General features: G+C 37.2%; 2 long non-coding RNA genes across 2 annotated transcripts; one reads left to right on the top strand and one right to left on the bottom strand.

Moving 5' to 3' along the window:
* Positions 1-16,870: 16,870 nt before the first annotated feature.
* On the bottom strand, positions 16,871-39,041 carry LOC138109388 (uncharacterized). The gene is made up of 3 exons (XR_011150443.1): positions 38,811-39,041; positions 19,057-19,200; positions 16,871-17,485 (listed from the first exon to the last, which is right to left on the bottom strand). It is a non-coding gene; the product is annotated as an uncharacterized lncRNA (long non-coding RNA).
* LOC138109387 (uncharacterized) lies at positions 38,267-55,594 on the top strand. Its single transcript, XR_011150442.1, has 4 exons — positions 38,267-38,461; positions 50,583-50,699; positions 53,547-53,769; positions 53,970-55,594. It is a non-coding gene; the product is annotated as an uncharacterized lncRNA (long non-coding RNA).
* Positions 55,595-72,089: the final 16,495 nt, after the last annotated feature.

Genomic DNA, 72,089 nt, shown 5'->3' with positions numbered 1-72,089 from the left:
ATCAAGGTCCATGCCAGGTCCAGAAAGTGGATTATCTTCTGCCACAGTCTGCCCTCTCCATTTACTGTCTTTCCAGTCACTAGATATTTTTCCTGACCAAAAAAAAACAATAAACAAACCAAAAAACAAAAAACCCAGAATAATTTCCAAAATATGTCTGTTTTTTTTAATTTCCCCTATGTGTAATTCTTAGAAATCAGTCGAAAACGTTACAAACAAAATAAAATGTAATGCTAGCAGTAAGGCAGATGAGATGAACCATGAGTTTAGGGAAGAAATGTGTGGAAAAGGTATTAGGGAAAAGAAAAGACAGAGTAGGATTCTGACTGTAGAACACTGAGAAAGAACAATAACATGGAACTTATGTATTCTGAGTTCCAGCCACCCTCAGAATCACAGCTGTTTGTTTTGGACACAGGTTTTGTACAGTAGCATAGTGAAGAAAGGATGATATTCCCGATGGCAGCAGCTGGTAATTGTTCCCAGATGACGGGATGTGCTGCAGTTTCTGCTACACTAACAACTTAAACCAACTATATTGTATCTAGTGTTTCTGCTTTTTTAAGTTGCCATTTATGATGCTAGGCAAAATTAACACCGTTTTCAATCTCATTTGCCTAATTTATTAAAACCTTTTATTTTTTCTTTCCCCTCAGTTGTGGGGTGCCTTTGTCATTTTTATCCAGGTTCTTTTCCTTTAGCAAGTTTATGTCTGCCTTTCTTAATGCACTTGGAGCATATGCTTCAATTCTCTTTCCTACAGCCGCTTTCTTTGTCTGACTCTAACTTCCATTGATAGAGAGCAGTTTTACAGATATAGATACAGAGTGCACTTTTTTCCATCTCTAAACCTCTATCTATGCAAATCAAGTATTTAGATGCTGTGGACTAGTTCCATACAAAGGACAATGACAATGAGACACTGCACCTACAAAATTTAATTTTAGGTGCCCAACTATTTCCTAAAATTTATGTTTGGAGCCCATACTCAGCTATCCACTACACAAGAAACTTGAGTAGAATTCAAGTCAAGCAGCTCACTGGAGAGCCTTTGAAGATAGTCACAAGGAGGAGACACTCTCAAAGATAAAGTTCATTCTTGAGCATATAAAAGGTGCTTATCCCACTTTAACAATCACCCCAGTGAAATTCTTTGGTTTAATGCAAGGAATTATTTTTTCTTTATTTTCTACCTGGAAATCACAAAACAGATAAAAAATTTCCCCATTGCTAGGCTTGAGCATCCCTTGGAGGTTGATTTTGACCAGACATTTAAATTCCAATTTAGGGAAGAACGGGGACTGGAGAAGGAGATGGGGATGAAAAACATTAAATATACTCTCTTCATGTCAAATGGTTCAAACTGTAGTTAAAGGTAACTTGGTTTTGAAGATTTCTTGAGCCTTAGCCATGAGGTGGATATCAATCAGGCTGCTCAGCAATATAGCAGGATAAAGCCATGCTATCCATATGAACAGGGTTAGGGTTAGGGGTTAGGGTTAGGGTCAAGGGTTAGAGTTAGGGTTAGGGTGTTGGGTTATGGTTATGGTTAGGGTTAGGCTTAGGTTTTTGGTTTAGGGTTATGGTTAGGGTTAGGGTTAGAATTCAGGGTCGGGGATTAGGTTTAGTGTTTATAGTTTAGGTTAGGCTTAGTGTTTTGGTTTAGGGTTATGGTTAGGTTTAGGCTTTGAGTTTAGGGTTAGAGTCAGGCTGAGTGTTTGGCTTTAGTGTTATGGTTAGAATTAGGGTTAGGTTTTACGGTTTGTGTTAGGGTTTATGTTTTGGGTTAGGGTTATGGAAATTTGAATCTTGTCATTTTTCCTGGAGGAAACTTTGCCATTTGTAGAATTTTCGGAGCACCCAATGAAGCATGATGTCTAAGTGGTTGGAAGTCAGACTAATTGATCATTATATGTTCCTCCCAACTATTGCTGTTCATTCTGAAGTAGAAGGAGGTCTGCAATGTTCCATTCAATGACAGTGGAGACCGTGGGCAACATGGAATGGGTACCATGGAGTGTGATCTGTGTTTACCCACTTCCTTCAGTGTATCATTTAAATTAGCTTTTGGAGGTTTTATTCATTTTTCTTTTCTGGTTTTTCTTTGTATGGTTTTTCCCCATAAAGCTGAAGTCCAGGGATAGTTTGTATTTGTCTGTGAGTTAAATAATTATGAAAGCCAAACTTTTTATGAACTGCATTATGGAATATATGCCATATATACATCGTATATATTGTACTTATTTTCTTCTTATACTGTTCTTCTAGAAGTCCAATGACAATTAGAGTTTTCAGTTCTATGGCTATAAAAAAGGAAAAGGAAGTAAACCAGAAGCATATTACTTTTCTCAGTGTTAAGCAATTGTTTGAAGTCAGATGTGTAAATTTTTTTTCTTTACCTTAAAAGGTTCTTTATGATGTGGAGTTTAAGACACCAGAGGTAAACAGTTTACCTGTTCTCCATTTATAAAATAAGTGATTTTTTAAATTGAACCTGGAAATAACAGATTGGCCATTCAGCCTTGGTTTTCAAGAAAAAGCCTCAGAAATCCCACAATTCTACAGTGCAGATTTGTTAATATGCAGAGACCTTCAGAGTGGTCCTTTGGCCTTCTTGCAAGGTGTAATGCCTGATAAGTTAAAACTAAAAAAGGCTTTTGGGTTCTCAGTTCTGATTTTCTTCACGTTAAATACTGGAATTATAAGCATTCCTATTTCTACACTAGTAAACAGCCTGGAATACCTGTGTAGGGTGATCTGAGCAAACCCAGATCTGCTAAATTGCTATTCCTGCCATAGTTACAGCCTGTGCCAGTGGCCATTGCCTCTTGGGCCATGCAGAGGTTAGTGTTTGGCTTGGGCCAAGGACCATTTGTAGTAAGTAGCTCAAATACAACTACCTTGTTTCAGAAGGTAAGAGAACTCTTTATGAGGTATAGAACAAATATGGCGTGGAAAAGTGATTAGGGGTAAAGCTGGAGAAAACCAGGAAGTCATATTCACATTAGCAGAAGATTTAACAGTAAGGAAGTTACAGGGTGAAATTGGTTGCTGCTCCCTGGGGGAATTGCAGTTGCTGCTCCCTGGATAGGACTTGGTCAGCATGTCCCACTTCCCACACACAACACATGCTAAGGGGAACTAAAAGGAGAATGGAGCAGAGTTGACACACCACAGCCAGGCTCTGTTGAAATCCTTGCAAGAAGGGGAACTCAGTGGTACCTTGTAGCTGATAAGCCTCATAGCAGCTCGTGACTGAGGGGAAAAAAGATGTTTTGCTGCTAAACCAGCAACCATGGTGAGATCACAGATGTAGTGCTGTGCACACCTCCATCCCAAAGGCTGCCTCAGGTGTAATGCTGACATTAGCCACCTCTGAGGTACCCCCCACTGAACATGAAGGATGACCAGAGTCACTCAAGCTCCACCTAAACATAAAATGTAGTATAAAAGTAAGTTAGTGTGAGTCCTTCAAGGGTGCTGGCACTTGCCGGCAGCAGGGAACACACTTGGCTATGGAGACCTGGGAGGGGATCTCACTTATGCTGTTGGCATGTGTCCCTCAACCAGCCAGTCCAACCGTCCTTTAACCCACTGGAATATTCAGTGAAGGGTCCCCATGGTGGGATGCTGACAGACTGGTTGGGCACAAGGGTCTTGGCTTTCCTGGGGCACTGACAGACTAATAAAACACAAAGGGTCTGAGAAAATCTCCCCTTTTCACATGACACCAACTTTCCTGTCCCACCTCATCTACAGCTATTCCTTCTACTACCACCAAATTCAAGGAGAGTCTAAAGAAATAATAAAACTCTTCCTGACAGTGGAATTCCCTTTGAGAGCATGCACGAAGTAAGTCAGAGAAAGGCCAAAGCACGAAATGAAATAAAACTACCAGGGCACACAAAAGATAATAAATAATGCTATGAGTGCATTAGCAGTAAAAGGAAAGCTAAGGAAAGTGTTGTCTGCTGCTAAGTGGTCTAGGAAAGCTCTCTGAAAAATAATGACAACAGAACTAATAAATGGTTTCATTTGAGTCTTCTCTAGTGTATGCAGTTGGACATTGTCAATATAAATAACACAATTATTATTAACCACAAATATTTTCTATCAGACTAAAGAAAGATGGATTTGGATACTTGAACAAATTGTGTTTTGAATGGGCTAAATGAGATAAAATTGACTCAAAAGTTTCCAAAGTATGGTTGAAAGAATCTCAGAGGCTGACTGATTATCTCTAAAAAAGTAACAGGAGAGGTTCCAGAAAAATGGAAAAAAAATCTTTTATGCTTAAATGAACCACAAGGAAATTATAGTGCTGTCAGTATAACATAATTTATGAGAATAATTAAACTCCTTATCAGCACCAAGGAAGAAAAAAGTGTTGTGAGTAAGACCTAGCAAGGAATATCTAGAAGAAATCAAGTTAAACTTACTATATTTTAAGGGAAACTTCCCATGTTATATGGCTAGATAAAATAAATAGATGCTTTATAAGTGATTTTTTTAACCATGTCTTGTTGACTGTTCAAGAAATGACATGCCATGAATTTCTAGACAAAGCATTGAAATGAACCTGTATAATCCCTGTTTAAAGCAATTACACTACTTCCTTCAGCAAATATATCCTTTCACTTTTGTGCGGGTTATTTGGTTGTCTTTGGCAATAGCTGATGAGCAAAGCAGAGTATTGTTGAAATTGGATTTTAAAGATTAATCATGATTTTGGACATCCAGCATTATTAACTTGCTTTATAATGGTGTGTAGGAAATACATGAGATTAATTTGTCCAATATTTTTAGATATTTCTGCAGAATTGTGAATATTAAAAGCTTTTTCAAGACAGACATCCTTATTGTAAAAGCCAAGGCTTCAGAAGAAAATCCCCACATTGCTCATGATTAAAGTGTTTTTAGTAGTTCATCCAGTTGCTTAGTGATATGTGAGTTTTGATGTAGTTAGACTAACATGAAGGTCTTTACCACAGAATTTGATGAACGTCAAGGTTTCAGTGTCTTAGGTTACAATGTAAGATGTAACCAAAATTATGTATTCTATTACTGTCTTCATAAACTTTTAAAACCAGGTGGGGCAGTGTTCTTCATCTCTTCCATGACTGATAACTCCCTCTGGGATGATATCTCTGCCAATGGGCCATCCAGCCTCACTGCATGACTCATGAAATTATATCATCCCATTGTGAAATGCTCTGCCCAGGGGGAGGAACCAAGCATTCCTACTTGGATATAATCTGAGGTTTGGAACACCACAAGCAGAGCAACCCGCTGGATTCCCAGAGAAGAGCTCCATAGTCACCACTGGATCTCCAGAAAAGGACCAGACTTTACTGCAGGATCACTGCTTCAACAGAATCACATTTATCGCTCCAACAGGACTGCAACCACCACCCTGACCAATAGGGTGTCATGTTGTATCCTGGCTCTGTCAGTTTAAGCCAGTGTTTCTGTACTATTGCCTTTATCTTAATTTTCCTATTAAATTGTAATTCTGACTTGGGATCTCCCACTGGTTTGCTTTCAAATTAGTACATTCTGTTACCAGGCTAAATAATTGAGGAGGAAGTACTGTTGTAAATGTAAAAAAAGTGATGTTGTTAAGGCATCATTACATGGTATCTACTTGATTTTTTTCCAGAAGTTCATAGCAATTTTTTCAGGAAGCCAGAGCAAAAAGGGGATTCCTAGTCCTGGTTATTCAAAAGTGTCCTCTCAGTAAAATTATAATCACATGGAAAAAAATTGAAAGAATGTGACACAATTTCTCACAAAAACCTTAGAACCAAAATTTTGAGTTAACCTGTGTTAAGTCCTTAATCCTATAAATGACAGTGCCCTTTTCTCTTCCTAGATTAACAGAAGATGAAACTGCTGTATTTTTAGTTAATATAATCTGTAGGGACTGTTATTAACCAGGCACCTTAGATATAGAACCCCTTTTAAATGCTGGTGGTCTGGGTAATAGACGTGCTGTTAATGAGATGAAATGGTCTCCTTATGAAGTGAGAGTCTTGTATTAAAGTCTTGAAGTCAGGTGTTGCACTCAAATCCTGTTTGTGATACTGAGATTTATCCAGTTCTGGGTTACTGGGTCTATAAAAGGCAGAAATGGTGTTGGGAAGAGCTCGAACAGGAGAAATACTAGGCTTGCTTTCTTTAATGAAAGTTACCCTCTGTAGATCAGTTGTCAAAAATTGCTTAAACCAGCCACTGTAATACTTCAGAAGATGGGGACTTAGCTTTTCTGCAATGTCATCTTCCTAATCTAGTGAAAAGTAATAAACAAGCCTTGTTTCTTTAAAATACTCCTTTGATGGATCCATATTTATTTTGATTTAAATGTATACAAAATAATATTACACAAAATAAATTTCAAATAAATATTTTATAATTATTTTAGGAAATATCCATGTAAAGGACATTCTTATTGTATTTATTTCCATTCAGATGGAAAAAGATTCGTACAATGTCATTGAATTCAGTACAACCCAGACATTTAATTTGCATTTTAAAAACTATGTAAATAATATTATTTCATTACTGAATCAATGTATTCAGCAATTTACATTTGATTTTTATTAAAAAAAAAATCAAATCTGAAGCTCAGCATAAATACAGCAGACTTCTTACTAATGAGTGATTTGACAACTTTATTGTGGACAACAATGGTATCAGATATAGAATATAAATGTCAATTCATTGAAAACTTTAATTTCTGAAAGAAATTTCTGATGAGTCCAGCATGTTCAATCAGGTGCAATCCTGTATGTATCCAAATGTTGGTATTTCTGGCAGTCACCGTAAGATAGCATTATAACTATCAAAAGTTGCAAATATTTTGTACCTAAATTAAAGATTGTGGATCAAAACTGAAGATTGCTTTTTACAGTCTACCTGCTTTTATAATAAATTACACAGCTTTTCAGGTGGGGACATATAACAGTGCTGTGCTAGCAGTATTCTGTTCTTGATTATTCTTTCCTGACAAATTATCTATCTTGAGATAAGTAAAATCTGGTGAAGCAGTATGCGAAGAGATAATTTTACGACACTGAATGAAATAGTAATTTGAGGATACAGGAAAAAGGATAAATAAGGAAAAGGCTTTCTGCTAGAAACCAAAAAAAATCCCAAAGAAAAAACTCCTTTGAAGCAAACCTACCATCTTATGGGTATGTATTGTGAAAGGATCTTAAAGAAATATGGTGCAGTTTGTGAAATGAGAGTTTCATGACAATGAAGTCAATTGTTCCTTGCTTCTTTGATGTTTGGTGTCTCAAAGTTAAGCATACCTAATAAAAAAAGGTTCCTTTTGGATTTAATAAATTGATAAAAACAATGCAATAATTCTTCTAAGCATTAGGCTTTAGAAAAGTCAAAATTCTCCTAAGGTACCGAGAAAACCAATCAACAGCATGTAGCTTATTGCCTTGCCTTGACATTGCATTAATCTCCCAGCACCCTGTATAAAACAGTAATCCAGATATGTCTTTCAAATGTTTCTCTGACATTTTAAAAATTAAGCTGGAAAACAATCAGTTTTGTTGCTGTTAAGCAACAAATGCTTTAATTGATTACCTTCTTTGCTAAACAGAAAACAAAATTCTGCCAATAAAGTCCAAAACTCTGGTCAAAAGCAAACACAAAATATGTGATTGTTGCTCAGCTAGTGTTTTAAAAGTAAAATGATCTTTAAAATGTCTTCAAAATGGGAACAAGAATTAAAACATACAATTGAGTGGAAAGACCAATATGACACACTTTATTATGCTGTTACCAGTGTTATATGCCATTATTCAAGCTGTAAATTCCCACAGGATGGAAAAGACACATTTAGAGCAAGACTCTGAACAACTCCATTTGGGCTTGTCAGCCCAATATACACAATCTGATTTTATTGTGCATATAAGACCTTAGAAAATATACAGCCTTCATCTACTTAGTTTTGATCATTTGTTTTTCTAATTTGAATCCCATTGTTATTTTCAGAGATGGCTATTAATTTACTTACTGACCCTGTAAAATTTTATTTTTTTTAGTAAAAGAAATAGATATCCAAATAGTTGGCTGCAGATAAATTGATTTAAGAATATATACATTTTAAAATATATATAGTACCTTTATTTATTAGGAGAGGGAAAATGAGGAATTATACTTTTTATAAGGTAGTATGTATTCCGGTTGGTATAATTAATTTTGGCCAATAAGTGAAAAATTAAATTCTAATAATATGATAATTTCATCATGTTTGTTGATGAATTTTGACATAAGTATAATTGAGTGGATTGTGCAAGCAGTAAGAGTTCAATATGTATCATTCCTGAAGAAGATGATGATGATAGGTTTGAAAGGCATAATTAAGGTGATTTGGCTACCCTGATCTACTCATCTTCTACAACCAAGTTTGAACGCTGGAACCATAATGAAGGACATTTTGTGGAGATTTTTGTTTTGTTTTGTTTTTTATTTTTGTATTGTTTGTTTTTTTTAAGGATAGCTTGGTCTATTGGTTTCAGATAAAATAAACCTTTGAATGCATCAGAGTGATAAACAGGAGAAAAAGCAAATGGAAGCAACTAGTGGTATTTGGATCCAATCTTATGCAAATCACATCTGACATTTAATAAATCACTACTTCTAAAAAATCTTTTCCTAGAATTGGGGAATATTCTGTAGGTGCACCATCTCACAAGAAATTCTCATTTCTCTATCTGCCCAGGTTTCCAATGTGACTGGATCTCTTTTATACAGTTTTTTCATCTTCAATAATGATTATAGAGCTTTGCAGCCTGGTATCAACTAAAAATGTCACAAATATGCTATTAGTTTCTTATTACAGAACTTTAAATGTTAAAACAAATTTTGATATCCTCACACAAATGGCAAGACCTTTTTCCCTGTTTCAGGTTTTAGCAGTACATCCTTTTAGCTGGTTTTCAAACTACATGATTGTGTTCCTAATTAATACAATTTGAAAATCATCAGTCATTGCAAAATTTCTGCATCATATCATTATAAAGAAATCTTCCTCTTAAAGAGCAGACTGCAAGAAATAAATGTTCAGATGCAAAGTTTGTGTTTGAAGACTGGGTAGCACTTCACATTGCCATTCTGAGAGTCACTCCAAGATTTAAAACTGCCTCCAGTATATTGTGTGCTTTTGGCTTTAAAAACGTCTGAAAACTGTATTCCACTCACTTTCGAGTTAGTTTTAATTGCATTAATATTTAACTTAAAAACTGTATTATATGACTTTGACATGAACTGCTTCTTGATTTCACTTAAATAAAACCAGGTGTTTTAGAGCCTTCAGTTATTCATAGAGTACAAATCTGTTGTCACATAATTTTTATCATTATGGAAAAAAACAAGTTATTCCTGAACAGGAAACAGTACAGAAATTTGAAAGGAAATATATAGTACTTATGTTGTAACATTGTGTTTTCAAAGCCATATTGCAGGTGTAAAAAGCAGGTGAGCAAGTATTCTGGTATCTTTTAAGTGATGGGGAGGCTGAGTTGTAAAAAGATTAAGAGAAGTGCTTAAGGCTATTTAGGGAATTATTAAAAAAAACCAGGATTATCTCTCTAAATGCTCTGGCTTTTAGACCAGTCTTTTTCCACCTTGTTCACACTGCTCATGAAGAGAATCAGATTAGGTTAAGAGATTAATTAACAGCATCTTAAGTCTTCTGTTATTTTCTTCCATGCAGTGTAAATTCAAAATCACTCAATATGATCATATTGAATCTAACTTCAGTTCAGCTATCCTTAGCAATTTCTACATTATCTTCTTCTCTATGTATCTCACATGGATTAGCATGGAATTTGTTTAGCAGGAGTCAAAATAACAAGAGTTTGGGTTTTTTGAGGATATGGTGGTTTTTCTTGAGGACATGACTGCTAAGGATTTCACTGTGATAATTATTATATTTTACAAGAACTTTCTAAACTGCTCATGACTGTTGAAGTTTGAAAGCTGCATCTGCCCTTTTCCTGGAATAGAAACATTAAATATCTTAGTAATATTTAACTACTTGGAGGAGATTCAAGATGTCTTTTGGATATTAATTTTGTCCAAAGCCAAAAGACCTAAATTTATGTCTACCTTGACACAGGTAGATGCATAATTACATAGGGGTCTTTATGTCCCCTGTGTTATTTCTCTAATATTTGGGATATTTACCAAGCCCTCTTTTCCAGCCTTTAGAACCAGGAGAGATGTGGATGTTCAAATACAATATCTGAAGAGATTCACCGTATGCTGTCAGTTCCTTTAGGAAAATCTCCTTCCTCATCAGTGTCGGTAAATGTAAGTAGTAATCTTGGGGTACAGAACTGTTAGGGGACACAAGTTGTGAACTGAAGTTAATTCAGGTGTGGACTTTATGTTTTAGGCGCTTGTTGGAGTTGGATTTGTTCCTGGTGAGACTGAGTTCACCCCAATCCAAATCTGGGTTCTCCTTCTGCCAGATCAAACAGGACGGTAGCTTTCATTCTGTAATGTTTCTCCCAGTCCTTCTGCTTTGCTGCTGAGGGTAGATTCACTGTGCAAGAATCTGGGTGTATTTTAGAGTGGAGAATTCATAAAGGATGAATCATGCTGGTTATTGGAAGAGCAGGTGGGTGAGGGATGCAGGGCGGGGAATAGGCTCTGTGCATATTTTGTACCTCAAAAAGCACTATAGGCTTCTTTTCATGTAATGTGCAGCACCACTGTGTCTTGACACCACTGTTCATACAGTCAGTCACGTGCTGAATGTGCTTGGAGAACAGATGTGCCACAGCCTTTTGTTTTCTAAGCTATATGATCTCAGTTTGTCTGGAGCTAGCAGTGCTGTGCCAGGAATCAACATTAGGCTTGATCCTTAGTTAATATATGAAATACTGTTCTGAAACAAGTGGAAAAAACAATATGCTGTTGGCATTTGAAGTGCTAGAAATATAGAAAGTATTGTAAACACCAGGCACATTTGAGAAATAGCTTTGACAATATTCAACAACAAGATATTTAACAATTCCTTTGTTAAATATCTGCTTCTGTTAAAAGCTTAATCTGAATTTTGAGCACCACAGAGTAGAATAACTGTGGCTTTCATTTTTTCGTCCCACAAAGTAATAATTTTTTTTATCTTGAAAAGTATAAGACAATTTAAAACTAAGATGTTTTCACTTTCTGTGTTACTGGAAAAATAACAGCCACTAAAAAGTGAGCTGATCCCCTTTTTACCTCCCTTTTTTGCAATAAGATCACATTTTTGTGGTGATACAAAAAAAATCTACAATATATTAGAAGTTCTGATACTAGTCATGAATTCTTGAAAGCTCCTCTGTAAGATCCAATTATCAGCTGTTGAGGAGCATTCTAAGTCACAAGCAAAAGCTTTGTCAATGTCCCATTATTAAAAAAGGTAACAAAAACTGGTGATGAACTACAATTGTTCCTCCTCAGGAATATCCTTGTTGAAAACCACATTGTTTATGGGAAGCTGTGGGGTGTGAGTAAACTTTGTTTACTTTCAAATGGAGCATCAGGAGTCTGACCCAATGTGATGTAGTTGGGAAGAAAAAATAGTATATATTTCATATGTTATTGTCATATACACTTAAAAATCAGAAGACTGAAAAGCTCTTTGTGTTACACTTGTCCCTTTGCAAATCTACCCACAGAAATGGTACTGTCTCATCAGTATCTCTGAAATGTCAGCCACCTTCCAGACTCTTTTCTTGTCTAAGGCCCATTGCTTTTCAGATCACAAATGAAAATCTTACATAACTCTTTTATTTCTTTACTCCTACTCAATTAATTATTATTATTATTATATCCAGAAAATTATATTAAAAAAATTAACAACAAAGTCAAGCATTCAAATTAAAAAACATTAAAATTAAAATTCCCCATGCAGCCTTCATTTGGCTCACTTGGACATATGTGTTATAATGGTTTTTAATTACATCACACAGAATATTTTTTTCATATGGGATCCCTGGCTCCGTCAGTCAGAGATGGTACTTCCTTAATTAGAAGTATTCAGTATTTTTTTCTCTCGTCCTTGTTCAGTGTGTGGACATGTCTTATTGGCTTCAAACTAATCAGACTGCACTCTTTAAGCAGAAATTATTGATTTTTCTGTGCTATTTTCTAAATGGAACTCATTAATATAATGTCAGACATTACTTTATATTCATAAAATCCTCATAAGGTTAAGGGATTTATTATCTTCATTTTACATATGGGTAATGGCCATGCAGAGAAATTAAGCTTAAGTATATTCACTAGATTTGGGTGTCCAGTTTGGGGTGTCTGTAACCTCTTATTCTTCAGTGTGTAATTGGCATAGTGTAATTCAGTACAAACTCAGGATATGGACCCTGCTGAATTCTCTATTTCTTCTAAACAGTTATGAATTTGACTTGCGATCTGTAGTGGAAAAACCTCCAAAACAAATATTAAAAGCTAGTCTTTAGAAAGTCATTACAAATTTTGTAATAAAACTTTTTCACAGGACTGCCAAGGAAAAGGCTAACTTCTAATCCAGATCTGCAGTGCAGATACAGCTGCCTTATTTTTTACCTCTGAAGGTCCTTCTTCCCTTTCCAACATATTCAACAAAAAGTAAATAGAGGGTATAAAGATATATATATATATATATGAATATGCAATGTGGAATAAGATAGTGGGAATAAGAGTGATTCTCTGAAGAATGGGATGGTTGACAACAGTAAGTAGTTTAATAACAGACAAGGGCAATGAGATTAAGTTTTACTTAGGGACATTATCTCAGTTTAACTGTCACTTTAAAATTAATTTTCTGCAGATCTTTGAGTAAGCTTATATGTATGATTGGGAAAGAAGGCTTTATTATATTTATGTTTATTGGCTATATTAATATCAAATAACTGTGTAATATATACATTTAGGACATATATTCAAACAAGGAACAGTAAAGTATTCCCTCATATCTCACAACCATCTCATCAACACTACTGGAGTCTTTAAATCCCTAAACCTCTGATCTTTGAACTGTCAGAGCAGATGTTGAGCTGGCAGCTTCATCCTCTGAGTGTATCAATACTTTGGCAGTCATAAACTGTAGATTTTGGATGAATTCACATATCTTCCCTGATGCTGGAGGACACTGCAGTAACAGGTTTCACTTGGGAATCTGGAGGGATTCTCACTGTAATCAGAAGCTTACAGCTTATTTGATACTGACTTCATCATTCTCCCTGCTTCTCCTTAGTCTGAATGCCAGCTTTCTTCTCCTACAGCCTACCTCAGTTCTCACCCGTCAGTTCCCTGCTCCTTTCATTTCTCTTTTGCAGGATTACTTCACATAGATCCCATTTATCTTTGTATTCCTTTCCAGGATCAAATTTTTGATTCTTTACAGCTGAAGTGAATGACATCTTCCATTGTGATGTTTGGATGCCAGAGGACAGTGTCAGCACAAGAACACGACCGACCTTTTATTCCTTTGCTAGGTGTGGGATGTGGAAATGTCTATTTCAGTAAGATTATCTTATTGAGGACCTTGTCAAACGGGATAATAAGGAAAAACAGGTAAGCCATAGACAAAGTGACACAAACCTGATGGACTAACACAGACACAAAACCAAGAAACAAGCCTTGTCAGCTACACTAATTGATGGGCTATCAGGAAACTGCATGCAAGGTATTGCAGCCAACAAGGACGGAATCCTGAGTGTTCAAAATGGGGAGGAGAGGAGCTCAGCAGGACTAGGCAAACTGATGAGGAAAAAGGCAAGGGAAGGGAATGGGCAGAAACAAAGGAGAAAAGTGGGATGAGAGGGCTGGTCCCATATAAATAGGGCCAGTCACTGTGCTTATTTGACTAAGACTGGTGCCTGATCACCACAGTCTGTCCTATCTTTTGTTAATCCTTTCCTAACTAGTTCTCTGCATAGTCTCACTGCCTATCCCACGTGCGAGCACTGCAAGAACTGGGTGCCATCCACTGGTGGGGAGTAGCTGTGAATGGATCTGAGCTGGTGGGTCCGTGCTCAGATTTGCTGTGGGTGGAACCTGCAAGTGGGAAAGCAGCAGCTGCCATGTCCCACAGCCTGGGAGTACACTGCACTGGGCTCCAGAGGCTGGGCAAAGGGAGAAGTCCTGGGCCAGGACTGCTCTAACACCCCTTAAGAGACAGGTTTTCATTTGACAGAAGTAATTCCAAAGATTAAATTGGGCAGCATATAATTTTCAAGCATTATAATCATAATCCAATCTGACGCTTGGTGCAAATATAATGAAAAGGGTCTTTTTTTAAATGAGCAGGGCTAATGATCCCATTTTTTAGTAGCACAGCTTTTTGTACTGTTTATTTCCTAGGTTATAGTATCTATACATGATCTTTTCTTAAAAGTATGGTCATGAATAAGATGATGAGAAATTTTGAGACAAAATGAATATGTGGCATCCTTCATCTTATTTAAATAAGGCTTGGCTCAAATTCTTATTTAAGATCATAATATGGCAGAAAATTTCTGTTGCACTTATCCAGGCATGGATGAAATTAGAATTTATAAATATCAGTTGTTTCAGGCTGTGCTGGATTATGCATAATGTTCTTTGCTGTATATCACTACAGCAGAAAAAGATAGCAGAATAATTTCGTTACAACTATTGAAAACAATAGGTAAACTCTGCCTCCCACATGCTTTCATACATAGAGTTTTCCCCATTGTAACAGTTACTCAAAATATTATGGTTTAATATAAAGTTGTCATGTTGGTTTTTTGGGTTTTTCATTTTTGTTTTTGGGTTTTGTTTTTTTTTTTTTTTTTGTTTGTTTGTGTTTTTTTTTTTCCCAATAAGCAGTGAAAATGATCTCTACAGTGACTGGTAGCTCAAGTACTAAGGTTGTTTGAGAAAATTGAATTGTGCTGAGGGGCAACTGTGCTTATGAAGTGTTTACTGCATGTAAACAAACAGAAAACTATGCATATTCCCTCAGCAAAAGCTACTTACAGAGAGCAGAGAATGTCAGTAAGTAGGCATGAGGTGGCTGTAGCAAATAGTGCAGAGAGAGGAGAAAAGGCAGATGTTGTAATGTAATGACACTGCACCGAAGACCAGTGTGTAACATTAAAATAAGCCGTTTTCCTGTTACAGCTGGCTATGCACAGCATAGTGTACACTTGGAATATATAATGCTCTAGCATCTGCTTCTCTGTAAGGCTTTCATTTTCTTTTTCAGACAGCTATAATCTCAAATCTTTTGTTTGATAACTCCGATGTGCTTGATGGGAGAAAAAAGGCTGCAGTGTTGTCACAATCTCTAAGTCAATTTCTTTAGCAATGAAAGAGACCCCAGAAATTTTGTACAGTACACTGCAGTGAAAACACAAAAAGCATTTGCTTTTCTGCCTTCTGCACTCCAGTAATTTTCTTTTCTTGATGCAAGATGGAGTGCAGGTGACAAGGACTAGTCTAAAAGGCAAAAAGAAAGGTATTTCTTTTACTGTTGGAGAAAGTCACAAAAGAATGAACATTTTCAGAGCTGGACTTTATTGTTTTGTTCATATCTTTGCACTTTAAGGCATATAAATCTCTTCATGAGATGTGAATGAAAACTGGTGTTCACAGATGCTGTTTTGTAACAGAAACCTTGTTTCTTTGTTTTTTTTTTTCAAAATTGCTTTGCTGGCCAATATTTTTAAAAATTTCAAGTATTCTAACATTTAAGTATACTCTTTTACTATATATGTATATGATTGTTGTTCCAGAAAAAAGATTTTTAATATATTAACAGATAGTAGAGAAATCAAAAATTAAAGATGCAATTTAATACAGTTTTCACGCCTGCAGGTTTGACCCCAATGAATAAACAGTGAAGCTTATTTAGTTTTCTGCGGTTTCCAACAGTCCTTCCAGGCTATGGCAGCTTAGTCTTTTTAATAATGTTACTTTGCCTTCGGATAAAAGCCTGCTGCATCCGCTGATTCCACAAATGAATGTACAAATATTAAAAGGGGAAAATGGATTTATACCTGAATATTGGATGGATCTAATTACACGAGAGAATCAAAAAACCCCACTTCTCCAGAATACAAAGCTCTAAAATCCATGCATCACTATTTATCCATTTTGAAAAAGTAAACCAATTAGGTCACTGGCATATTCACGTAAAATGTGATTGAAGGTCACAGCCTTTTGTAGACATAAATGACCTATTGAAATGTTCAGGCTTTTTACTTCCTCTTGCCAGGTTGTCTATACACACCAGTGATCACTCCCTTTGATTTCTCCCTTTTCAAATCCTTTGCATGCAATCTTTTTATCGCCAGATTTTTGAGGGAATCCTTGCAGCCTTCCCCACCATCTCCTTTGCTGAAATTTTCCTCAGTCCCTTCAGAATACCAGATATTTCCTCCCTGCTTTGTGTGTAGTTCTCCTATCTCCACCCAATGTTCAGTGTTTCTTTTTCTCTGTAACTTTTTAAAGAACACATGCCAATGTGCTAATTCTGTAAAGCTTCAATTTACCTGCAATCCTGATTCTTTTTTCATAATTACTTATTTATTCTCCTTGCTTATTCCACCCAGTGCAGAAACAAGACTAAAAAACACTGCAGTGTGATGCCTGAATGTGCAAAACATGGTTTTTGTGTTGCTGTGCTGCAGGATACAGTGGTGAACTCCAGGGTCAAAAGCTCAGTAAACCAAATATAAGTGTAAGACGACAGACATTCCTTCCCATGGAGGAAAGTCTGGGATTTCCTGTGAAGCAGTTAGAAAAAAGTAGGGCACAACACCTAAATAGCAAGTAGCCCAAAGTAATTTTATTTCTGTTATCTTGCTAGTCAGTGTTTTCAAAGAGGGTAATACTTGCTGTCAACAAAACTACAGTTCTTTTGCCAGAACAGTACTCCATTGTATTTTCCCTGTCTTGAACAATATGTTTACTTCTATCCTCTAGCTATCCTTTCTCATTTTGTCAGGTAGAATAGGAAAACTGAAACCTCACTGAGAAAAAACAAAAAACCCGAAAAAACCAAAAAACCTGAAAAACCAAACCAAACAAAACACCGAACAAACAACACCCCCCCAAAAAACCCCATCAAAAAAACAACAAACAAACAAACTGAACAAAAAAATGAACCAATCCAAACCAGCAAAGAAGTTATTAACTCAGGCTAAGATAGGTTATTGTGTCATATTTCCTGCAGAGACATGTTACAAACCAAAGATGAATCAATCCTGAGCTGCAAAATATTGGTTCTACCTTCCACAATTTCTACAGATCTGTTTCTTATTCCCTTTCAGGAATACTTTTAGTTGTTTTTGCTGAGCAACACTATAACAGCTGAAATTAGACTTGAAAAACATTAGACTATAGGCCACGTGGAAGAAAACGGATTGAAATCAGCTCACAGGAGGAGAGGTTTCATTCCATATGTGTTCATTCCAACACGACAATGTGATTCAGCAGGTGACTAGAGCTGTATGGAAGATAAGAATAGGTAGTCAGAAATATGAAGGAATCCAGAAAAAAAACGGCAACTGAAGCAAAACTGAACATAAAAGGGAGTGGGGATGTTGAGGAGACAGAGAAAAAAGGGGTATTTGAGAGTCTGAATTATTAATAATAAAAATGTTATGATTCTAGGACTTCAGTGCTTTATTAAATTTAACAGATGAACATTAGGGAAAAGGCTAAGCCTTCAGGAATCAGGAGAAACTTGCGTAGCAGAGAATTTCACAACTTCTTTATCACAGACAGGATAAGAAGGATTATCTTTGCTGCAATACGTTTATTTTTCATTTCTGACTCCTAAATTTCTTAAAGGAAAATCAGAATAAAACCAATTCTGGAACAACTGTTGCCAGCCTGAATAAGACTTACTGGATAAGCAAGTAGATGTTGTTTAGTCACCATGTAGTAAAAGGAACCTTTCTCTTATCAGCTATGCAAAAGACTTTCTCTGTGCCAGGTGAACTGGACTCATTAACAGGCAGAAAAAATATAAGACTTCTGAAAATGCTTAATTGAAAGTGCAATAGTAGACTTTAATTTACCTATTTTTCCAGAAAGCTTTATGTATGCATATTCTGTGCTAAGAAGACAAAACAAGAAAACACGCTAGAAAAGATACATTTGCATTTTAACTCCCTAAAGGCACTAATTTAGACCACAGTAGGGTGGTTTCGTACCTGATTTAGTCATGGAACTAGTTTACTCTGCTGTTGACTACATAATGCTGTAATTACTCTTCACCTCACTTCTCTTTGATCTACATAAGATATGTGCATTGTTTATGAACTATTTTTCTAACATACGGTTATAATTATTATCTGTATTTAAGTCAGTGTATTTTTTATCAATAAAATTGAGAAATACATTGATGACTGAAGCCTCTAAAAATGTGCTAGAATTAAGGGTCTTATTTCATGGATGAATAATGAAGAATTATCCATTGTGGTCATGATTCCAAATTTAATCATTGTCTATACCTGAAATATGGTATTAACAGGACAATTAATGCAAGTACTCAATTTCATCACATACTAGAAAGTCACCATAAACTTATTTCAAATTCTTAGAGTCTCTGAGTTTTTCTACCTTAGATAATGGATCTGGTCAGCTTAGATGTTTTCCTACTAATTTTTCTTAGATGTTTTCCTACTAATTTTTCTTAGATGTTTTCCTATTAATTTTTCTATAACTCCATTCCCTGAGATGCTTTCCAGATAAAGAATCCTAGCTGAAAGTCATCAGAGACTTGGGCCTGACTTTTACCCAGGAAGGCATTGTTTTGTGAAAGCAGATGATCATTGTCATTTGTACTCATCCCCTGCTACCTTTTCTAAAGAAACTATGAAAGCATCAGGATCAGACTCTCACTTGGTAATGCCAGACAAAGTGCTTTTCTGGTTTCAGTCTAATTAACCAATCACTGAATTTCAGAGAACGGGAAGAATCTCCTGGTGAACAGAAATTACGAAGGACTGCAGCATCCCTTTCCCACTGCCAGTCTAAATAAGGTAGTGAAAAAACTGCAGATATCTGTACCTGTGTGAGGCCACATGTAAGGTTTTCATATTATGCAATCCATCCACAAAAACTGGTGAGCTTCCATTTGGTGAACTCTTTCATGGTCAAGATTTCTTTTTCTATGTTGCCTTTAACTCTTCTGCTGTTTGTCATTCAGCTACACTGTAAAAGAATGAGACAATATTATAGGTGAGCGATACGAAAAAAGCAAAATGATCCAAATTAATGAAATTCCCTTTATATTGGCAAAGATCTGAGGATGCAGATAGCAAGAAAGACTGATCACCAGAGGTGAGAAATGGTTGAGGCATTCCTTCAAATGAGATAGAAAATGTCTCTAACTATGTAAGGTCTCCTTCTCAGGAGTCTGGCAAAGGATGATAAAAGAAATTTCCAGCAAAGACAGTGGACTTTGTCATATTTGATTGTAAAAATGTAGGACGACTTGCATTATTACTTCACTATCCCTGAAAATTAGTTTTTTTTACTTGGCTGTGTAAAGTCATTTTGGTAGAAGATGAGGTTGCTGCTTCAGTGCTCGAGCTGTGGTCCATAAGAAGAGAAAGAGATGTACAATGATGTTACACAGATGAAAAACAGTGCTTGACATTATTTTTCTATTTGTAGCTGAAGCATATTCTAGTACATAGTAAATTATTGTCTTAGATGTAATTCATAATATTGTCATTGATTCTAACTTTACCTGTGTTTATTGTTATTTCTCAACTTCATTTATACTGTTGCTATTACTGTTTTCTTTCTCACATGCTGTATCTTTTGATAAATGAGACGACAGGCTTCTTGGGGCAGTAGCCATATTTTTCTGAATGCTCTCTGTGATGAAGTAAGTCCTGCTTTGGTCTCAATCAAATATTGCTAACTCTCTAAAGAGAAAAAAAGTGGCTTCAAAAGGAATTGTGACCCCTGAAAGATCTGGAAGTAAGGGTGTCATCCTGCATTTGTTGCAGATGTTTCACTGTCTATTTATTTTGTGTCTAAAAATGGTGTATGGGGGAACTCATTTCAGTCAAAATAAAAGGAATTTAATGTCTTCCACTCTGTTTGTAATGAGACATCCAAAGGCTTAAAATCTCACCATTTGAATCAAGTTAGCTATTCCTTAGTTATTCACCTCTACCATCATTAATACCAATATCTGATTTTATACTCTTTAAACAAATGAGAAAAGCCTCCCTGGTTTAGACCTAATACATGCCCCCAGTGCAAAATATACTTGTCTGTCCTCCTGCTTTTTTCCTTTGCTGGAAACACCAGATTGTATTTACTCAGCTGAGTCTCTTATGCCAATAAACAGCAGTCATGCTGACACCGCACCACAGGTCACCAGGGATCCAGTTTCTTGAATGTATTTAAATATTCTGTTGCCTGATCAAAATACTGATGTTGTCAAAATTGAAATATGGATGTGCATGTTCTGCAGCTCTTGGTTATCATGGGATGTTTCACATGAAATGAAAAGCAGAGCGAAGTTAGTCATGTGAGAATCTCTCCTGCTTTCTCTCTATGCTTCACTGCTTCTTGTCTCCATCTATGAAAGCTATACATAGCCTTTGAACACCCAGAGCAGTGTGCTCAAATAATAAAAGATAAACTCTAAAATTAATATATGGAAACAATCAGCAAGTATGAAAACTTAATTTCATAAAGCATAGATTTAGATATATTGGATTTTAAAAAAATTTTTACATATAGACAAATACTGATTTTTTTGGTTCATTTTTTTTAATAGAGACAGTATAAAAGGCATTAAAATTAGGCATCTATTAGAATGCTGTAAGGCACAGTATAAAAAAAAAATCTACATGTCATTACAAAAGAAAATTTCACTTAATGCTCATCTTTACTTAATTTCTTTTTCTATAATGCCAAACATGCTAGAGAACTGAGTAGATGAGAAATTGTCAAGGCTTGAGGTTACAGAAAAAATAGGGGGCATGAAAAGTTAGGAAATACTTTTTGCAGGAGATGTAGAATGATTTTTAAAAGAAGGAAAAGATAGTTCTACTAAAGAAAGGAAAAGAGGGGATGTCGGGTTTTAGTTTAGTCCTAGTTTTTTTTCTGTTAAAGGAATTTTTCCCCCCCTATACATGTTGCTAAGGGAACAAATCGCTGATCGTTGGATGCTTAAGAAAACAAAGAGCTACCCACTGGGCTACTCTTTTGTTTCACCTGGGTGTGGGGTCAGTTCACCCTCTGCATTCGAGAGAGAAGAGTCTGCTTGCTTTGGCTACTTTTCTTTCTGCTGGAAACAGCGCCAGGACTCCAAGGCCGCTCTCCCTGCCCTGCTGGAGGCTGGGCTGTGGCCGCCCTGCTCCGCTGTTGCTTCGAGCCTTCGCTGTGTTGTAGCCGTACTCGCCCTGCCTGCCTGGACCTCTGGAGTGGTTCTCCATTTGAACACATCTCATCTGTTCTCCGGGATTTGTGCTCATCCCTGCCGCTCCAGCCTGCTGCTCCAGCATGCTGCTCCAGCCTGCTGTTCCTGAAGCTCCAGCCGGACACCGGGGCCAGCTGTCCGGGGTTTGTGAAGCCCTTGTTCCATCCTTCCCTGGGGTCCCGGGCCACCGGTGCCGCGTGCTCCCGAGCTCGCTCCGGAGCGCCCCCTGCAGCCGTGGGGGAACCATCGCACCTGCCCTGCTCACTGGGAGCCGCCAGCGCCCCTGCTGGCTGTGAGCAGAACTGTACACGAAGGGAAAGGGCCTGACAGCCGAGAAGGCTGGGACTGGGTTTGTGATTGTTTGCTGTCACTGCCATAGTTTTTTTTGTTTGTTTGTTTGACTGGTGCTATATATATATATAATAGTAAAGAACTGTTATTCCTATTTCCCCCATCTTTGCCTAAAGGCCCTTGATTTCAAAATTATAATAACTCAGAGGGAAAGGGGTTACATCTGCCACTTCAAGGGAGGCTTCTGCCTTCCTTAGCAGACACCTGTCTTTCAAAACCAAGACAGATCTTGGCGCCCAGTGCGTGGCCTGAAGGCATTAAGAGAGAGAGGTGAAAATGAATAACAGTTCCTTGATAACTTAATTTTTTGTGCTGGATATAGGAACCTTGCTAGGCAGCACTATGTGGTCTACTTTACCCTGGTTCGGGTGGCAGGTGGTCATGGCTATATTCTTCCCCTTTGCATCTCCTTACCTAAACATGGGTCCTCTGACTAAGGCTAACGTTACTGTTATCCAGTTTGCGCTATGGGTCGAGAAGGTGAGGAATTAATGGGTTTTTAACTTCCTCCGAAATGTGGGTACATGGATAAAGGGTTACCACACACTAAGTGCATGTTTTGGGGATTATGTTAGAAATGGTACCTTCTGTGAGGAAATGACACCAGGAGAAGTTTTCTCCCAATCCCTCAACCAGTTCTTTGGGCCCACCCCACCAATTTTCGAAGGGTTTGGATTCCCTCTGAGTACTAACCAACTGGTGCTGGTAGGCCTACTCTATTTAGCACTCAAGGATAAGTTGAGATTGGCTTGGATAACTACCCAGACACCAGCCCCAGAGACTAGAAATCCTGCCCCAGAGCCTGATCCTGCCCCAGAACCTGACATGGCCTCAGAGAGTAGATTTCCTACCCCCAGAGCCTGATCCTGTCCCAGAACCTGACATGGCCCCAGACACTAGAGACCCTGCCCCACAGCCTGATACCACCCAACAGCCCACCTCAGAAATGGACTACCTGAACTGGGTGGGGGTACTGGTGAAAGGGATGCAGGAGATGTGCCAGGAGATGGGCCAGGTGCGCCAGGAGATATGCCAGGAGATGGGCCAGGTGCGCCAGGGGATATGCTAATTGCTAAGGGAATACACCTCCTCAGCTAGTGAAAAACCCTCTCCCTCCCCCAAAGAGGGTGAGTCCGATGGTGCAGCAGTGGAACCCACGGATGTTACAACCGTCCAGGTTTCAGCTGAACCACAAGGACAAGCACAGCCAGCAGCAGTCACCCCTGTGCAAAGGAGGAAGTGTAAGACCAAATCAGTACGACCAGTTAATGATGATGGGGAACCAGGGCCCTCACAACCAGCAGGGGAGCCAGAGCCAGAAATCATCATTGAGTCCCTGTCGTACGACAGTCTCCGTGGTATGCGAGACGACATTGTGCGAAGGGGGCGTGAGCCTTATACAACCTGGCTGCTTCGGGTTTGGGACCTCATGGGCACAAATGTGCAACTGGATAGTGGTGAGGCAAGGTATCTGGGATCGTTGACCCAGGACCCAGGTGTGGACCAGATATTTGTGAGGGAGCCAGGGCCCCTTTCTCTCTGGGAGCGGCTCTTAATGAGTGTGAGAGAAAGGTACATTCACAAAGAAAGAATGCAGGAATACCATCATAGAATGCAGTGGAAGACACTCGAGGAAGGGATCCAGCAGCTAAGAGAGGTGGCAGTATTAAAGGTACTCTTTGGGAAGGATGGACAGCATGATAGTAACCCCAATAAGGTCAGGTGCACAGGACAGATGATGTGGAACCTGGCAAGGCTAGGGCCACTGCAGTACACCACCTTCATTGCAACAATTGATGCTGACAATACCTGAGAAACAGTGGGCTCTGTTGCCAACAAGCTCAGGAATTATGACAGTATGGTCAATGGTCCGCTGAAAGCTCATGTCTCTGCTGTGGTCCAGGACCTCAAAGAAGAGATGAAGGAGATGAGGGAGGAAATGAGGGAGGAGATGAGGAAGGTCAGTGTGGCACCAGTGTGAGTCACAGGCCCCCAAGTCAGAGCCCGTCATCCCCCTGCTAGAGGGTACACCCCACGAGCTGAGCTGTGGTTTTTCCTGTGTATGCATGGGGAAGACATGAAAAGGTAGGATGGGACACCCACCTCTGTCCTAGCAGCATGCGTGCATGAACTCAAGGAGGGAGGCACTAACTGAGGGGGTTCCGCTAAGGTGAAAGTAGCCTCAGCCTCCCGTGACCGAGCTGCCAGGTATTACAGACGGGAGGATGATATGTCAGATCCCCTTGAAGATACCTCGAGCATGTACGCCCAGGGAAAGAATGATAACCAGGGCTGGAGGGGCCCTGCTTCTAGCCAGGGAGAGGCACGGGAGAACTGCGTTTTCTGGACGGTGTGGATTCGATGGCCTGGCACATCAGAGCCACAAAAATATGATCCATTGGTTGATACTGGGGCACAGTGTACTTTAATGCCATCGGGACATGTGGGGGCAGAACCTGTATCCATTGCTGGGGTGACCGGGGGATCACAGCAGTTGACCCTGTTGGAAGCTGAGGTGAGCCTGACTGGGAAGGAGTGGCAAAAGCATCCGATTGTGACTGGCCCAGAGGCCCCGTGTATTCTGGGCATAGACTTCCTCCAGAATGGCTATTACAAAGACCCAAAAGGACTCAGGTGGGCATTTGGTATTGCTGCTGTAGAGGCAGAGGGCATTAGGCACTTAAACACCCTGCCTGGACTATCAGAGAATCCTTCTGCAGTTGGGCTCCTGAAAGTGGAAGAGCAATGAGTGCCAATTGCCACCTCGACAGTGCACCACCGGCAGTATCGGACAAATCGAGATGCTGTGATCCCCATCCACAAGATGATCCGTGAGCTGGAGAGCCAAGGGGGGGTCAGCAAGACCCACTCACCCTTCAACAGCCCCATCTGGCCTGTGTGCAAGTCTGACAGGGAATGGAGATTGACTGTGGACTATTGTGCCTTGAATGAAGTGACTCCACCGCTGAGCGCTGCCATGCTGGACATGTTGGAGCTGCAGTATGAGCTGGAGTCCAAAGCAGCGAAGTGGTATGCCACTGTTGACATTGCCAATGCATTTTTCTCCATTTCTCTGGCAGCAGAGTGCAGGCCTCAGTTTGCCTTCACCTGGAGGAGCATGCAGTACACCTGGAATCGACTGCCCCAGGGGTGGAAGCACAGTCCCACCATCTGCCTTGGACTGATCCAGGCTGCACTAGAAAAGGGTGAGGCCCCAGAACATCTGCAGTACATTGATGACATCATTGTGTGGGGGAACACCGCGACAGAAGTGTTGAAGAAAGAAGAGAGAATAATTCAAATTCTCCTGGAAGCTGGTTTCGCCATCAAGAAGAGCAAAGTCAAGGGACCTGCCCGACAGATCCAGTTCCTGGGAGTAAAGTGGCAATATGGACGGCATCAGATTCCCACTGAGGTCATCAATAAGATCACAGCAATGTCTCCACCGACCAGCAAGAAGGAAACACAAGCTTTCCTAGGTGCCATAGGTTTTTGGAGAATGCACATTCCCGAGTACAGCCAGATCGTGAGTCCTCTCTACCTGGTTACCCACAAGAAGAACAATTTCTACTGGGCCCCTGAACAGCAGCAAGCCTTTGCCCAGATCAAGCAGGAAATCGCTCACGCTGTAGCCCTTGGCCCAGTCAGGACAGGACCAGAGGTGAAGAACTTGCTCTACTCTGCAGCCAGGAATAATGGTCTGTACTGGAGCCTCTGGAAGAAGGTGCCTGGTGAGACTCGGGGCCGACCACGGGGATTCTGGAGCCGAAGCTACAGAGGGTCTGAAGCCAACTACACTCCCACAGAGAAAGAAATCTTGGCAGCTTATGAAGGAGTCCAAGCTGCCTCAGAAGTAATCGGCACAGAGGCACAACTCCTCCTGGCACCTTGACTACTGGTACTGGGGTGGATGTTCAAAGGAAAGGTTCCTTCCACGCATCACGCCACCGACGCTACTTGGAGCAAATGGATTGCCCTCATCACGCAGCACGCCCGAATTGGAAACCCAAGTCGCCCTGGGATCTTGGAAATAATTACGAACTGGCGGCAGGTGAGACTTTTGGGTTATCTTCTGAAGAAGAAGAGGAGCAGGTGACACGTGCCAAAGAAGCCCCACCATATAACGAGCTACCAGAGAGTGAAAGACAATACGCCCTCTTCACTGATGGTTCCTGCCAAATTGTAGGCGCTAGCCGGAAATGGAAAGCAGCTGTATAGAGCCCCATACGACAAGTTGCACAGGCTACTGAAGGAGAAGGTGGATTGAGCCAATTTGCTGAACTGAAAGCTGTTCAATTAGCTCTGGACATAGCTGAAAGAGAGAAGTGGCCAAAGCTCTACCTCTACACTGATTCATGGATGGTAGCCAATGCTCTGTGGGGTTGGCTGGAAACGTGGAATACGGCAAACTGGCAGCGCAGAGGAAAACCAATCTGGGCTGCTGAGGAGTGGAAAGGCATTGTTGCTCGGGTAGAGAAGCTATCTGTGAACGTCCGTCATGTAGATGCTCACATCCCCAAGAGCCGGGCTAATGAAAACATCGTAACAACAAACAGGTAGATCAGGCTGCGAAAATAGAGGTGTCCCAGATAGACTTGGATTGGCAACATAGAGGAGAGTTGTTCCTAGCTCGATGGGCCCATGATGCCTCAGGCCATCAGGGCAGAGATGCCACCTATAAGTGGGCATGAGATTGAGGGGTGGATCTAACCATGGACAGTATCTCCCAGGTCATCCATGATTGTGAGACATGCGCTGCGATCAAGCAGGCCAAACGGGTGAAGCCCCTGTGGTATGGTGGGCGGTGGTCCAAATACAAGTATGGGGAGGCCTGGCAGATTGATTACATCACACTGCCTCAAACCTGCCAAGGCAAGCGCTCTGTGCTTACAGTGGTAGAAGCCATCACAGGATGGCTGGAGACCTACCCCGTGCCTCACGCTACTGCCCGGAACACCATCCTGGGCCTCGAAAAGCAAGTCCTTTGGAGGCAGGATACTCCTGAGAGAATCGAGTCTGATAATGGGACTCATTTCAAGAACAGCCTTATAAAACACCTGGGCTAGAGAACATGGCATTGAGTGGGTGTACCACATCCCATACCATGCACCAGCAGCTGGGAAGGTTGAGCGGTGTAATGGACTGCTTAAAACAACCTTGAAGGCACTGGGTGGGGAGACTTTCAAAAACTGGGAGGTGCATTTAGCAAAAGCCACCTGGTTAGTTAACACCCGAGGCTCCACCAGCCGAGCCGGCCCTGCCCAATCCGAACCCCTACAAACAACAGACGAGGATAAGGTTCCAGTGGTGCACGTGAGAGGTATTCTTGAAAAAACTGTTTAGGTTAAGTCTGTCTTGAGCAAAGACAAACCCATCTGTGGGGTTGTTTTTGCTCAGGGACCAGGTTGTACCTGGTGGGTGATGCAAAGGGATGGAGAGACCCGATGCATACCGCAAGGGGACCTTGTTTTAAGGTGAACTACCCATGGCTCCGTACTTGTATCAGTATCAGCATGTATATATGTATATAATTTAGGTGATGCTTGTATTTATATGGTTCAAAGGGTTAAGTTTCATGTAACATGCTAGTATGGGAAAAATTTGGGCTGGATAACGTTAGGGTTTTAGTTTAGTCCTAGTTTTTTTTCTGTTAAAGGAATTTTTCCCCCCCTATACATGTTGCTAAGGGAACAAATCACTGATTGTTGGATACTTAAGAAAACAAAGAGCTATCCGCTGAGGGTGGGGTGTGCCTGGCTACTCTTTTGTTTCACCTGGGTGTGGGGTCAGTTCACCCTCTGCGTCTGAAAGAGAGAAGAGTTTGCTTGCTTCGGCTACTTTTCTTTCTGCTGGAAACAGTGCCGGGATCCCAAGGCCACCCTCCCTGCCCTGCTGGAGGCCGGGCTGTGGCCTTCCTGCCCCGCTGTTGCTTCGAGCCTTCGCTGTGTTGTAGCCGTACTCGCCCTGCCTGCCTGGACCTCTGGAGTGGTTCTCCGTTTGAATACATCTCGTCTGTTCTCCGGGATTTGTGCTCATCCCTGCCGCTCCAGCATGCCGCTCCAGCCTGCTGTTCCCGAAGCTCCAGCCGGACACCGGGGCCAGCTGTCCGGGGTTTGTGAAGCCCTTGTTCCATCCTTCCCCGGGATCCCAGGCCACCAGTGCCACGTGCTCCCGAGCTTGCTCTGGAGCGCCCCCTGCAGCCGTGGGGGAACCATCGCACCTGCCCTGCTCACCAGGAGCTGCCAGCGTCCCTGCTGGCTGTGAGCGGAACTGCACCCGAGGGGAAAGGGCCTGACAGCCGAGAAGGCTGGGACTGGGTTTGTGTTTGCTGTTACTGCCATAGTTATTGTTGTTTTGTTTGACTGGTGTTATATATATATATAATAGTAAAGAACTGTTATTCCTATTTCCCCCATCTTTGCCTAAAGGCCCTTGATTTCAAAATTATAATAACTCAGAGGGAAAGGGGTTATATCTGCCACTTCAAGGGAGGCTTCTGCCTTCCTTAGCAGACACCTGTCTTTCAAAACCAAGACAGGGGATCTACTCAAAGGTTGTATTTGACTGATAATTTAAAACTGTTTGGTTTGTTTGCATGTTGTATTGCTATTTATATGCAATTCAGGATCTGCAAGAAGAGGACTTTGAGATAAAGAGCTAATTTTCACTTTGAAAATAATGAAAGCAAATACTCAAAAATGTGTTTGAAAGTGTAAAATGGATACTTGATATTTCATATTTTCCACGTCCCTTTTTAAGCTGTGACATCCTGTATCTGTGACATGACATACACCAGTTTAAACTTATCCAGAGGTTTCCATACTTTAATTTTAGATACCAAGAAATGAATTAATTTTTTCCTCTACTTCATGAGTTGAATGAAATTAAAATCCAGTTATGCAGCTTCTGAAATTAGTAGGGGTAGACACACTTGCTTTCACACAGAGAGTCATAATGAAAAGCAAAGAAATTTCATATTGTGAATGAGATTCAACCTATAATATTTAATTGAAATATATTTCAATGGCATAGCTAACAAAATTTTCAAACAGTGCCAGTTCAGTTTCATACTATTGACTATTTATAGCCATCATCACAAATTAATTTAATATTTTCTGACAAATAATGATGGATATTTTAAAGTTTTACATATACTTTAGAATAAATATATAATTTTCAAGTAAATGTGGAGGATTTAATGTGAAATACTAAATATCAGGGCTAAATAAAATGGTATGGTTTTGCTTGATTACACTGTAAAAGCTCAGTGGTTTGTTGGTATTTTATCCTTTCGTTTTTCATGTTTGGGGGGGTTTTTTTAATTTTCAATTTATTGGCCTAATAGCTTCCCTTAGTACTTAGCAGAGTCTGTACAAATGTACCGGGTTTGGCCAACGTCACCCCAAGACAACAAAGTTCTAGAGCATAAACTGAACATCATTATTTTCTCCTCATGTATCATACCAAATATTACATTTCATACTCCTATTTCTCCATAGGCAGCCCATGGTAATGAAGTCTGATCCTGACAAGCTATTTCCTGTGAATTCCTTTGTTTTTTAAAAGCAGAGATTATAGATTACCTGTTAATAAGTAGAAACCTCTGTGATAAATGTTATTAAATACTATGAAATATAAAATCAAGAAGGGTGAGGCTGAAGAAAATACTCTGAAGAGGTATCTTACTGTGATTCGAATGTGGTATGAGGGAAACTCCTGATAACAAAGTGCAACTATGTCAGCTTTATAGATCTTTATGTTAAGATCTTCTTTGCTTATTTTATGTACTTAATTTTGTTTGTGTTTTCTGAGTTCCAGAGATGAGCCTATAGAATGCTCTCTTATTCACATTATCCAAAAATATTATAGGAGAAAATGTGATCAAATTGCCAGTACTAGAAATTCACATCATACATGTACGAAATTTGATTATGTGACTCCACCACATCTTTCTGTTTGTCACTGACTCACCTTTTATCCAATAACTATCTAAAATACCTTGCCTATAAGGAAGCTTATAAAGCAGTATATGACCATGGCTTCTGCAAGTTTCATGAAAAGAATAATTGAATATTCCTCTTTCATTTAAATAAATACTTAATAATTAATAATAAATTTCTGGGTACTTTGTAACTTAATCACTATAAATTTGAAATTTGTATGCAGGTCTTTTAAAAATTAAATAGCCAACTTTGAGCATATTTTCTTTGAATTTTAATGTTATTTCTATCTGACAAATATTTTCATTTAACAGGATCACATTACTACTTCTGTTTATTTTCTCTTCCCTTTGCTCTCCCACACTGACTGCCCACAATTGTAAAAAATTAATAAAAATAATAATAATAAAAAAAGTAGTCAAATGGCCTTGTATAAACTTCTTTGGAACAATCTTAAAGTAAGATCTTTTTTCTGCTATTTTAATTTGGAAGTGAGCCTTTTTCATCCTTAATTTAATTCCATAAACTCAGTTGCACTAAAGGTTTGTCGTAATGGGTTTTTAAATACCCATTGTCAGGATGCCCTGTGGCAATCCAGTTGTGATTCTAAATGGCATCCAGCTGGACAGGAATGGCTGCATCAAGATGTACACCAAACTAAATTTTTGGGGTTTTTGGTATTGAACTAAAAATCCAGTATTAATTTCATGAGTGACTCTCATCTGCATTCCATTTTCTTTTATGTAGGTTTTTGGAGGCTGTCTCTGGAAAAGCCATAGCCAAAGGAGGTGTGCTGACTTGGTACTTGAAAACCTCAAAGAGATGGAAAAAATGTCAGAGGGAGAAGATTAAGGCTTAAAATTCTCAATAAGTTATAATTCCTATAGGAGCAAAAATTCTGCCCTTGGTTTATTCCTGACAAATTGAAAAAAGTAAAAATAGTTTTCTGAGACATTTCTTCCCTTCACTGTTTTGTCTGGTACTAGTGACACAGTTGCTTCTATGTGTAATAGCTCTTCCAACCTGGAATAAGCATGTTGGTAGCATTACCATTCTGTAGAATGCCTTCTTGTTGATTTAAGCATGGAAAGACTGGAAAGGGGCCATTGGAGCTCACAGGTGGTTATATCATGGATTCAAACAGCCTCACTTGGTGAAAAGCCAAAAGAAGAGTAGTGTTATGATCCCTTTGAGAATCTTCAGTTTAAAAAAATTCCTATCTACAGAAACACAATTATGCCACCCACACTTTTAAGTTGTGGAGGAATAAAGAGTTTATTGGTTCATTAACTCAAATTAGTGTTTTATCCCAGGATTTTCCAGATTTCTTCATTCAAATAATTTAAGCATGGAATATGAACATGTCCCTATATTCAGAGCAGAAGGACAAGAATTAATGAGCATACTGAATATTTTGTGAGGAGGTTTCCAAACCCATACTGGACCATAAATTTGATGGCTGTTTATAAAACATGATTAACAATATGAGAGCCAGAGAGGCTACTGTAACATGAGATTAATCCTCATTTTCACTTTTAATGGGGTTTGATAATTGATTGTTGTTGCTTTGCTTTTCTGATTGCACAGATGAGACTTTGATTGGCTCAGATGAACAAATCATGATAAATATCATTGCTGTGTGGGCAGTAAAGCTGTTGCTTATATTGCTGAAAGTGCAGATTTCTGTTTTATCAAATGCACAGCTGCAAGCAATAGCCCTGTCCTATAATGCATGGTAACATAGCTGTTGAAAGGAAAGAGATGATAATTATCAGGAATCTCTCCAGCTACACAAATAAAACATCATATTCAGATTTAATATGTAACAATACTGATATCCCTGGGAAAAGTACGCATGATCATATTGCAGACTTATACCCTGTCCTTTTTTATTGCAATAAAACTTGTGGACTGTGCGTGTAAGCTAACTTCAAAGTGCTGTATTGATGCCTTAGGTTTTAATTTTTATATTTTTCAAGTCCTTTACTGCCTAGTGTGTTACTCTGAAATTTCTTGCGGCCTGTTAGGTGCTGTTCTCTCATGCTGGTTAGACATAACAAACCTCTCTAGGTTTCCACATCAAGGACACCAGGCCCCTAAATGTGTAAACTAAAAGCCTTTGAGAGGGGGGCAAACTTGGGGAAATTACATCATTAACTGAGTTTATAATTGGAGAATTAACCCTGATATGCAAATGAACCAAACTTATAAAAGTGTGAAGGACTTGTGACCCAGAGTCCATCTTGGGTGCAGCCTTTGGCCTGCCCAGGGTGTACATTTGAAGGCCCTTCAAATAAATACCTCCCTTTATTCCCTTATTCTTGTCAAGTCTCTGTTTTTAGGTGGCCATCCCAGGCATCAGTATAGAAATTACTTCAGAAATTTTTACTAAGTAATACCTTAAAATGCATTGGAAAGGGCAAGTAATTATCCTTTGCTAGTGCAAACCTGATTTTCTGACATTTGGTACAAGTTGAGATCCTGCAATAAAAGACTATCATATACAAAAAATAGTTATGCTTAGCTATGGATACCTTTAAGTACACTTACTGGGGTAGCTTTAAGCACAGTTACTGGAGTTTTTTAGTAGTTTTATCTTTAGTGTTGTCATTGTTTCCACTGACAAGCTCTTTGTTACTCTGGTCCTAGTTTTTCACATGCTGAAAATTCTTTGGGCTGATTCTAAAACCGCTTTCAGAATTAAACACCTGTCCTATGAAACAAACAAAGAAAAAAAAATACTGCTCGCTACCTTAATTCTTTAAAATACACAGCTAATAACTGTAGAAAGAAAGATTTTGAAGAATTTTCCTTTTTGGATTTTCCCTAGTCATTAGACCATCAAATACATTTTTATTTCTTATATTTTCTTTTTTCCTCCTTTTCATTACTATGCCCAGATTTAATTTTGTTTTTCAGTCAAATTTAAATGTAATTTTTTTCTTTCCATACACCCAATAGTGCTTTGATCAGTAGTTAGTGTCATCTTAAAGTATCTCCATTTATTTTTTTCCTGCACTTTTTTTCACACAGAAATTTTATTTTCTCCCTCTCCATTCTGTTTTGTTGTTTTGTTTTGTTTTGTTTTTTGTTTGTTTTGGTTTGGTTTGGTTTGGTTTGTTTTTTCTTTTTGTTCACAAGCTACACTGAATAAACTGCTTTGACTTTCAAATGTCACACTCTCATATTCTTTACAGCTTAGTCACTTCCTTGGGACAACTTTGAGATCAGTGCATTCTGCTAAGGACCAAAGGAAAATGTGAACATATGGTAACACTCCTAAACTATGCAGATAATTCACTAACCTACTGTTTCTACCAACAATCACTTGCTTCTCTCACTTACTTCTATTACATACATATATATATACACATTATATATTCTTGTTATTTTCCAAATGCGTCCGTATGTGAAGTAATATGTTGGGGTCCCTCCCCCACGCCATGTAGCCCTGAGGGCACAGACACACGGGGTTTCCCTGCCCCTGGTCCGCCTCGTTCCCCATTGGTTGGTTTGTGTTCCCCTGCGCGGGCAAAGCAGCTCGGGCCCCGACTGTAAGAGTCTCTCAGCAGAGCCCGGCCATGCGGCTGGGGAAATAAACATCTCTGAAACATCTAGCAAGAATCCGTCCGTGTATATATTTCTTTTCCACGGGACTCCTGGTTTGATATATGCGTGTTGCAGTATCCCCACTGTAACAGTAATAAGCATTATTTTCTCATGAGTAAAAACATACAAGCCATTGTCCTGAAGTCTAGAGTAAATTTTTCTTTATGTTTATCCAATATTTTAGCATGAGCTTAAATAATTCAAGCCTAAAAAGGAAAAGGTTATTGAGCAATTATCATCAACTGTGGTTCTTATTCAGTCATAAAATCTGAAAAAAAGGATATGCAGCTTGAACAATTAACAAGCTACCCCATAGAAATGGGCTCAATATTGGGTTGAAGGTTTATTTTAAATAATCATCAATCATTCCTTCTCTCTTCATGAAGAACCCAGATATTCTTAATTCAGCATAGAAAAGTTGCTTGTCTGTTATATTTTAAAAAAGCATTTTTATTTCAGGTCAAATTTTTTACAGTTAAATAGCTTTGACCTTATATATGACTGCAAATATTTTCCATAAAACAAAATTGCATTTTAGTAATAGACCTCTGATCAAACACAGACTGTGTTGTATGAGAAAAAAGTCTTTGATCTTTAAAGTAAAGAATAACAATACAAATCGCACATTCAACAAAAATAATTCCTTGATTTGGAGAGTGATTTGGAGAGTGAACAAATTGAATCTATGATAAACAGCTCCCTAAGCAAAGAAAAGAATTGACTTTCCAGAAAATATGTTTAGAATTTAAAATAATGGCACAGGTAAAAACTCACTATACTTTCTATTGCTGGACTATTAAATAACTACCTTTAACATAAAGTAATAGCCATTTCTCTTTTAGGTAGATATGTATTAGATGGTGAATAAATTAATGTTTATTATTTTACTTGCTGCATTATATATGATTTTGTGCTTGTCATGCACACTGCCAGTAAAGAAAGTACAAAACACAGTAGTCTTGTATGTAAATAGCCTACTGCTCCAGCTGATAATGACAAATAACATATTGATAAACATACAGGTTCTGGGCATATTTATTAAAATGGATACCTTATAATTAAATTTAATGGGCATGCCATTTTCAGTGTTTAGATAGTGACACTGCAAAGAGTAAGATAAAGTACATAAGAAATATACACTTTCTATAAATTATGTTCCCAAGACTGCATTTTGAAAGAGGCATAGTAGGAAATAAAGCTGAAGAGATCTTGGTTATGATGAATTATTCATGTTGTAACAACATGACAATATTTATTCTCAGTAATGCACTTGTACCTCTGGAGAGCTGAAATGCATCAAAGCTTGTTTATTGTTGATTCATAATCAGAAAAAATAAGAAATATTCTATCATCAAAATTATGGAAAATTTCTTCTAAAAAGAAGGGATTTTTTTTTTTTTTGATAAGAAATTTCATTGAAAAAATCAGGCTTATGACAAAACAAAATACTAATCACAACCACTTCTGGTTAGAGCTATTAAAATTAAGTTTCTCTGTTCTGAATACAAATAGATAGCATGTTCTACTTCTCTGAGCAAGAAAAAAAATGGTTTTTTTTAAATTCTATGTGTACTAAAAATATATAATTTTGTTACCAATAGAACTTCTATAAAATCTGACATAATTTTATGAGATCAGGCCCACTAAAGTTGACATAGGTATGCTTGCTAATGCAAAAGAGCTGTTGGATGAAGAGCCATGATTATGAGAAAGAAATAGCTGTGTGTGTTTTGCACTTCTTTAGTGACTTTCAGGATCTATGGCTGCCTTTCTTGGCTGACGACATGGAGAATGGCTTTCTCCAAACAGCAGAGGAGCTGCCTGCTGTTTGCACTGACAGCAGTAGAGTTTCCTGCCTTTACAGAGGAGTAAGCTGAAGCTAGGAATACAGTCCATACTGTCTGCTCCCCAGCTTCCCTCATAAAGTTTTCCTTCTTGACTGTCACCTGCACTGTTCTTGTGAGATGCCACATTTCTGCTGGGTAAGCAATTTGCTCATAGTTCTAAAGAGAGGTGCCTAAGCACCAAGATTAGGGGCCTGTGGTTGATTGATCCATCTCACCCCATCAAGATATATCATGTAGAAGGTCAAATGTTTAGAGTCTTGATAACTCAGAAAAGTGGAAGTTCTTATCAAAAATTTGAAGGCAAGAAAAACATTAATAATTTGGCATGGTTGACATAGCAAAGAGGATTGATTGTTTGCTGTATGTAAATGTAAATGGGGTTGCTCACTGAGAAAGTGAAAGAACCAAATAAGATATATAGGAGGTGTCAGGGAGGTGATTCCGGACACCCAGCACAGCTTCACCAAGGGCAAGTCCTGCCTGACCAACGCAGTGGGCATCCATGTTGGGGTGACTCCATAAGTGGACAAAGGAAGGGCTATAGATGTCATTTACTGGACTCCTGTAAAGCCTGTGACATGGTTCCCCACAATATCACCCTTCTCTCTATATTGGAGGGAGATAGATTTGATGGACAGTAGATGGATTCTATGATTCTGTGAATAGTTATAAATGGTTCATTAATAAAAATAACTAAGTTAGAATGCCCTTAATATTTTGTTAAAACTTCCTAGGATGTAAAAGCTGGAAATACAAGAATTTACAGGAAATACATGGAGCTGGAATCTTTCACTGGAAATAAAGGAAGCAAAAGGCAAATAATAAGAGGTTTCTAAGACAGAGATTCATAGTTTTCTGAAGGCAATTTTGTGACATATGCATCTGATGTGACCAAATAACTCAAAGAATCCATTTCTGTTCAAGATGCTTTAGTTCTTCTGTGCTCCTTGCTGTAAGGGTGAATGAGTTAACCTCCACCCCTAATCTACCAGCGAGGAAATAATTTTCCAAGGCAGTGTAAAGTCCTAGAACTGAATATAAGAATTTAGGGTTGGAAGGAAGCTAGGAGATATAAAAATGAACTTTCCCAAGGGGAAGTGCAGGGATTAGTTCCTCATGGATGCAGCAAAAGCATGTTTGACAATAAAGTCCTCCAGAACAGAAGACTGTTTAGCTGAGAGCTTCTAAGGGATTTCTCATGGCCCTGACCATCTCCATCCTGCAGTATGTCTTAGCACCATTGTTTGTGTGAGTGCACTGTGAGCCAGCTTGGCAAATCGATTCAGCTGAACACGTGGGGAGGGTGGGGGTGCAGTGCTGAAGAGTGTCAGTGTTGGAGGGGGAAGATGACAGTTTTCATCCAGAAATAACTTCTCAAGCTGTCATCCTATGAAGTCACAGTGGCATTTGTGGTGACAAAAAGGCGATGATGGGTATGTGTAGCTAAGGGTCCTGCATCAGCTGGATAAACTAAAATCTGTCTAAATTGCTAGGGGAAAAAGGCAATGAAAAAAAGCTGCAGCAGGGTGAGTGATAGCGCCTGTCCTTCTCACTGCTACCAACAGAGTTGGATTTGGTCTGCTGCACAGTACCTGACAAGTACTGAGTCCCTCACTGCAGTCTCTTTTGGCCACCTATACTTCTGTTCAAAGTCCTCCTCCAGAACTAAGCATATTCAAGCTTGTACTTGGACTACCTGGTTAAAACTATATTGTTGAATTTTGTGGAATACAAAAATCTTACAATGAAAGAACTTAGCATTTCACAAGTTTTTATGTGAGGTTTCTTTAAAAAAAAAACACATTTGAAAAGCTTCTTAAGGCAACTGAGGAAAAAATTTCAGTATGTGTTGTGTCTCTTTCTTTATGAAGTTAATGAACTAGGCCATTGGCTCAGCAACACACACTCTCAAGACTTCAAGCACACAAACAGGCCTTTCTTCAAGGCATATGGACAAGACTTTGCAGCATCAGAATGTATCAAATACTAAGTAATCATGACTAGAACACTACAGAATTGAAATTAGCATGTTGAAGGAAGGAGATTAAATCAATACACATTTGCTCAGTAGAAATCTGGTGTTCAAAACATTTCTTGTATTGTTTGGTACTTTTTGTTCTAATCTTCTCCTGAATTGACAAAACTAAAGTAAGCTGTTAGAAGCTTTTAGTGAAATTTGACTGGTATGTGGGTTTGAAGTTGTCAGTGCAATGTAAGCAGCAAAACCATTACCAAATTGGCATTGAAATAATGAAACAGAAAACATTAAGTTTGAAAGCCATTGAACTATAGTTTTCATAATTTACAACAAGCTGATGCCTATACCAGCAGGACTACTGAGTTCCTAATTAAAAAAAAAAAAAAATCTAATGTTTCTGCTTCACCTTTATCACCAATAAAGCCCTGATTTCAGGAAAATTGCTATATAACATTGCAGTAACTCATGCCTTCTGATCAACGAATCAATATGATTATGCAGAAGCATCTTATTGTTTAAAACACCCCTGTGTTCCCATGTCTCACAACTTTGACATAATACCTTACTCATACACTTTGCTTACTTATACATTCTACCTACTTATACATAACACATTACTTACACATCTTCCTTACTTATACTTTTTACAACTTCTACATAACACAGTACTTACGCATTTTACTTACTTATACAGTCTACCTACTTTTACATACTACTTATACATCTTACAACTTCTACATAATACAGTACATATACTATGGCAGTGCAGGTGGCTCCAGGTACTCTGTCTCCTGAGGAGACCTCAGACAACCAGCTGTGGTGGTCAGCAACCCAAGTTTAGCATGTAACTTGCAGTCATGGTGAGAACCCATGATTCCCTTGTTCTACCTTTTACATGTTTTCCCCGATTGGTTAATATTTTGTCCTCCCTGTTTCATGTATGAAGCTATGTATAGTCATTTCTCTTCTTTAATATGTATTAGTTCTAGAAAGTTCTTTGTATTAGTTCTAGAAAGTTCTCGACACCCCATTGGATCCTTCCCTGAGTCCCTCCTATGTGTTGTCCCTATTGGTTGCCTTCCTGTCAATCCCACCTGCTTGTCTCTATCCCATTGGCTGAGACCCCTTTCCCCACCTATTCTGTACCCAGTATAAGATCCCTGGACCCTCCTACCAATTTGTCTCTTCGTCCCTGCCTTTTCACTGGAATAAACCTGCGTGGAGCAAAGGGAGTCTCCTCTCTTTTCTTTGTCTTCACCTGCGTGCCTGCTTAACAGCAACAGGAAGATACAGGTCCTTTTGGGTGAGGAGATCTACCCCTTTTTTATTGTGTGTTGGGCACTGAGTGCCACCTTCCAGAGGGGTTTCAGCATTGACCTCCAGGCTTCTTTGTGTTGGCACGCAAGGGGTAAACCCCCTTCTGCCAGCTCCCAGTGGCTGCATAACCCCCTCCAGTATACATTTTGCAACTGCTGTGCATGAGATCTCATATTGCTTGATTGGTTTCTCTACTTTGTCTATGAGCTCCACATGTACTTTTCTGATAATATGATTGGTTTTAATCTAGTGCAGCACAGTCATTTTTTATCTATTCCTTGCTGTCTTGGTGTTTAGTTTTGCAGCTGCTTCTTTCCCAATTCCGTGTAGTTTACCTTTCAGTCCTTGTTGAATTCCTGAGGGCTCTAACAGGTGGGGCTCCTGATCCACACAAGCAGCCTCGAGATGATGACTACAACAAAACCCATCCAGTGATCAGCAGCTGAGTTAGTCCAGGAAGTCCACAAGCCAGCAAAGACCAGAGAGCAGATATAAACCTGTCTATTTTCGAGCCTTCAGACTGGAACTTAAAAACCCTCTAGGGGCTGATGTGCAGCGGCTGAAGGTGGAAGGCCAGGTGAAGCTGGTGAGGGTAATTCCAGCCTGGTCCCACTCTGAGGGCTCTGGTAAAACTAACTAAAAATGGTTTGGCTGGGGCACACTATCAAGGTTCAAATACTTTACAATAACATGAAATATGCACAGTCATTTCAGTATTATATATGTAATATGCATAATATGTGGAAATCATATGCATTTATCATGTAATATGAGAGCAAGCGAGATAATTTTTAAGGTGTTGAGCATTTATAAATTTTAAAATGTTTGGGGGAGAAAAAAGAAGGGATAGCCACATCAAAATTCAATTAGATATATTTTCTCTCAGAATTTGAATGAAACATAATTGGCTTATTGTGGATTATTTTTTTGGGGGTGTTTTAGTATTATTATTATTATCATAATTATTAAACCAGTACCCAAGTCACCATTGAACATGGAGCAAGAGAACAGGAGAAGATGAAATTTAATTTAGTGCTGTACTCAAAAGAGTTCTTAATGGATTAAAAAGATACTGAAAATTTTGTCCAAAAATCAATAAATTGACTTAAGAGCAGAGACTGGAAATATTTTAACATACACCTTTGCACAGACACACACGTAAACGGTGTTGAAATGATAGAGGAATCTATTATGTGAGCTTTTCTCCTGTGCTTATAATAGCATTAAGGTCAGAATATCAAACAGAATGCTTAAATGCACTGTCTTACTAATTAAATTAGATTGAGAAGACAGACAGACAGAAGAATAGAATTGCAAGAAAGCAACTGGTGTATCCAAACCCATAGGCAAAGTTGTAAAAAAACTGAAATCAAATGTACCAAAAAAAAAAAAAAATTAGAATGAAAGATGGGGGGGGGGGGGCTGTCTGTAGTGATAGCATATATTAACGAGAAATAAGCAAATAAGCATTGTTTCTTTACATATCAGTGCCAAGAATGTAAGTCATATGGGCTTATATCCTAAGGATATCTCAAATGAATTAAATGAAGAAAGCAATGTGGTATAACTTCTGCATCTAAATGAGGCTGATGGAAATAATGTAAATGTGGGTCTTACATATCAAAGAACAGCTTTTCTAGAGAAGAACTTAAATAACTACACCACCGCCCCACGCAACCCCCCAGTTATTAAGCATGTCAGTGTATCTCTGGCCTACAGGTGTTCTGAAACCTTCTGAGCTTGGCAATCAGAATACTCTCCGATTTAAAATCTTGAACACTTAAACATCAGGAAGACATTTATGTGGTTCATAAAAAGAGTACATGATAGATAAGAAGTGTTTGTCATGTAAACAAAAGAAAACAATAGCATGTACTCTGAAATACACTATTAGAACGGGATGTTTTAAAATGAGAAAAAGAATTTAGAAACCCAAGAAGTAATTACTTTTTCCTGGGCAAAACAACTTTTGTTTGAAAAATCACTTTTATAAAAGGAAATTATTATCTACTTAGTACAAATTAGCAGGGATGGAGTAGGCTTTGTGTCTTTCTACAATCTCGCTTCTGCAACGTAGCATTCTTACAATAGCTTTCAATTGCATTAATATTTTTGAGGCTGCTGTTGTCTCACTTAAGCTGTTGTATTTCTGTCCTTCATGGAATTTTGCTTCCAGGGGAAAGGAGCATCAAAATGGTTTTGATTAAGGGGACTAGAAAACAACCATGTTAAATCTCAATTATGCTTACATTTTATTTTGTGGTTTTTTCTCTTCCTGTCCTATTACTAAATAAGCAAAATACTAATGCGACTAGGAATATCAGTATTCTTTTACTTACATTCTCAGAGTATTACCACCTCTTCTAGAAATTTTTGTCTAATGAGGTGGAACAAAAAGAATGGTTTTCTTGGAAGATAAATCTCAAGGAGGGCCCTGTAAATAGATAGCTTCCTGTGATTCTAAATGAAATTCATGGTTAGGCTTTCCAAACCTATTTAAAGAATAACCAGCAATCATAGAAACCACATTCTGCAACTAAAGCGTTTAATTTGCAGTCTGGAACTAGATGTTCTTCTAACAGTTGAAAAAATATGGAAGTATTCCTTTAGTAAATCTGCCAAACATTTAAAATTGTGTGAAATTTCATATTTATGGTTTTTGAGTTCTTTATTGTTTCTCCATCTGTTTTCTGTGGTTCTAGTGGATTTCAATGACAAGTGAATAAAACTGTGAAAACCTGTGAAATAATTGTTTTTCCACAGCTGGCATTTGGAGAATTTTAAATTGTAATGTGATTATTTGAGTTCCACACTACCCCCATTACTGTTGTTATACATGATTTCTCAGAGCCCTGGTCTCTTCACAGACATTATTACCTGAAGAGTTGGGGAAAAATTAATCTTGTGGTGGAGCATCCAACACTCCATTTGAATGCTTAACTTTAAAAGAGGGGCAGCTGTTCTAGGAAATGAGAAATGCCTGAAAATTGATGTCTTCTGAGGACATGGAGCATTTGGGGCACAACTGAGTATTTATATAGCTTGATTTTTGAGAAATAGATATTTTTTGTGATGGAACCAGTTTTTATTTTGTATTTAAAAAGAAACAAACCAGACAACCAGCTTATTTATTTATGTATTTAAGATGTGGTTGGCATTAAATAATGGAATTTAAATTGCATGTAGTAATACAATTTATAATAAGTTTGCTTATCCCACCACAGACTCCTTACTCATAGCACTTGATCCATACTCCACCTGTAAAACCCTGATGGCCATCTTCATGACCATTCGCTTGTAGTGGCTGATGAAGTTTGGGGACGAGAGGGTCAGAGGACCAATCTTGAACCACCCTGTAGCAACAGAGTCAAAGATGGTAGGAGGAGAAGGAAGGAAAGGGAAAGATAATAGAACTGCAAATTTTTTGTCACATTTGAAAACACCATGAAGACTGGTCATACCTTTATGGAGAGTAGTAATTGGGTAGCGGGACAGGGATTCTGTGAAAAAAATTAGAAAAGCAAATTATGATGTTCTCTTACATTGCGTGAAACCCCTCTGCCACTTTAAAATCACTACAGAAGGACAGTACTTCAAAAACAAAGCTTGTCCATTGTACAGTTAATATTTGAAAAGTTGTCTGAGCAGGTTGAACTGAATCCTACATTAGGCAAGTTATATTTTGAAGAGAAAATAAGGAGTTAATGGTGATAGGGATTTATACCTCTTAAAAGGGATTTATTTTCTGAATAAACTAAGGGTTATGAGGTTTTTGAAAACACAGTGAAAGTTTATGTGGGCAACTCTGTGAGAAAAGAGCCAGTGGTCTCTGAATTTTACACTTTAGCAAAATAACTTTTTTTTTTTTCCTCAGTTACACATCTGTAATCTACATTGTCAATGTATCCAGTCTACTATAAAATTAAATGAATAGGGGGCTTTAATTATTGTTAAAAGATAAGGTAAGAATTATGGTCTCTATTTCAAAGGACACTTATCTAGGTTTTTTTTTCCACACCATCATGAATTGAAAACTAAAAATTGCTCACAAAATATGAAAAAATCCAACTGTGTAGTTCTTAGGAATTTTATTTCTATACATTCTTATTTATGCTGTTATCAAATAGATTACTTTTACTAAAGCATATTTTTCTAGGATTAAGAAAGGAGAGAAGGCCTGGGTCCCTTAGTGAGTAATTTTGTTCACTGTATAAAATTGGCATTTAATTCTGTCTTGCAGCTTGAGAGATCTCTGACAAGAAACATTTGATTAGCCAGTTATTGCACAAATGCAAACAAATCATAGTCTCTAATGTCTTACTGCACAAATTAAATCACGAAGGATTACCATTTACCTGGTGAAAAAGAGCAGTTTGAATCTCAAACTTCTGTTCTTTGAAGCAGAGTTTGTCTGAAAAGTCATGTAAGGTAATCTTTTTGTATTTTTTTTTTTGCTCACATTCCTAAACTCCTCCTAGCCCTGCAGCTTTTCCCTAGAAAATTTTTTGTTAGATATTTCTTTATGGCAGAGATTATATGTTTGTAGTGTAATTAGTATAATAGAATCCTATGCTTAATGGAGCCTAGGTATTGGTGGCTGTCAAGATGTAAAGGTAACAATGTAGTTTTAATATCTTATTTAAAAAACCCAATGAGAATTTACATCATCTTTGTGTGGGTTCTCGACCCCCCACATATCCTCCCCAGATGGGGGAGAAAGTCCTTGCCAGGAGTAAGAGACAAACGAGACTTTTGGATCTTCTCGGTCTTCAGATTGTTTATTATATCTTATCAGTAATTTACATGCTGGCAACATAGCATGAAACAGAGCAAGTACCAAAAGACAAAATGCAGGAAACTCAAGGCCCTTTTAAAGATAAATCACCCAGTTGTCACCAAGAACGTACATTATTTTTACCTTTCTACCAATGCCTAATGAACTATCCATTCACGTAGCCCTGTACTGCGGCATTTCCTAACCAATCATTCTGTGCTACCAACACTGCAGAAAATGGAGTAGGTGAAGAAGAAGGAAGAGACCTGAAAAACCACAGGAGTCCTCCATCTTGTCTTCATCTACTTACCATACTAATAAACCTAAAATTCTAAATTTTTCACCCTGTAACAAACTATATATTATACTACCACCTAACTCACACTCCTGTAGATTCTAATTCATCCCAAAGCCTTGGCAGCCCTCTCCATGAATGAAGGTTAAAAACAGTGTTTCCCTGGGGGGATGGGCCCTTCAGGACAGGCAGAGAAGCATTCCCTGCACTTTGGGTTCCAACAATCTCTAAACAGCCACAAGTACTAGAAACTGAAAAGATGCACCATAGAATGAGGGGATTTATATATTTACAAAAAAAGAAAACATAACTTGAAAAAACCCCAGGCTGTTCTAGCACAGTCTCAGAATCTTCTCTGTGAAATTAAGAGAATGGAATGACTGAACAGCAAAGAGGAACCTTAAGGAAAGCAAAAGTATTATCAAACTTATACTATTCAGGGTACTGTGTGTTATACTGATAAAATTTGTGGGGTTTTTCAGTGTAAGCAGCTCAGGCAAAGAAAACCAGCCTCTGTAAGCTTACCAAATAAGAAGTTCCAATCAATGCAAATTAAATTGCAGTTCTTTTTAATTTTAAAGTATCTGGGTTAGTTACATCCATGGCTAATAATGGGGAGAAGGAGGAGGGATGCCATGTCTCAGTACAATATGGAAATAGGTTCCTTGGCCATTACATCTGAGTCAGTCAAGACAAATTAACTAATCAGATGCACTGGATATTTCTTGATTAGATGAACTCAAACTTGATATTAAATTTCAAAGTGTGCATTATTGTTTCCATCTCTTCTATTGGTTATTTTAAATTTACTTAGAACTCTGTTTAAAACAAAGGTGAGTACTATGTCTCAAGAGTGAAAACCTGGCACATAAAATCCCCAAAGTCAGACAAGAGTTAGATAAAAACTTGCTTTTCATTAAATGTTCCTAAAAGGGGGGAAAATCTTTTGCATCCACAGAGTGAGGCAAGAAATGTGAAATAGGGATGAGTGATGGAATGCTTGGCCCTTACCAGTGAACAGCTCTCAGATTTCCTTCATAGAATCACAGAATATGCTGATTTGGAAGGGACCCACAAGGATCATCAAGTCCAGCTACTGGCTCTGCACAGGACACCAAGTGTCACACCATGTGCCTGAGAGTGTTACCCAAATGCTTCTTGAACTCTGTCTTGGTGCTGCGACACTTCCCTGGGGAGCCTGTTCCAGTGCCTGACCACCCTCTGGGTTAAGAACCTATACCTGATAACCAACCTCAACCTTTCCTGACAAAACGTCAGACCACTTCCTTGAGTCCTTTCACTGGTCAGGAGAGTGAAGAGATCAATGCCTGCCCCTCCACTTCCCCTTGTGAGGATGTGGAAGACCACAATGAGATCTCCCGTCAGTGTCCTGCAGGCTGGACAGACCAAGTGACCTCAGCCACTCCTCACACGGCTTCCCCTCAAGGCCCTTCACCATCCTCGTGGCCTCCTTTGGACACTCTATTTGCTTAATTGCTTTGTCATATTGAGGTGCCCAAAATTCAAGATACACTAATGTATTGTAGGAGCCACATTAAAAAGTCAGAGTTCCTTCTGTCAGAATATAAATTTATATCTGGAGGATGGGAAAGTACTTTTGGACTGATATAGGAGGTTTTAACATTTCTAAACCATATCTGTAAATGGTGATAGTGCAACCCTTAAGGAAGATTCTCTGTTGCCCATCAGCTACTGAAGCATGTTTTCAAGTCTTTGTCTATAGTTTTGTAAAATAAATTCAGAAATTAGTTTTTCAATACCCCAAAGATTTAGCCACTGTGATTTTAGTTAAGAAGTGATATAGATTGCAGATATCAGATCTATCAGAAACCACATAGGCAATTTTTTTAAATCTTTACCCGTGCCCAAGGATCTCTGCATCATTATCCTCTTCATCCTTCAGCTAATGCATTCTTTGCAACACTGTTTTGTTAAAAGTTTTTCTTAAAACTGGTAAAACTGGTTGAGCACAAGTATATCCCTGTAATGTTATATTCTGCCACAGATACTTTTAAAAGCATTACCTTGTTGTCAATGTTACAGTTAACTAAGTAAAGAAGTACCTCACTGCATTGTTCTTAGATTAATATTAGAAACATTTTTTTCTAAAGAACAGACACTTTAGATGCATTTGAAAACACAGCTAAAAACTGTCACTGAGAGAAAGTAGAGCAAAAGATGCTGACGCCTGACTTTGCTTATGAAAAGACAGAAGGAGCAAGTTATTACTTACAAAATTGTACTTCTATTAAAGTCAACAGTGACTTAACACCACTTTTGATAATTTTGTACATAGAAACTTGAAAACTTAAAATTCAGTAGATGATTACTATGGAAGCTCTCTTGTAGTCACAGCTCCCACCAAAAAAACCAAAAACCCAAACCCTACAGAAATTAAGTTGCTTTTTTTCAGGACTTAAAAATCTAAGAACCATAAGGCCTGTGAAAATCTGGGGGAGAGGTGGAGGCTGAGCAAGTGGCTACATGGTGTTTAATTTCTATCTGGGCTTAAACCACAACAAACTTTTTAAAAAGACACAGTACTAAACCAAAATTTTACAAAGAAAACAAAGAAAACCAAAAAAAAAAAAAAAAATCCACCCCAAAACCCCAAACAACTCTTGTGCAGAGGATGTAACAATACAAGAACTTCTGTCATTTATTTCTCCTAAGGAAAGATATTATGTTGTCTTCAAAATCTAATCTGGATAAAGTGTTCATGTGAAGAGAATATAATTGTGATATTGCTAAAAAATACTCTCTGAATCGGAAGTGTCCAGAAAACAAATTTCACTGCAGTTTTCAATGTTCTCGTTAAAAAGAAACCTTTCCAACCTTCCTGTGTTCAATGTAGTATTTCTGTGGTTTTCTTGGTTTTTTCAACTCCAGTGGCTCCCTCTGTGTTGTTCTTCAGTCTCCACACTGACTTGCAGAGCAGCAGTGAAGACTGCTCTCCTTTCTCTCTGCATCCTGGGAAGTGGGTCTGTTCTCTTTCTCCTTTTCAGTATAATGCTGTGAATTTCCCCTCCATGCTATGCCTCTGTAAGTTTCCAGTTTCACTCCACACAGTTAAATCCCAGTCACTCACAGAGAAAGGCTCTGGTCTCGTCCAGTTGTTTGTGACTGACATCCATTTTTACCCCTCAAGGATGGCCTGTGTCACTCTGTGCAATGATGGGTCATCTATTGCTTAAACCCAGGGCAAATGTCAGGCTGTAATGTAACACATAGCAGCCTCTGAAATTTTCTTGGTTTCTTCTTAGAATTTCCGGGGTCCTCTTTTGTTGAAAATATTATGACCTTCTCTCAAAGTTGTCTTTTGCAGTTCTTGGAGCAAAAGGAACTTTAAATATGGTGTTTCAAGCAACCTTGATAAAAGTCTTATGAACTGGTTGAGGATAAAAATTTAGGAAGTTTTAAGTTCTCTTAATTTCTGTAATCAAGATAAAACAAGGTCTGAGGAATCAGAAGATGGAGAAATAAAGACTAAAAGAACAGAAACCTCTTAAACATACATTCACAGCTTTTTTCTACCACTTACCCTTTAGAAACTTCTTCTTAGATGGTATTTCAATCAATTCAATGTTGAAATACTAAAACTTAGACCTTACAAATTACAAGAAATTTGTCGGGTATCGTTTAATTTTATGAAGTTTTTTATATATACACAAAGTACTAATGCTGTGGACATAGAAGGAGTAGAAGAAACTATGTATGGTCATAGGAGGAGAAATTTTTATCAGCTTTTAACTATTTAGTGTGCTTGTGTGTCTGATACTTCTGGAACCGGTCCTGAGTGATAGTTTCATTCCTGCTCTCAAGACAGCAATTAATTACAGCAGTCTGACAATCCTGAAACTAATGCGCACAGTATGCTTGATATTTAGACAGAAATTCCACCTCATGTCTGTGTACAAATATAATGAAGATCCCATTGCTGTTTAGAGAAATTTATTTTCTAGATTATACATGTAATATTTCAATGATGCAAGGAAAAAAAAAAGCTAAGTTTGAGTACTGCTTAAAAATGAAGACTGTAGTATTTAGTGGTCACAAATGTTTTATTTGATTCTATCTTCTTTCTTTGGTTGTGTATTTCTCTCATATATGGAAAAATCTAAAAAGATTTTGAGAAAAAACCCCAAACTGTTTACCTTGTTAAAAGAAATAAGGAAGTCTTTCTGTACCTTAACTGAGTTGTTCATTACAACAGAAACAATTAGTTAATTTTTTTTTTTTGTCTTAAGTATAATCTTCATAGGTGGCATAGACAATAACACTAGAATAGAAGGAGTGTGAAACTGCTTAAAGAAGTGTGTCACAGTACCTCATATTAGCTAATTTGATGGTCTAAAATAAGAGGTAAGTTCACTATATGCTGGACTGGCTTTAAAAAGGGTACATTTAAAGATTAGCTTCTTAGGTTCAGATCTTAATATCTTTAAATGACTTGAAGATAGATGTTCAAGCACTGATTTACATTGATCTCGAAAGAAGTAATAATTTGAGTGAGAGCTGCTTTGTATTCAGCTGGTTTGTAATTAAGCATATCTATGCATATATTATCCACAGAGAAACTTCCCTAGTTTCAATTTTTTATATATATATAAAATTTTAAAATGTATAAAATTCATATATGTGCATACGGGTGTACAAACTTATACACATATAACATCTATAAAATTATAAATATGAAAACGAAGTATAGATTTAGGAGACTAATTTGAGCTTTTTAAATTTGGGTCTGTGCTTTCAAGATTAAAAATAACTCTGATATGGGGATGTAAAGGAAAGAATGTCTGTAATACATTATTTTTGCATTGAAGTGAGCAAAGAGGGGAGAGTGTTTGTATTCAGATCTTTGTAAAACACGCTCTTATCCCTGTGTTATAAGGATATCTCTGACATCCATTCTATAGATCTGAGGTCTAGAAGACCTTTATTGCATTGTGATAGAAGACCTTTATTGCATTGTGATGGAGGCATAGAAAAATAGTGACAGGTATATATCTTAGAAAAATGGACAATAAATAACAGTTTTTTACTCTGACTTTCACTGGTCAAAATAAAGTGGAGTAACTTATGTCTTACTCCCTTGTTGAGCTCTTTCTGCTGCACTTTATCCGTCTCAAATCAGCCTTCACTCATACAAAAAGGCTCTAATTTAATTTGAGAAAAATGATGCCTTCATCAGACTGATTGTATACTCATCCTTGTTTAATTCCTTATTTCATGTTTATGAGAGGGTGAAATAAAAAAAGTAGATATTTATTGTTTAGCAGAAGTACATTCCCCCCCCAATAAGTCAAGATAATTATGATTAACCCAATATCCTGAAGAACTCGGCATTCTAAGGGTCTTGTGTTTTTGAAGATAGGGAGAGTGGTGGATTGTTTAAAGGGGAAAAAACCCTAGATTAAACAGTAACACATTAATCATGATAGACACTCACAGAATGTGTTCCTAAGAGATACATTTGATTTTGCTGAAAGTGAGATCTTATTGCTTGCGTCACAGTCATTACAAAGGGAATTCAACTCATTTTTCTAGAATGAAGCATCACTTTCTAAAATAATTATTAGTAAGGAATAGCACTAAGATACAATACTTCTTCAGGGCTTGCTTCAAAGGGATTAAATGAGGAAGATTTACATTACATGCATAGAGAGCAGGGATGTGAAACAATGCCATAACGTAAAGAGGGATTTTTTTTCTTCTATCTGATAAATAAGCGTGTCATTTAAATATAATAATTAAGAGGAATAATTACGCCAAATATGTCTTACACATCAAGAGTGCCAAGTGAGTAAGAAGAAAACTGGTTTAGGAAAGAGAAGCCTGATTTGTATCTACTGCTGAGAGATTAGGTAATTCTTTATGGAAACACTATACATAAGTTACAGTCAGGTGATGGTTTACAGGTAGCCTGGTAAAGAAGGCAACAAAACCTGCTGTGTTCATAGAGCAATCCAGAAAAGAAAGTAAATTAACCTTGAGGCCCCAAAACTCACTTTTGGCACAATGCTCTTTTTTCTGTGGTGAACTCTAGAAGACAACAGAGTGTTACTTCCTCTTCACCTGCTGAGTTTAGTGGGTTAGTGAATATATAGAAAGGCAGAAGGGAAGATTAATTATGCCACTACACTGCTCTTAGCCTTGTGCTCCTCTTTTGTTTGGGCAAATACATATAAAGTTGTCCCCTAAAACAGAGCTAAAAAGTGATAAAACCCAGCTAAAATGGGGACACCTCCTCCCTCCTCACCCCCCCATTTTCTTGCATCAGTGTGGTTTTTTTTCTTTTTTAAACAAGCTATGATTTTTCATTTCTTTTTGAGTTAAGAAAAAGTCTTGTCTCAAGACTCAAAACTTTCAATTTCACTTTCTAAGTAGTTGATCGTAATTGATTTACCCTTCCTAGGTGGGAATCTCCTGCCATTACACACTACTTCATGAATGGGTGAAGGTAATCTAAAAGTGGAAGTCTCAAAGAACATTGTAATGAGAAAAGGAAGGAAGTGAAAGATTTATTTTTCCTAATTTTTAATTATTCAAAGAACTTGAAAGTGGGAATTTTTTTCTTATGTTCTTTGTTTTTTTCTAAGCTTTACGATACCTCCTTATTTAAAAAAAGGGACCATTTAACTACTATGAAATAGTCTTTAAAGTACATTCTGTCCGACATATGAAGATAAGAAGCAAACCTGGTCTCTAAGTCAAGCACGGGAAAGTCCTTGTAGTCTTGTGGTGTTTGTGAGTCTCTTTCTCTAACATCTGGTCTGCTCTAAAACTCATTGGAAAATCAAAGTGTATGGAAAAGTACAGTGAACTGCCCAGAACAGCTGTCAAAAGTCTAGCAATATATATGAAGCAGAGTATATTCCAGAGATTCTCCTTTCTATTATGAGCAAAACAAAGGGAAAAGACTCACGTCTACATCTTTCTTTTTTTTTTTACTCTTCAAAGCATGACCTTGAGAATTTTCCTGCTTTTTCTTACTCCCCATTTTCTTACATACAGGTATCATGAAAAGGCTTGAACTTTAAGAATACTACAAATTTTAGGCAAATATGTTTTGCCAGAGGAAAGATTTTGGAAGCTTGCCTAGGAAGTGTAACTATTGAGTCATTTTTGAAGGTCAGCTCTGAATTTATTGTACTCCTTTCAGACTTTCTTAGTGCTGTAGTTATTGTTGCATAAACAGGCTAATATGTAATGGAATTCCAGGAAGGGAGACTGACTGTTATCTTGCATACTGATTTAGGAAATGTCTTAGATGTCCTGGTTATAGCTATTGCTGTTGAAATACTGTTTTGAGAAGGCAAAGGTCAACCTGAAACTGAAGAGAAGGAAATATTAAGTCAAAATAGGCGGATAGGATATTCTGCTGAAGTCGATAAACAAGTCTATGAGACATTTACTGGACTATAGTCCTACAATACAGGAAGGAAGCTCACAAATTAGAAATTATTCAGAAGGGGGAAAAAAGCCATTGGAATGATCAGACAATCAGAATTTCTGATGGCACAGGTTAAGAGTTTAATTCTTTTGCTCTACTTCATCTGCCCAAAGTTATTTTGGAAAGTAATTTAGTAATAGTGTATTAGCATGAGCATGAGGGAAAAAGACTTTTGAGTACAGATAGCTGTTTATTCTGAAGAAAAAGACCACAGCAAAATCAAGCAACTGAAAACCAATGCTTCTCTGGTTAAACTAGAAGTACTATTAAAGTTTTTCCAGTTATAGTAATAGATCGCAAAGTGAATTCCCCACTAACGCAGAATCCTAATCTGGAAAGTGTATCTTTCTAGAGGTTGTAAGTTCAGTCAAAATTTTGATGCAATGTTTATTTTACATGAACTATGAAGAAGCTCATTATTTATTTTAATTGTCCCTATGACACCTAGAACATAAAATCTTTATATGAAATACCATGATTCTGTGCCTATCTACAGTTCATACAATGCATGGAGATGAGTTACATTAATTAAGGTCAATTATGAAGATAAAATTAAGAGCAAGTGAAACAACTCCAAAGCCCAATGTATTAATTAACAGCTTGACAGTATCTGAATTCATCTGTATATGATGCTACAAACATAAGTGGATAAAATATTGTGACACTCTGGGGACTTAGTACAGCTGGATAATATTTACAGTACTGTGGGAAACCAGATTTGAGTGGGACTTTTGAACTAATACTGAACCTTTGGACTTGGGGACCTGAGCAAGCAATAAAAGCAGGCAAAAGGGATAGCTCAGGAAAGAAAAAAATCAACAAAAGATGATCAAATTCTAGAAGAGTTTCCAGCCTTTGGATTACAAGGCAGGAGTAGAAAAAAAGTAGCATATTGTTTATTTGTGCACTTGACAAATAGGAAGGAAACTGATGTATTACCCAGAAAAGTATTTTCTGTTGGCTTCCCTTTCTTACCATTGTTTAAGATGATGAATTCAACACACACAGTTGCTTTAGTCAAGCAATTTGATGATACTTCTGAAAATAGGGAACCCGTTTGTGATAACCTGCACAAGCTCTCAGGATGAAGGTGAAATTAGTATTTTATATTACATATTTATGTAACCCTTATCAGGTGGAAAGTATGAAACCAGGAAAATACTGGTCATTTTTAACACATCTGCATAACTAATATTTGCAACCCAAAGTGTCATGTTTTCTTTTTAGAAATTTCCTTTGAAATATTACTACATTGAATATTGAATTCTCACTTTATGCAAAGTTAATTTTCCATGCTAAAATTTATTTTGTATTTATTAAAAAAAAAAAAATCTGTTGAGGTAATGATACTCCAAAAATTAAGACAGATAAAGAAAGCCTTAGGATTGAAATTTTGAATAAAGAAAAACTGTGATACAAACGAGTACAAAGATGCAACATAAACACAGCATGTCCAGAAAGATCTGTCATACTCTCAACAAAAAGAATTTTATTTTGATGTGGGTAAATTTCTACAGAGGTAATCTTTGTATAACTGTATGGTGAGAAAAACCGTGGAAAAATGCCAACTCTTTGGAATAACCACCCCTCCAAAAATATATTAAATGGAATAACAAAGTAATTCTTTCTGAATTGAACAGGAATTAATATCAGCTTTATTTTGTCCCTCTGGGTAATAGTTTTTTAATGGAATTTTTTTGGAGAATGCAGACTATGATTCCAGCTGAGGATTAGTCAGGCATATTTTAAGTGCACGAAATTTTAGTAGAGGTAGCCTTGAGATTATATTCTTTATTTTACATTTGAGGAACAATGCTGGTCCCTTAAAGATGAATGGAGAGTGGGAAGACATAGGGAGAAAAAACCAGCCCCACCACGAAGGCTCAGAATGTTGTTTCTTTGTCTGTTGCAGACTCATAATTTGACCTTTTTAATACTGAGGGAAGAGACCTAAGGCAAACCAGCACATGATACAGTTGTAGAGGTGTCAGGATTTTTTTTGCTTGAGTAATTTCTTCTATCACTGCTTCTATATCTGTAGACTCACAGTTGTGTAAAAAAAGAAAAAATCTCAATCCTATCTGATGAAACCAGATAACTAAAAAAATAACTAAAAAAAAATAAACTAAGATAGAAAAGTAAGGAGTTTTCAGGGAAAAGGGAAAAAATTAATATGTGAATGTTGCAGCAGTGGTGGTTGCATTTGTTCTCAGCCTGGTAGAGGTTGTTACCAGACCATAAAAATAGTGACTTCTCTTTTGTTTTCAAACCTCCCACTCATTGGGAACACCAATATATTTTTGCTCTATCAATAAGCAATGAAGAAAATGTGATATATTTGGGGTTTAATTATTCCATGTACTTTCAGAAGTGTCAGAACAGACACATCCTTTCCCTTGCCAGTACCATCTTTGATTTGCTTTTAAATGTATTTTGCAAGAGGCATTCATGTCCAAATCTGGAACAGTAGGTAGAATTATGCCATATATTACCTTTTCATTACTCTTTTGTACTGGCTGTTGCAGATGATCTGAGCAACACAGAAATGAATCAGAATTATCCTGTTTGAGAAACTGGGTGATGATAAACACAGAAAGCCACGGTGATTGTGGAAGAGCTCTTGCAGATACAACTGGAAGATAAGAGATCCTGGAGGTCTGGGTACCCCCATGTCATCAGGCACTTTGCAAGACTGACTGCTGGTGGCATAGGCACCGGTGTCTGCTGCTGTCAAGGCAATAAGGCATTGTGAGTACCATAAATTTTACTTGGCTATTTTGCAATTCCTTTTGTCCAATCTAGGATTAGGAATTTAATAGAGTTTCTTTGGTTTCTTTGAAACCAAGATCTTAAAAAGAATTGCTTCAGAAATGCTTGGCATCTGAATAAAAATTATTTAACAGCAAAATTCTCAAGAAATTTTATTTTCCACTGTTTATCTCTGACAGAATAAGTCAAGATGGAGAAATACGAGACTGTGTTTAGTAACAAACTAATCTTCCCTGGAAAGTTACTGTAAATTATCAGAGACACCTTTTTCTCTCTAATAATCATAGAAGAAACTATCCTTTTGCAACTGGAGATGTCTCTTCTGATTTTTTTTTAATAGTAGTAAAAAATATTTTGCTTTTCAACTAAGAAGAAAGTGCATTGAAGAGGTATTTCCCACTGAAAATTAAAATAAGCTTGTGGTTTATTCTTTCTCACTCAAAGTAATTTGTTTGTAATGTTTTATCCATACATGAAGAGTGAGTAAATTTTTTGTGTGCATTATACTATTAGGCTAGTAATAAACTAGCTACCTGAGAACATGTGGATTGTGTATTCATGTGAACTTAGAATTGTAGTTACTTGGATTATAATGATAAGGTCTTTATCTTAAGATTTTAGAGGACCTTCGAGTTCAGGGAAAACTTCTTAAGAAGGAAAACTATTATGAAGCCCTATCTTACCATTTGTTTAAAACCAGTTTGTTCTCATATGTATTTCGTAGTTTAAACATCAAAAGATCTAACTTCATTTTTGGTTCCATGCTAATTTTTGTTCAGGAAAAACAAAGCAATCGATCACTGGAACAAAAATTTACCTGGCAAAAGGCCAAGTTAGTCAGCAGTATAAAAGAGAGTTCTTAAAATATTCAAAACACTATTCATTTAACTTTGAAGGTCTGTAGAAAGGCCATTTATATTGAAAAGGAAAGATAAACAGATTCATTTTTATTTTCTTCTCAGAAAAGTAAATATATATTGGTTTTGAAATTCTGACTGTCTCCTGGTGAATTAAGAAACCATAAAATTAAAGTCAAGCATTGCACTTTTATGATGAGAACAAATTAGAAATCCCCCAGTAATAACTGAGCTCTCAGTAGCGTTCTCAGTCATTCTGGCTGTAAAATAGACATCTTTCTTCGTCTGCCAAGGAACAAATTTAAAATGCAGAACAGCAACCTTTTTTTTTCTTTATCTGTGGATATAAGGTGTGTATCAAGTTATGTTCAACATCTGTAATCTGTACAGTTGACTAAAATAAAGTATTTATATGGGAGCTATAACCCAGAAACTGTTTTTTCAAAAGTAATTCGCTCTGATTTATGGTGTTATCATTGACATTCTGCTTTAAGTTATAATTTTTACCCAATCTGAGGTGTTTTAATACTGGTTGTTTACAACAAGAATAAGTGAAATATAAAATGCAAAAGCCTTTCTCTATTTGATACTATTTCCCACTTTTTGGTATGTTTTGGTATGAAGCAGCTTGACTGAGTGCTTCCATTATATTTAGCACTTAACCTGTACAGACTGGAGGTACTTCTCCATGACAGAAATTAGCATGTTCTGGAAAACAAAAGAGCAGGAGAAAAGGAAAACCACAAAGCCATGTCCTGTGTGGCTCACAGTGTTTTCTATTCAAGGCCATGTCTGAGTGATAGCTCTTGGAATGTGAAATTTTGGGTGCTTTTTAACTTAAAGAACATTCAAAGACTTAGATGTATGGAAATGTATCTTTTTCTTCTAATAAAATATAGCACAGCCCCATTTTTAGTCATAGCGGCCACAGAGTATTAGATTTTACAGAAAGATATCAACCTTGTTTGCTAGATGTCAGTACCATCTGTTGAACACAACTTTAGACAGGTAACTTTGGCCTCACATTAATGTGCATTCATAGCAGGAACTGGCAATACTGTGGAGTTATTTAAAAAACATTGAATATCAACATTTTAATAAGGTCTCTGTTCATTGATGATTAAAAACACGAGGTAAAATTGCAAATATTTGGAAAAGTATGGATTGAGCCATAAAGTGGCTAGTTATCAAAACTACCAGTATTCTTGCAGTTTTTAGAGCTTGTTGATATGAATATAATTTAGACAAGATGTGCTATATATAATGGGGGGGAAAAAAAAGGAAGGGAGGAAAAAAGGCTTTAAAAGCCAAATAGCTCTTTGTTTCAAAATGTCTTCCATGACCTGAATGTTCACTTCCTAATGGAGAGGTGACTCTTTAAAGCCCATAGAAGTCTGCAGCTCTTTAATTAATACTTTACTATCTCATATTACAAAATTTGCTAATTATGGCTAAGATTTCCTGCTGAAATTATCTACCTTGTCTGAAACTTACGTTGAACCCTTTTCTACAGATTGAGTTGGTTTGGTTGTTCCGTGTTGGGGTTTTATTCAGTCAAAAGAAGCTAGAATCAAGATTGCTCATGTTCTGATAAAAATACAGCAGGAACTAGATGCTACTGTCTCACTGATTTTCATAGGAGTCAGCCCCATTTCTCTTTGTAGATTTTTATCATTGAAATTGATCAAATGTTATGTTGGAAATCCAGAAAGAATCAAAAGGCTATCAAGCGTTTCTCTGAAGGTCAGAGTTGTTCTTCTGTTTCATTTCATTTTGGTTTAGAGATTCTGTAGCTCAATAAAAACTTCCTTCTGAAATGCAAAATGACAAAATGCAAATTCATTGCTTGATGATGAAGGATGAACAAGTAAGTTCTTAATTTTTTAATCATCCATATTAATAGTCTTCATTTGGCATGCACATAATGGCATTTATCAAAGCATGTGAAAATACTTGACAGATCCTTTATTGAGCTTCTTAACACTTCATAAGATTAAATCTGTCTTCCAGGTAAATGTACTACTACTAATAATAATGTGATAAATACTTCTTTTTACTTCTTTCTAAGCAATAATCAAGATTCTGTATTCAATCTGAAAAGAATAAGTCCCTTCTGGTGGTCCCTGTTTAAAGACATCTGAAGTGAAATGTGGAGATACAGTTAGTAGATAAGATCTGAGTAGATGACACTTTTCTTACAACAAATGAAAATTAATTCACTTTGTGACCTATTTAGAGAGCTCAATGTGTGGAAGGATTGAAGGTTAGGAAGAGGGGATTGTAAACAGTAGGGGGGGAAATGACAGTGAATCATACAGTCAGCTCATATAGAGAAATTCTTTTGTATTGGAAAAACAGAATACTCAGATGGAATAGCTAAATATTCTCGGGAATAATCTAAGGGGACTAGATTAAAGGGGACTAAAACTAAGGGGAAAGTTTAACACTAATTTGATTGCACCTTTTTGGTTCAGGGTTCCTCGATACCTGACCTTGCCCATTCCTAGGCCTTGTAGGCTACTTGGTGTTTTATTGCTGCTAATGGGATCATAACAATAAGCTTTTTGTAGACTGAAGCAGTTTAATCCTTTTTCAGCAGGTCACTGAGCAGGAGTGACTGGGGAACAGGTTTGAAACACTCTCCCAAGTTGTAATCTCCACAAATATACTGCGCAATTGTCAGTAAGTCAATCCTTTAATGCTAGCCAGAATACTAAAGCAAATTCTCAGAGAGGTGAAATAGTTTGTTTACTTGAGGCAGAATAGAGTCAGGGTTAAGACAGCAGAAGGAAAAGACCAGGAATCCTGCACTGACTACAGATCACAGAATCAGAGTGGTGAATGGGGCTCTGGAGAAATTGTGGTCAGCATTCAAAGCGTGTATCCTGTTCTAATGAATGAGAATGTATTGTTTGTGTGTGGCCAGGTTTTGGTAACAGGGTAGCTACAGGGGTGGCTTCTGTGAGAAGCTGCCAGAAGCTTCTCCTATGTCTAATGGAGCCAATGCCATCCAGCTCTAGGATGGACCTGCCCCTGGACAGGGCTGAGCCCACGAGTGATGGTGGTGGCACCTCTGGTGTAACAGATTTAAAAAGGGGAAAAAGACACTTCACAAGAGAAAATTGCAGCCAGAGAAGAAAGGAGTGAAAATACATGAGAGAAACAGTGGTGTAAACACCTAGGTCAGTGAAGGAGGGACAGGAGGTGCTTCAGGTGCTGGAGCTGGGATTCCCCTGCAGCCCGTGGTGCTGTCCATGGTGAGGCAGCTGTGCCCTGCAGCCTATGAAGAACCATGGGGATGTAGAGATCCACCTGCAGCCTGTGGAGGAGCCCTATGCTGGAGCAGGTGGATTCCTGAACGAAGCTGCGACTTTGCAGGAAGCCCACACAGAAAGAAGCTCCTGGCTGGGACCTGTAGTCACATTGAGGGAGGAGCCCACACTGGAGCGAATTTGCTGTCAGGTGTTGTGTCCCCAAAGGGGACCCACACTGGAGCAGTACCTGAAGAACTGCAACCTGCGGGAACGATTCACATCAGGGAATTTCATGGAAGACTGTCTCTCATGGGAGGGACCCCACACTGGAGGATGGGAAGAGTGTGAGGAGTCCTCTTGAAGAGGAAGGAGCAGCAGAAACAACCTGGGATGAACTGACTGCAGCCGCCATTCCCAGCCCCCTGTGCCACTGGGGAGAAAGAAGAGAAAATGGGAAATGAAGTGAAGCCCTGGAAGAAGGGAAGGGAGAGAGGGAAGATGTTTTCAATTTTTTAAAATTTATTTTCTAATTATTCTACTGGGATTTTATTGGTAATAAATTAATCTAATTTCCCCAACTGGAGTGTATTTTGCCCTTGACAGTAATGGGTGAGTGATCTCTCCCTGCCCTTATTTCAACCCTTTTGTTGTATTTTATCTCCCCTGTTCAGTTGAGGAGGAAAATGATAGAGAAGCCTTGGTGGGCACTTGACATCCAGCCAAACTCAGAATACCACGAGGATGCCCTTTAATTGCTTTGGTATTTACTTCTAACATACTAGATATGAACAAGTTCCTGAAATTGTGGAGGCCAGTTTCTTATCTCAGGATGCAACTTAGGTGCTCAGTGATCTAATGTTCACTACCCAGTTAAGGGAGAGCAGATTGAGCATGGGGAAGCTGAAAGGCAATTGACGAGAAATAATTGTCACACAATGCAGTTCACAGTTTCAGGAAATGAAGCAAGAACAGCAGGATGGGAACAATTCACTTAAAAACTTTTCAACACTGTCTTGAGAATTTAAACTGGGATAGCAGCCTCTTCACTTACAACTACTGCACAGAAGTGTTCTATTCCTAGTACCCATCAGCACAATATTCCCTTGTTAAAACTGTGGCCTTTTAGAGGAATGGCATGGAAAGTGAAGAGGAAATGGTAGTTAAAGGAGAAGGCTTAAGAGACCAAGGAAAGCACTAAGGTCTCTTTTAGAATCTGAAAAGGAAACCTGAGGAGTCACGCAAAAGTAGACACAAATGAAATATGTCTGAGGACAAAAATTAAGGCAAGCATAATTATGTGAGGATAACCAGAAGTCTAGGAAACAGTACAAAGGAAAATGAGCAAATAACTTAAAAACAACCAGGAGATCTCACATAGATATATGAGAAATTAAAGGAAGGCAAAAGAGATGCAGTTTTACTGCTTAATATGGACCAATAAGGGTAACAAGAGAAACAGAAAGCAAGCTGGAGCACTGAAAGGCAGGTTGAATGAATTAAAGTAGTAATGTCAGTTCCTTAATTCAGCATAGAGTATTTAAGGAATTAGCCTAATATTTTATTATGAGATGCATAACTCAGTTATATTTGACAGAAGGGATAGATTAATATACTGGCAGTATTACTGCAATCTTTTCCATCTTTGTAACAACTTGGATGAAAGATTCTCTTTTGAGCACCTCAGTTTTAAGAAAGAGAAGGACAAAGAAGATAAACATACTGCCTGTTCTTAGGTATTCTTACTTTTCTTCTGGAATTCTTGAACTCTCTGTCCACATTAGATTGCACCTGGGCATTGGTGAGATTTGTTACCAGAATAAATACTTCCCCTCTTGTACCTAAAGTGGGCACTACTGATGTTGCAGACAGCTGTCTTGCACATATCAAAACTCTTCTGCAGGCTCAGAAAATTTGAGCTGCTTGGGGAATTTAGAATACTTTAAAAGAGAAAGAAGGGGTAGACAAGTATACTAAAATGTTTACTCCTGGCTCCAAGAGACTTAGGGTATGACAAAATAGGTTTGATTTGTAGGGAGGATGATTTACATTATATGTCAGGGAAAACCTTTTTTTGCGAAAAAGGGTAATTAGGCAGGAGGAAATAGCTTCCCTTGAGATGTTATGAAGTCTTGTCTTTAATAAAGTATTTTTGAAACAAACATCTGTCGAACATCTGTCAGAGTTAGTCTGAACCTATCTAACTGTGCTTTAGTGGACGATAGACGGTGTCAGTCTTCAGATCAGTTCCAGCCTGTCTCCTGTGATTCTGTGACATCATAGAGGATTTTTCTCCCTGGCTGCACAAAAGCATCAGAGAGCCCCAAGCTGTAATTAAAACATCTGCTGAACAAAGTAGGGTTGTAAATCTCAGCTCATAGGAGGCACACAATTAATGCAATCAAAGTGCCAGTCGCCTTCCACTTCAAACTTCTCCTGAGAAGAGTCTGTTGTACAGAACCTTATTCATCAATAATTAATTTCTAATAATACTTTATTGGTTTAATATTTGCCCAGTAACATAATGATCACATCTTGCCCTTTGGAAAATAAATCTTATGAAAAAAAGTTATTCTCAAATAGTTCTGTCATTCTGACCCAGTTATTTTGATTCCTCAACTGACTTTACTTAGTAGTTATACAAATGGGATTTTCATACAAATGTAATCCCTTTCTATTGTAATGCAGAAATTAATTTGTTTTACACTCAGTTACAGTTGCCTGGCTTAGTGTCTGATAGTTAAGGGCCCACCATCCTTTGACTTTGCTGTTATATCATTGCTGTTAGTTTTATTCTACTCTGTCTACAAAGGCAAAATATCTGATACTTCCTGAATGAGGCACTGCAAAATTCATTTCTTCTTGCCTCACAGACTGCTCATGTTTTCTTTGATCAGAACAATGAAATAGTCTATACTTTTATAAAACATACAAAAGTAATATTTTAAAATGACACAGTGTCAGTCCCACAATTTACATGAGCAACTTTCAATAAAACATTATTATGAAAGTAATCAGTAAAGTGATCATCTATCATTTATACTTGCTGCAGAGTGTGATGTTTCTGTGAAAACATGATCTTAAAAGTTATGTTCCCCCATTTGTTTCAGGAAGACATTCAACTCTAAGGGAAAAATGAAACGGTTTTCAGTATGTTAGATCATTCACATCATTCAATTGACAAGTGTTCTACTTTGACAGTGGAGTAGTTAAGCATTGAGAAAAAAGGGGAAAAAAAAGAAAAAGGAAAGGCAAAGGGGAAAATCGAAGGGGAGGAACGAGGAAAGAAAGAGGAAGAAATAAGAAAGGAAGAGAAGCTTCTTCCCAATCCCAGAAGTAGTAGGTTATTACAAAGAAGATTCTTATCTCATCAAAGTCAATATTCAGTTATTGAGTCTTGATGATGGTGTTGATAATAATAATTATTAATTAAGGATGAGCTTTCAAATTGGTTATGTTGGCTTAACAGTGGGGAGATTTATACTGACTTTCCATCAGAACCAAGTCAACAATGAGCTCCTGTGTAAACATATTTCTGATTGAGAAAGATTAAGAGCTCATAATGCAGTGTTACTATATGTATCTAATACAGTATTTGCATTACTTCTAATAGAGTATTTGATAATATTTGCAGAAAAAAGAATCCCACCATTGAAAGAATTGAAATATGTGCTACTTATCAACTCTTGCATAAACTCTTGGGAATACTCTTGTTTTTCTATTGCCAAGCAGAAATATTCTAATTTTTTTATTACCAAACTTATTAAGTGTCTTGCCTTAATATTTCCTACCCTCATTAAAAGCATTGCACATTGTGAGTTTTTCTTCCCCACAGACTGCTGCTTATAGAAGCAAGTCATGGAAGACAAGTAGTACAGGAGAACTAACTCCTGAGGAATCCTGAATGTGGGCTAGGGTAACTTAGTTCCTTACTTTGCTTTCTGCCAATATCTGACTCTGAAACTAAGTGTTGAAAATCACAGTCATCTTGCACACTTGTGGCAACCTAAAAGTTTATTGTCTATATAGACGCAGCAAAGAAAATATTCTCATGACTCTCATGATCTCTGACTGCTATTCCCAGTACCATCAGACTTGAACATGACTTCAGTGTTAGTAAAGTTCTTCAAAACACCCCTGCCAGATGACAGTTTGTGTGCCATTTCTCCAGCATATATCACTTCTTTCCTAATAAAATAAAAGACATCACAGTTTCTCCTGCAGCTGAAAGCATTTGACTATCTCTTCTGGTCCCTGTGAAATACTGGGTAAAATATTCAAAAAACTGTTCCTGTAGCCAAACATAGCTTTGTTCCCTAATCATATTATTTTAATTCAGCCTTGCCAGTGATATCTTAAGAGTTACCTGCAAAGTCACAACCATTAAGTATGTGAAAATAAAAGTCATTTTTTCTGTTGGCACCAGCAGTTTTCCAGTAAAAATATTTTTACATCCAGGCAAACTTTTGGACAAGTGTATTTTTTGCATTATGCTATGGAGTGAAAATTGCATTATTTGATGCTTGCAAAATGTTCAATGAGCTGGTAAAAGGCTATTCACTACCTACGTCCTTTTTTGGAAGGGAAGAAGATCCTCAGTATCCTACATTTGGCCGAGCAGAGATGTAATGATCTGCCTGAGAGATATTTGTAATATTTTCCTGAGTAGTCTTTGTATCAAAACATCAGGAAATTAATGGAGATTTGAAAAGGAAGAAACTCCTGGAAATTTCCTTTTTATGCTTTTAAGCTAGAAGACTATGAAAATAATAGAAATTGAAAAGCGGTGTGTTTTTTTTTTCTTCTGCTGCAATTATTTACCCAAATTCTTCTGTCTGTTCCACATAGCATAACAGATCACTATTCATTGCAAGAGTGAAATAGATTTTTATAAAAAACATAGAATCAGACTTTTTTTTTTCCTCCCATTATTTAGCGTATTTTGCTGTTGTGATGAACATATAACATAGAGTTCAGCAAGAAATTCACATTGTGACTCTATGGAACAGTTGGAGAATGGCACGGATATTTTTTAGCTAAACTGCTTTTGGTGAGTTAATGTTCAAGGTCAAATAAGGCGATCCAGTCTGCCTGAAGTATCTTGGTGTTATGAACTGAACCCTCAGCGACTGTCTTGACCTTTTGTAGAGGTGCTCACTGTGAGTCTTAACTCCCACTTTTGGCAAAACCACTACAATTTATAATTACTCGCACAACTAAAAGTGAGACATCCAACTAAACAAAATAATAAAGAACACCAAAGGTTTTAAAAACCATTAAAAAATCTGTTACCACTGTGTGTATTTAATAGCTTTTTTCAAAAAGAAGTTAAAGGCAGCAAATGAGAACATTTTTGTGTAAATGTTTCAGCATGCTTTTCTCAAAATTAATTATTCAGTGTTAAACTTCATAACCTACAAACAGAAAATGGTATCAAATTAGTATGGGGTATGTTTGTCATAAGCAGCTGAGAGTGAATTTTATTTGCTTTAGTAAAGTTCCCTGTATCAATTGCATGTGTCAAGGCATACAAACACAGAAATGTTGTTTGTATTCTAAATACATTCTCTGTTACATATTTGTTCCAGAGAGAATAGATATCACTGCTTGTTTAGAAACACGTAAGTTTGATATTTATCGCGCTTTTCTCCTGAAAAATGTCTTTGAATGTCACTTTCAGTTCAAAGAAAAGAATTTTTTAGCCTTTACTTCTGGAAACAGCTTGTTTCATATGATCAAAAAGACATATTTATATACTTTGATTTAGTTGTCCTTTCAATATAGCAATGCAAGAGATAATTCAAGAAGTGTAAGTAAGTTACGTTTTGCATATGAAAATATTTTTCTGTGGAGAAAATAAGGCAAAAAATGCAGTCATTTAGAAGACATTGAAGTTTGTTATTGCACTTCTATTTGCACTCAATGCTAAATAAAATCTGTTAATTGTAGATCTTCTGATAAAACTGGTAAGAATATGAATTTAGGGGACCCAAATAAACCATGAATGATAATGATAGGAAAAGCTGAGCATTCAAAAATAAATGAAAAAATGTCTTTCAAAGAAAGGGAAGCAAATATGAATGAAATAATATATTAAAAAGGGTTCCAAAGTAGTATAGGACAAATTTTGACCCTGGAAGCATATGGAGATCTCCTGTTGAGCTCAGTGATGCATGTGAGGGCAAAATTTGACTTAATGTGTCTGAAATACGAAAAAGAAAGTTTAAGAAAGGGCAATAACTTTGCTAATCGACAAGGCCATCACTCCGTTCACCTTTTTTACTCGTGAAGAGCAAAGAGTAAAAACAAAACTTCTTGCCCTGTGCTACATATTTCAATGAGCTTTTTCATCCTTCTTTTGTTGAGGAATTATTATACTGGATTTTGTACATATTTGAGGCTATTTAACTATATGAAACTACTTCCTTATGTAGTAGAAACTTGTTCAACACTTGTTGTCAGAGTACAAATATCCTACTTATGAAAGATGTGGTAATATTTTTTTTTTTTTTTTTTATACTTGATGAGTCTACATTAATAAAAGATTTAAAAAGTAATGGAAAAGATACTTACCTGAATTCTTTACCCAAATTTTTAACTATCTTCCATGTGGCATAGAAAAAACCGTAGTTAATGGAAATTGAGTAAATATTCAACAGGAAGGACATGTAGATCATCCTTTTAGTGTTAAGCAACATTTTTTCCTTTCTGAGAGGAGTTCTGCTAAAAAAAAATAGGGTTCCAATGATTTATGAAAGCTGAAAATCTGAAAGTAGAAGAAGAGGAATAAATGCCTCATATTTGATGTACAGTAGCAAGGCAGAGTTTATATGGGATGTGGAATTTAATTCACTTTGAAATCTGGCTACATAGTCTGATCAAGAGTGAGGAGCCCTCTCTTCTTGTTGTACAGGAAATTTTACATTTGTAAGAGTAGTTATATATATTTGTTCAGAGAGACATTAGAGACAATGGGTAAGAATATATCCAGGTCCTTACATAATTTAAACTTAAATTTTATTCTGTTATTTTTTTTACAAACTCCAGGATTATTAGCACAAGATATTTATATCCACAGCAAGAGGAAAGTAAGGAAAAGAAAGGAAAGAATAAAATCTGAATAATAATTCTAAAGTGGTAGTTTAAAGAAAGAAAAACGAAAAGTGTCTTATTAAGTCATGGAGAAGGGTTGTAGACCTTAACACCAATAGACCATTGCCTGAAATGTGGAACATGTATATATGAAGGTCAGAATTAAGAATCCGTAGATATTAAATGTCACCTGTGATGCACGTGCCATATGATAGGAATTCAATTGCCTGCCTCCTTCCATTGCCTGAGTTACCTGAATGTCCCAGGTGAGTGGTGAGATCTCATCAGACAGGAGCATGTCTGCAGTTTGAGGATGTTCCATTGTGCTGAAATCAGGAGAGCATTTCAAAGAGCAGAGAGAGCCAAGTCTGCTTGTCCCTATTGAATCAGCCTTTCAAAATCTGCAATTCCTGTTATGTGTTCACACAAAACAAAAGGCTGGAGCAGAAGGGAAGGAGACTGAATTCACCATTCTTCTCTTTTGTACCTTTTTTTAAGAGCTTGTTAAAGAAAAGGAGAAGGAGGAGATAGAAGAGACAGAAAAAAACAGATGAAGAAGATTAATACTTCAAATGTAAATTATAGATTAAGTACTTCATAGATACTTATAAGTGGAATTTCTGGGAATATGGATTTTACTCACATGATTTTTTAAGCTTTTAGGTAGTCAGTTGATAGCAGAGCATGTTTTCTAAAGAAGACCCATGAGAGGAGTGTTACGGAATAACTACTCTGAAGTTCGTATTCTCACTACTAACACACTTCCTTCCCACACTTTTTCTTCTTGTTTTGCAGTAATGTACAATGCTGTAAAATTAACTTAAAAAAAAAAAAGGAAGAAATTGATGAAACAAAAAAAAAATTCCACTCTCAAAATGAAAAACAATAAAAAAAAAAAAGAATGAAGAGAGGGGGTTCTAGAGGCATTTAACAAATTGTTACATTGGGAAATATATCATTTACAATTGAATTTTTCATTACTAATCTTGTACCCCAGGGAGCAACTCTTACATTACTCTTCTAGCAAATACTTCCCCTTACAGGTGTTACTAAAGATATTATTAATAGTTAAAAAATATCCTACATTAGTTGTTTAATATTGTCGTAGCTTTGTTATCATCATAGGATTTCATACTGATGGCAGGAAGAGAGCTGAACAAATTACCTTAATTAACTTAATGTTGAGTCAGCTATAAGTGTTCCCCATGTATGGTGACTGTTGTAGCTCATCAGGAATTTTTATTTAAAACTACTATTATATGTAGCGCTGCGTGTTCAAGATGACAATATGTTATTTCTTTGACATCTCCCTCACTCCTCTTCAGTCTGGAACTGGTCTATTTTTTAAAAAGATAAATCATAACATTCATTTCCTGTCCTGTTACAATATATCAATATTTTTTGTTCTTAGAAATATACCTTCGCTTCCTATTAGTTTAACTAAGGAGGCTTCCACTTGGTCCTTACATTTCTCCTCTCTTCTTGTTTAAGTGCTGTATAAGTAACATGCAAGCAAATAAAGTTTGCAGTTGTATTAGCAGTAGGGATGATTGGTTGGGACATAGTGAAGTTGGATTTCATTTTCAAACATCTGAAATATGCATGACCAACACAACTATTCAATAGAGCTTTAGATCATGGGTAGATTTAATAAAGTAAAATGATGGCCATATATAAAGACATGTTATTCTATCGATGCAATAGCTTGTGCTATACTGCACAAATTATCATTTTTATTTCTATTTATTTCATCCTCTCCTATTAAAAATGTCAAATGTATGTTATTTTTTTTATTCTACTTATATCTGAAAAAATGAAGAAGGCTTTATTGCAGATACAGTAAATGCAAACATTAAAACTGACAAAGAAATGACATTTTGATTTAAAAAGAAAAAACAATCATTTACTCATCAAAAAATAACCTTGTTTCTTATTGTCCTTCTTTAAAAATTCCATGTCTTACTTACTTTATATTATGGTATGGCTGCTTTTAAATAATGTCAGCTGTTTGCATCATCTAACTAGATAGAACACATTTGTGTTCTCAGGACAAAATAATAAGCTTCCAGTAGAATCTACCCCAAAACCAAAAGTGATGAAATATAAGTTCCAGAAAGTATAATTAAATGTGAGTAGGCAAATATAAAGTGTCAATACTAACACATAATGAAGAAAAAAATTGTTTTGTAATAAATATTATATTTCATATAGCTGATCTTCTTACTGCTAGAATATACCTAGGTAACGTTTATTCCCTACAACATAGGGAAAATATCTTCCACCTTCTTAGCTGGTACTTCTTCACTCTTGAGGCAGAAACAAAATCTTTTCCCAAAGGATAACTTAAGAGAACAGTAATGGATTAAAAGGCAATTAACTTCTTGGTTAAAGACCAACACAAATTGGCACGGCTAAAACTTTAAACCACCTGTTCATTTTTTTTATTAAGTTATTATAATGGCCTCACTCCAACTCCCCCAAAAATAGTGTCTGTATCAGAAATACCATCATAGCTGGCATTAACTGTCTTGGGTTTTGGCAGTTCCAGGAAGTTAACTGGCATGAAGAACTATCACTCCATGCAGAGAAAAGTTATCTTAAAGCTGTAGTTTACTGTCTGTCCATAAAAATAGCAAATGGATGTTTGCTTAAAATGGTGTCTGCAGAGATGAAACAGAAGCCATAAAAATAAACTGTAAAATAAGATCACTGGGCAGCCACCATTCGGACAAATATAATAAAATAAGGAAAAGCAATAGGGCCAATATCAAGTATTTAATAAGTGTGTGAGAGAAGATACATCTAGTTCTAGGGGAAAAAAAAAAAACAAACACAAAGGAATAAATGAAAAAATAAAATAACAAGCAACAGAGAAGGCTCAGTGTTGTTTTTCCTAATAGTTTCATTTATTGAACAGTATAAGGACAATTTACCCTTTTCTCATGCTATCATGTATACATTCTGTTCCGAGTTAGAAGAGTCTGTTCAGATGTAGGAGATAATATGAAACTATTAGGCTTTATAGATCTTCTTGTTGAGTGGTAGTGGACATTGTAATTAAGGCACAATGTATAAATCAGAAAGTCATAAGTTATGAAACTGGAGTAGTCAACAATGATCAAATTAGAGCTGCTGAGTATCATGGACCACAGGATTCCTCCTTATGTTTTATGTCTCAAGTAGATTTTTAGAGGAAAAAGTCAATTTTTTATTATGAATTTAAAAAAAATAAAATTAAAATTTAGCAACAGATAGTCTAGTTCAGGCCTAGAGGAACAGTTTTAATGGGTGATTATTTGTGCATTTACAATTAATTGGAAATGAAAAAAAAAAAACTGTATCTAAACAAAAAATGTTCAGTTCAGTCTTAGAACAAAATATATGCTGTTTCTGTATCTGTATTGAAGAAAAGAAGGCTGAAAGCTGCTGGAAATGTATAATCTGTATTTTGGTCCTTGGCTAAAAAAATAACCCTGGGAGCTGATTTCAGCCTCTTGGTTGCTGCTCATCTAATAGCCGGATCATAGCAGCAGGCAGGAGGAGAGGATAAAGAAGATTCTCTCTTGATCCTTCTTTGCCCCTTTGTCTTGATTTTCCTTTCTGTCCTTAGGCTTGTTCAATTGCTTTTTTTGTTTCTTTCAATGGTGCATTGTTGGGATTCTCTCCTAAGTCTTGATTAATTTCTCATAAGCACCCTAACAACTCTCATGTGGCAGACATGAATCCTAAGCAAAATGAGAGCAACATGTCCCAGCCAAACAGGAGGGATGGGGATCAATTCCACCAAGGCACAGCATATTCCTTTCTTCAGTTACAAATTCTGTGGCAGACCATCTGAATGCCTTGGAGATTTCTTTTCTTATCTGATGTCATGGGTTTTAGTCCTCCGTGGTTTCATATTTTCCAAAGAGAATGCACCTATCTGCTAGAGATCCAAATGAAACTCAATGACCTACAACAGATGTGTGTGCATAGAATTGTCATCAACTTCTTGTGTATTACTAACTTTTTAACTACTCAGTCTGTTCAATTCCAGATGCATTCCAATTTAAAAAGAAAATTCAGTTTAAGGATTTTTTAAGAGACACTGCAGAAAACTGAAATGAAAGGGGAAAGGATGAGAAAATCAAATAGAAAAAAACTAACCAAAGAAAATTCAGAGGGCAAATGTGATGCAGAGCCAAAATTTAACGTCAGAAGGGATGATGAAATATGAAACAGCTGCACACACATGCTTCATCCTGGAACCGGGATTGTGGAGAGTATTGCAAAGTGCTACAGCTTCAGCAATGGAAACCTGACTGGGAACTTGCTGCAGTCCTATGAGCCAGAAGGCATGCCTAGTCTTGAATTAAGTAAAATCACATTACAGCAAACAAAACCACATTTCAGCAATCTTTGCTCATTTCCTTTCTTTCTGTAATTTTAGAAGATTTGAGTTTGGAAATGTTGAATTAAACTAAGTTTCATTTTAAAATCTTTCAGACACTACATGCATGCCACTGTATTAGAAAAACTATCTTCTCAACTTTTTTTTTTTTTTTAATCCCTATTTCTAGCACTTACAGGTATTTTTTTGCAGAAGTGTCATAGTTGAACACCCTTTTAGGACTAGTTTAGGTAAAGTTCTTGGGGAGAGCTTTTAGCTGAGAAAAGCTGAGAGAGGATACCATCAAGACATACAAAATTGGGATGATTGTAAATGCAGAGCTGTTGTTTGCTGAATTTCACAGAACTAAAACTAGAGGGCAACCACTAAAACTACTAAGAGACGTGACTAAATTGGAAAAAAACCCACTTTTTTTTTCTCAGTGGGCAATAAACTTCTGCAATTTGTGGCCAGAGCATGTTGCAGAGTAAACGCTATCAGTAGATTGAAAGCAGAGTTAAGCATAGAGAGGTAGTTGCAGGAGAAGGCAAATGTGTATCTTTTCTGTCCCTAATTCAGTGCGACTTCCGAGGAATAAAGGGGGAATGGACTACATACAGTGGCCATGTCTTGTGTCCTGCCTAAATTGTGCTTTCACTTCTGTCACTCTTTAAAGCAGACCAATGATCTTAATCTCTTTTCAAAAAACTGTGGAAAATAGAAACTTTTAGTGAATTTATCTGGATTTCTCACCAAAGGCAGCGAAACCTCAAAGACAAGATTTATGGGGCTTTATGGGGTTTTATGGATTTAAAGTGTAGACAGAAGACAAAATAAAATAAAATTTTATTTTCTATGTTTCTTCCAGACATTACTGGAAATAACAGAAGTGAAAAAACAGGGCTTTCAAATAACTGTCTTAAGTTTTCAACTAACATAATAAAATATTTAGCTAATTCAGTTTTATTTTAGATTACTTGTACTCTAGATTCTGATTCTGTCATCATTAAAAAACTTGGAGGAAATTTATAACTAAATTTGGGTTATTTTGTCAGTTGTTTTAACATTTAAGTTAGCATTAAAAAGGCAGCTCCTACAGGCACATAAAATTCTCTTCTAAGTAAGAATAGAATTACAAGCTCAGTAATGCTGCAAAGCTCCCAAATCTCTGTCTGTGCTTACTGGTAGGTATAAAAAATTCATTCATTCGGTTTAGCTTTTTTTTTTTTTGGCCATTTGGCACCACATATGAAAAACTAGATAGGTAAGTCAGGATTTGAACATTATATTCCTCTGAAATTATTTCCATGGAAAAAAAAATCACTAATCATAAAGCTGTTCAGCTACCCAAGCCCCTCACAACACAAAGTTAAATTCCTGAGGCCTTCCTGAGAATGTAAGGAAGGGATATACCTCTAAAAATATGTACAGACAGCTCCCTTGTGCTTGTCATTTAAAATATTTCTAAAATTGCTTTAACATGAGACAAAAATTTTAGAGAATATTAATTCTTCATTTCTAGAACAAAATTCCAGATTTATATTGTTATGGTTTTTATGAGGGAAAATATATGCAATCTTATAGATACTTTGCTCAGGCTTATATGAAATAATACCAAAACCATATATGACTTGCAGATTTTTTTAATAAAAATTAGAAACACTGTTGTTCTTATTCAGCAAAATTTTTTTATCTAGACAAGGCTTAATCATTCCTATAGGCAGAAAGGAAGAATACACCACATGTGTAAACTTTATCTTAGATTTAATGTTTGCTCTTATTAGGCAAGTTGTCCAGAAGAGGTCTCAGATAGTTGCTTCCTCACACGTTTTATCTTCTGGCTATCTCATGCTTTTTGTGTTATATTAGCTGTAACCTGGACAATATTGTCAATTGTGACGCAATAAATCAGTGTAGCAAACAGCAGACTTGTGAAGAAAAGTTCAGATGTAGAAAGTGAAACAAATGGGATGGAAAATGGTGATTTCATGTTTGTCCATCATTCTTCTCCACATATTTAGAGTTACTGAGAGGGAGAATATAGGAATATTTTAAAACCTTATTTAGATAATTCTTTTTCAGAAATTTAAATTTTTATTTAGCACCATCGTAGCAGAGGCTGAGATACTGTGGTGTGACCAGAAACCTTTTCAATATATTTTAAATTTGTATAGAGCATTTTGAATGAGTTTTAAAGATTGATACCATCTTAAAAAGCTGGAAATAGTCTCAGTATATGGTTCCCTTATTTGGCATTATATCACAGTGTTTACATTTGCATCAGAGATGGGAGCATGGTGACTGTGATTTTGGGAAGTGAAGTCATCTTATACAATTACAATATAGCATGCATTTTGAAGGTATAAGTGTAAATTATGCTGCCATTTTTTTTTTCCAAGAAGGAAGGAAAATTTTGTGGAATTCTTTACTGTTTCTTTTATTATACCAGACCTTGCTGTTTGCTGTCTAAAAATCTCCATTTTTAAGTGATTCTTCTCCTAAAGTGAGTTAGATTAAACATTCTTACAAAGATTTTATCTTCCACCTTCATATAAAGCTCTACAATGTGAATACAGTGATACAATTAGAACAACATGTGTTTTCAGGAAAACAAATGCTAATTCCATGATTGTTGCAAGTTTGTAGCCTAGATTCTTACCTTGTAATTATTAGTGATGATATTTGATTTAGAATCTTTGATTATTGTTTTCAATCACAATTAAGAAAAAG

Source organism: Aphelocoma coerulescens, chromosome 4 (assembly GCF_041296385.1).
Source record: "Aphelocoma coerulescens isolate FSJ_1873_10779 chromosome 4, UR_Acoe_1.0, whole genome shotgun sequence".
Taxonomy (NCBI): Eukaryota; Metazoa; Chordata; class Aves; order Passeriformes; family Corvidae; genus Aphelocoma; species Aphelocoma coerulescens.
Note: the sequence above shows the minus strand (reverse complement) of the source record. Positions and strands in the feature narration are given on the sequence as shown.